The 72,089-nt window shown below is 37.6% G+C and overlaps 1 protein-coding gene across 2 annotated transcripts; it reads left to right on the plus strand.

Annotated features, from left to right (window-relative positions):
* Positions 1 to 344: 344 nt before the first annotated feature.
* On the plus strand, positions 345 to 53,240 carry TES (testin LIM domain protein). Of its 2 annotated transcripts, none has more exons than XM_053609351.1 (7): positions 345 to 1,937; positions 24,170 to 24,255; positions 46,308 to 46,560; positions 47,424 to 47,759; positions 48,646 to 48,861; positions 49,226 to 49,384; positions 51,973 to 53,240. In XM_053609351.1, the coding sequence occupies exons 1-7, from the start codon at positions 1,911 to 1,913 to the stop codon at positions 52,159 to 52,161; spliced, it is 1,266 nt and encodes a 421-aa protein (XP_053465326.1). In that variant the 5' UTR covers positions 345 to 1,910; the 3' UTR covers positions 52,162 to 53,240. The 2 variants fall into 2 exon arrangements, with proteins under 2 accessions (XP_053465326.1, XP_053465327.1); XM_053609352.1 differs by lacking the exon at positions 345 to 1,937 and adding an exon at positions 3,858 to 3,863 and having other exon boundaries at positions 24,168 to 24,255.
* Positions 53,241 to 72,089: the final 18,849 nt, after the last annotated feature.

Consider the following 72,089-nt stretch of genomic DNA (forward strand, 5'->3'; position numbering starts at 1 on the left):
TCTAACTTGATAGTACAGTAAGTAAATAAGGATTTGCAACCTAATTCTCCTAAACTTGACACTTATCTCAATTTTATTTTCTATGAATAATGTATGAATAATTTTCTATAGTTGGTACAGTGATGATTCCAGATAAAAATTACTGAACTTCAATTTCCATCCTTGCCAGTGATACACAAAGTTGTACTAGGAGGCTTGGGAGCAAAGAAAGGGAGAAAGCCAGAAATTTGTGGATAAAAAAAAAAAAAAAAAATGCTTCCAGATCCTTTTAAGAATGTCATCTCTGCTACTTCAGCAAATAAGAGCCCCAAATTTATGTTCTAACATTTATTTGATGCCTTACTTAAACTGCTTCACTGGACATTTTACATCTGTTAAACCTTTATAAAGACACAAAATTGGCTTGTCAGAGCTAGACATGTTCATGAGAGCTTACATGTGGCAAACTTTGCAGCAACTCCAATTTTTCAGGATAGTTTGGAAAAATGAGAAAGAAAAGTTTTGTAACAATTGAGAAAAACAGTTCATGACCTATTTTGGTCATTCCATTTTTAGTTATTAATGGGATAAGTGAAATATGCTCATTATATATCACTGTTCCATTAAACAATGTTATCAAATAATCAGGTAAGCTAAAGGTTGAAAGTGTTGGTAAAATGAATTTTTGGTGTTTTTCACTACCGAATTTCCAGATGCAAAGTAGGGAGACATCTGGACCTGATTCCTACATTTCTGTGGAATTTTTTTGTTGGTTCCCTTTTGGTTTTTACTTTTTAGATACAGACTAGGTCACCTACTGTCTAGCCGTTACCATTGTTTTCCATAACCACATATTTAAGGATGCTGTTCTTTTTCTTTAGTCAAAATGCTGTGTTTCTGCTCTGGTCCATGCTATAAGAAGTTGAAAGCTAAGACGACAGACAGCTCCTACGCCTCTGATACACTCCTAGGATCCCTTCCAGATCCACCAATCTAAAGATATTCATTGATTGCAATTGCTTCTGAATGAAAGCATGGAATAAACTCGGCGCTGCTGCTCCAGTATTGCTGTCTTACCTGTGAAACTATACTTCATTACAGCGGGAGACACACCAGCGGCCTAGCACCATTTCACACAGCAGAGGAAAAGGGAAAGCGATCTACTTCCAAAGAAATGACACAACCTGTTTCTGAAGTGATTCACATCATCCTCACTTTTGAACAATCCAATGCTCAGAAAACAAGACAAATCTTCACGGATGTTAAGGATGTGAAGTAAGGTTCTTTGCTTGTGCCTGGGACGATGGAGAAAAGTAACTGAGAAAGGCGCATTCCCCACACTACAATACTGAAATTAAGGCCCAAAGCCCATGGCGAGAATCCCTAACCTTCTCCATAATCTCTTGTTTTACTCTTTGCCCTGAAAATAAACCCAGTTAATATTGTGATGACTACTCCCCTTGACTTGAACCAAAGGTCCTGAGAAAACACAGGTACAAACTGTCAAAATGGAAAGGGCTGTGCCGCAGGCTGACCCGGCCACGTCCTCAGGAGTGGGTCCCGAAGTAGCCTCCACAGTCGGGATCCGGGCAGCACAGCGGGCTCCGCAGGGCGCCGCCCCAGACGCGGCCCCGCCCCTCACCTTGCCTGCGCCGCGCTCCGGGCGCTAAGGTGCGTGCGGCGCGCGGTGATTGGTGGCGGCCCGCGCTGCCCGGCCTCGATTGGCTGCGTGGGCCTCTTTGTTCCCGGTCCCCGCCGCAGCCCCGCCGCGGCCCAGTGGGCAGCGGAAGTTCGACGGCGCCGGATGAGTGGCCGCAGCCCCGGCGCCGAAGCCCAGCAGGTTCCTCCTTCAGTTTCCACAGTGGAACCAGAGACAAGCGTAGCCGGAACGTGAGATCCCGGGCAGAAGGAGGGAACACCCCCTGACAAACATGGACGTGGAAACCAAAATTAAGAAGGTAGGGGGGCGCTGGCGGCCACTTCACCTGCATGGGTTCTGGGGTGCGCCGCGTCGGAATCCTCCGGCGGGTGGGGCGCGCGGGCCGTGCGACGCGAACTCAGCTCCGGGTCCCCAGTGCGCCGAGCCCAGGTTCCCGTTCCTCTGGGTAGAGGAGGTGCTGGGTGGTCCCACCAACTCGCGAAACCCCAGAACGACAGAGTCGGAAGCGCGAGCGCGGACAGACTCGGAAGACTTTCCTGCGGTGTCACTATGTCCCAACGGTTGGAGGTGTTTGAAAGGTTGCTGAGGATGTTTTAGCTGCTCCTTTGCCTCTTAAAAAAAAAAAAAGTAAAAAAGAATGAGATTAGAGTGAGTTCAGGAGAGATGATGACAGTTTTTCCTAACTCAGGAAGTTCAACTTTACTAAGCCTGTGTGGTTTAGGCGCAGTGATGTGGCTTTGACAGCCCTCACCTCCTCCCTTCCTGCTTGGCTGCCCAAGGCCCTCTGAAAGTGAGTGATGATTTAATGCGTTTCCTTTGCACCCGCAGGCTGGTGATAACTCCTAATGTGATGGCGTTTTTTTTTTCTTTTAAGTCATTCATTACTTGACTGCCAAAGCGCTGCCTCTCTCTTAGGGAGTTATCTCTCAAAGGAAGCATTCTCCCTGTTTGGCAACAAGCCCCAAAGGGCGATTGTCACCCGTGCTTCAGCGCAGGGAGGCGTTTCCAGCCTGACTGCTCCCTCTCAGGCATCTGCACTGACAGTCCTACCTGACCCCACTTGCTGGTTATGGGGGCCCTTGTGTCGCCTGGGAGAAAGGGGTGGGGACCACACTATGACTCAGAAGAAATGCTGATGTCACATTCGAGTGTAAAGTTCTGTGTGAAAGGTCTTGTTCCAGAGAATTACTCATATTTACTTTGTGGTAAATTTGAGTTAGCTGTCTTTCATCAAATAGGGAAGTTTTGCAGAGATAGACGGGGAAAGAGAGAGAGAGAGAAAAAAGTTAATCTTTTCTTGGCCATTTGTGGTTCGAACTACTATTTCGTCTTTTAAAGACAGACTCTAAATTGAGAATCCAGTTTATTTTATGCCCAGAACTGAATTTTTTTAATGTATGTATATGCCAAGTATTAGATTAGGAAGTTGTGGACACATAAAAACTTGAAATGAGAAAAAAGTTTCTTCCTCCCTTGTGGCTAAAGCTAGCAAGCAGTCAAAAGGGAATCCAAGAACGGGAAAGCATAAATTCAAGGAGTAACCTGATTGCTTTCTATTCTCTTCCTGTTTGGTTTCTTTCTTTCTTTTTTTTTCTTGTAAATAACACTAGCATTTTTGGTTAATCTTGATTTCTTGATTGCTGCTGGAAAATCATTTTACCAATTAGTCTTGTATTGATGAACACTGCACTCATGTTTACTTGAAAGATCAAAATTAAGAACTACTTAATTTTGTACTTGTCAGAAATTTGGGGGGGGGTCTTGTCCTTGTTTATAAGTTTTCATCCCAACGACTTTTTAAAAGTCAGCATCTTTTAGGGAAGAGGAGGGACGAAGAGACAAAGCACAGGATTTTGGGGGCCACCACACTGTTATCTGTGATACTATAATGATAGATATGTCACATTATACATTTGTCAAAATCCGTTAAATGTACACCAAAAGTATAAACTCTGTACTTTGGTGATAATGATGTGTCATTGTTTTCCATCAATTGTAACAAATATATTTCTCTCATGTGGGATGTTTGCTGTAGGGGAGGCTGAGAGTGTCGGGAAAGAGGATGCATGGGAACTTTGTACTTTGCTCAATTTTGGTGTGAGCCTAACACTGCTTTAAAACAAGAGAGACTACTTAAAAGGAAAAAAAAAATCAACATCCAAATGTGTTTCTGGAACAGTTTGAGACAAGTAGTAATTCTGAGGGGAAAAGTCCAAAATTAAGATTTATATGTACTTGCAAGGAAAAAATCTAGACATTATTTATAAACAATTTTGTTAGAGTTTCAAAATGTGGGTTATGATAAATAATGCTCTTGGTGTTTGGCATACTTTTGCTCCTCCACCCCCAGCTACTTTGAAAGTTTATCTTTCTAAATAAGAATCTTAATCTCTGTAATCCTCTTTCTCCATCTCTACCCCCCCCCCCCGCCCAAAGGATTCTATAAAGTAAAAGCTTTTACAGATAATTCCATCATGTTAACATCTTCCCTGGTGATTCTTAGGACAAAGTCCTCAAACAGTAAATTGGAGACCACTAAAACACCCCAAAGTTGTTAAGTTTGACTCCTGTCCATACCTCTCTCTGGTTTTGTAGGACCCTGATAGACCTGATGTTCTGTGGATCGACAAAAAGTTTCCTAGTAAAAGAGAGTTTAGAAATCTCAAGAATACATTTTATAGTCTTAGCTATAATCTCAAAAATAAATTTGCATTACTTTTAGAAATTGTTTTATAATACACCGAAAGAAGGAGACATTACAGGATTGTCTCTTGATTTACAGGCAGAACCTTCTTACCCTGTTTTGATGCCTAGATAGTTTTTAAGTCTTTTTTTGACTTAGGTATACAAGAAAAGTAATGATTTGGCTGTACCTTGAGAAAAGTAGGTTGGAAGTTAGAACAAAGACAGAACCATTTAAGTGAAACTTATTTGAGTTCAGTGTTAAGACACATGACATTTTCTTTCCTTCTGAAATGCTTACATTGTGACTTCATAAGGAATTTTCCCCAGATGAAAAATGTTATTTTTCTAGCCATTAACATTTCATGTAAAAACAAAGTGGGTTGTCCTTATTACATAATAACCCAGGTGGATGATGCTATTAGAGAATTCTTGGTTCATAAAAGGAGAACTTGTCCACATCATTTGTACAAATTGGGATTAATTACCAGTTAAAACCCACTATCATAAGGAATTTTTATAATTACATTTTGCCATGTTTTGTTTTGTTTGAAGTAAGTGAGCTGTTGCTAGGATGTGGGAGCTAGTTTGATTATACAGAGTTTTTGTTTTAATAATATTTTAGAACAGAACTTGACTTTTATGCCCTTGCTTTGTCTTCTGAGTTACACATCTTGACCTTTTCCTTGTGTCTTTAAGTCGCTCCTGGTAATTGACTTTGTTTTAAGTAGAGTGGATATCTGCTTGGAAAAAAACAATGGCCTTTGAGAAGCAGAAACAGAGTTTCATTTTGTGGCGAATGGGTAAATTATGGCCCATAGCCAGCTGTTCTCTTTCCTTTCTGTGTTATTCTCCCATGAGAATAGCCTTTTTTTTTTTTTTTTTTTTTTTTTTTTTCAATTAAAAACATATCTACAGAAAAAGACAAGTCCAGTAATTTCCCTTATACTGCCTGGGATAGCTGCAAGACGTTAATTTTACCTCCCTTCATTTTTTGCCTTCCAGACTCCTCTCTTTTGATCTATCCTAATATCTTGCATATTTTTCTTAGGACTCCTTTATTTCTTTAATTTTATCTTTGAAAAATGAGGTGCATTATAGGTCACTAAAAATCCCCTTTCTCTGCATTCAAGCTTGTTTTCAAAACTGTCATTAGAAAGCATAGTGAAACCAAGTGATTTCAATTGGAAAAAATACTGAAACACAGAGATTATTTCTGTTAAAAATTAGAATGAACCTTTTCTCTTAGGTGGCCCCTGATAGAAAAGGGAAAGTCAAGTATATGTAACCTCGATTCTGAAATCTAGCGGTGAGTTCAGTGCTTGAAGCTGCCCTTGATGGAGGGATCATTGGCAGGGTTGGGGGTGAGGGAAGGGCAAGGCACATCCAGGTCTTTGCTTTAGAGGTGGATACTCTCTTGTCTCTAAGAACAAGAGAAAATAAGTGGTCCTTAGCTGGGTTTTTCTCTCTTCTAACTCATGGTGGGATTCATTACAATGATAGAATATGAAAAATTATTTTCTCTTAATTGCAATGAATATTAGCTTAAGAAAAAACTAGTAGGTTCTTATGATTTTTTTCATTTATGCTATACTTAAAGACAGAGACAGAAATTTATCTGTCTACTAGCTATTACTTGTATACCATCATTTCAGTCCAGGGAATTTGCTTGTTCAGTTCTCTTACTCCGTCTACGGTACTAAATCTTACCCATCTCTTAATGGTCACCACTCCTTCACAGTGCACACTCCTTTAGGAACTCTTCTTCACGTTCCACCTAGATGCAAAACTTTTCTCCTGAATTCTCAGTGTGTTATCTATAAAGCTTGGGATACTCATCACTCTGCACCTCTGGAATATGATTACCTTTGTATGTTTTACCTTCTTACCCAGATTGCAAACTTCTTGAGAATCTTGTGAAGTAGACTTTTTTAGCCCCATTTTCATGGTGAAGAAACTGAAATTTAGATGGTGTAATCGGAAAGTGAAGAAAGAACCTTACTGAAACTTGAACCATTATCTACAGAATCCATATTCCTTTTATCATGTCACCTAGCCTCTGAGTCTTGAAAACCCTATTTCTCATCTCACTAAATATATGTCGAATGAATAACTGTGTTATTAAAAGAGAAATGAAATGAGGTACATTTCAACATTTTTACTTGTTTGTTTAAAGGAATTATGTTTGAGGAAGCAGTTTGTATTCCAACAAAACTACCATCCTACAGGTTTTCTGCGTTTTATTTATATTTCATAAATGTTATATGTTGGCTCTTTAGATTGAGTTGTAATAGACTCTCTTTGAATAGAGGTGAAGTCTAAAAACGTAAAAATACTGTGAAAAGAAATTTCTGGAAGACTTTTCAGGCAAAGAAATGGCATAGGCTCCAATAATATCCTGGACCATATCTTCTAGGATTCTTCCAACTTCCAGAGCTGATGATAACACTGCCTCTTAGCTCTAAATATGGTTGTAGGTAATAGTGACCCTGCATTTGGATGTTTCTTGAGTTCAACCAGTAGCAGCTGGAACTGTAGAGGGACACTTGTGGTCTGCTCTAGCTGCAGAACTCTGTAGTTGATAGAAAGCCTTACATAGCACAGAGTGCTCAGAGTGTCTCTGTAATGGCAGATCAGACAGCTAAGAATAAAGCAGCTGAAAAACAAAAACAAAATCCTCTTATTGCTGAGAGTTGGAACTGTGTGTTTGTTTTTAATCTCCTATGCTTCATGTAGAACATTTTTTGGGAAGCGTGGAAAACACCAAAACATTCGGTTCTAGTATGAGGCTGTCCTGGAGCTCCAGGGTGATACTCAGCATTGTGACCCTGGAATTAACATCAGGGACCATCAGTGTGCAACGGGGTTTACTAGTGGCAGCCTTCCTAGTGGAAAGAGAATGATAAATTGGTTAAATAGGGCTATTTCCTGTGTTCTTCTTCTGAGAACTAGTAATGACAATACGATTTGGTGCTATGCTAATTTGAGTATAAGTTTTTTACATAAAAAAGTCACTGCAATTTGTTCAGAAATGTATATGTAAACATCATATACATATACAGACACTGTATATGTAAACATCTGTAGCAGAAGGAAAGATAATTCTGTAGTATTGGCTTTCTTACTTCCATTTATCAGTATGATATTTTTTAAATTGCCCTGAGATGAGAGTTAGTAGATCTGAGTCCATTATTTTTTGTGATTCTGGCACTTTCGATCTCATTTCCCCTCCCTAGAAGAATCAGATGATTTCTAGATTTCTATGATCTCATTTCCCCTCCCTAGAAGAACCAGATGTTTTCTAGATTTCTATGAATCCTGTGACTCTTTTTTTTGATTTTGGAAAATAATGTCAGTAGTCTACCAATAATGTTCCATGGTACTTAAAAGTCACACAAGCCAAGAAGATCATGTAAATATATGTGTAAATATATGTATAAATGAAATGTCATCATTTATAAATATCAGTGAATTCCAGGAGGGAAACTGTGGACTGAACTGAATAATTTTTTTCCATAAATCTTAGTTATTTTTCAACTTGTTTGTATTTAATTAGTTCATATTTATGACATGTGTGGAAATATTTGAAGAAAACAAGTTAAATTTAATTTAAATCTGTAGTATGAAGCTTCAGAGGCACTAGCAGCTAGGCTCAAATAAGTCTACAGGTGATATATTACTTTCCTCAGCATTTAATTATGAGAAAATAAAAAAATAATGGTGCTTTCATTGCCTTTAAATGTTATCTCTCCCAAAATAAGACTTAAAAACTATATGCGTGTTCTTTTATATACCAAATACTGTTCTAGACTTTGGGGGTATAGTAATGAACAAGTGACACAGCACTTACACTCAAAGTGAGAAATGATAGAGCAAAATAAATGGAAGTAAATGACAAAATAAGAATTAAAAGTAAGCATACATGGGGTTATACCCATCAGCAAGCCCCAGGACAGCAGTACATTAAATTTCTAAAACAAACAGTGGGTAATTTTGAAGGGAATTCCTGAGCTTGCTTCCTGGTTTTGCAAACTTTGTAGTAGGGATTCTTATTTTATTTGTTTTAAGTAATGGCAAAGGGAAAGGAAATGAGAAAGCAGCTTTTAGTATTATAATCTAATGTGAAAAAAATGATAAATGGATATGGCTATAGTAATCACAACCTTATACCTATAAAATACACAGACTGTGTTCTTCTTAATTACAGATGCCTTATAAAAAAGTCATTTTTGGATTTCTACTTTGTGGTCATTGCTAATTTTTGTTTGGTAACTACTATCATGGTAACTGAAATTATGGTTTCTAAAACTTTTTTTGGATCATTAACACATACAGTATATACGGGAAATTATTTTGTTTTTTACAAGGTGATGATGATCAAGGGAATTAAATAATTATGAAATAAACCTTCTTAAGTAGAGAAACACAAGACCAAATTAAAAATAGGTTTCAAAACATCATAGATTTTCAAGATTTTAAAGAAAAATCATTTGGTAATTGATAACTCTACCACTATACTTTGTGTAAATATCTGTATGTCAAAGTTTACCTCCAGCACTGTTAGTGGAGGATTAAATTTGGAGATTGTGCTTTTCCTATTCAGCTGTACGTAATCTTGACTCTCCTGTGAAAGAACTGTGGTTTAGAGTGATTTTGTCTATTTTTTTCTAAGTTCCCTGTCTACCTAACTTCCTATTTAAATATTGGGGAATTAGAGAGATAGAGGTATGTGTGACTATAATGTTCTAAGTAGCACTGCTTTTATGTTGATCGTATTTTAAAAAGTAAAGGAGAAATAATTGAGAAATGCCAATTTCTTTGATCCTTAGTCTATTAGAATGGTGAGAGGAGGAACTTTATGAGAAGCCAGCCAATAGGAATTGCCGAGATCCCATCTGCTAAATGATAGCGAGGCTACTTCTATATAAATATATTTAATCTCTGAAATGCTGAATCGTCTTCAAGCTATGAATGATTCCACCTGTGTTTGTTATTGTAACAGTCTGACCACCATGGAAAACTGTAAAAAGGAGTTTCAGAGTGTGCATTGCACAGCTTCTTATCTGAAGTGACCCTAGCAAAAAAAGAAGGCTGAAAGCCTAGCACAGATGCCTTAGTGCGGAGTCCATTAATAAGTCTGTAGCCACGGTGAACTTTTCCCCTGCTTTGTTTAATGATAAAGTGATATCATGTTTCCTTGCAGATGGTAGGTGGATTTTTGTTTTTATATGAGCATTACATGCCAACCTTGATAGAATGAGTCACAAAGTAAAAGTATAAAGGATCTGTTTTCACTTTTATGAGGTACTGGTCTACAATAAAACTAACTGGGGGCTAAACAAAAAGTTACCCTTTATTTTTTTCATACATTATATTAAAAGGTCAGTTTAAGACTACAGAATCTAAACTCCGTTTAGATTACCAAATTACCTAGTGATATTGAACTCATACATAGTAACTTCCAAAATACTGTGATATCAGCTTTAGTAGATTAAAAAAAAATAAAAGAAGGAAGGAAAAAAGAAAGAAAACCTCTAGGCAAGACAGGTATGTATTTAAATTGACTACAATCCTGGATGAAATGACATAAGTGTTATGAAATAGTTTCTCTGATCTGTGATGAGATTTAGAAAAATGTGTCAAGATCTGATATTTTTAAAACACGATGAAAATGAATTACTAAGATTATACTTTCAGGGATCATTTCTGTAGTTTATTAAAAAAGAATTACTATGACAAAATATAAATAGAAGGCCATTATTAGTAGTTCCTAGTTGCTTACCTTCAGTTTCTTTATATGTCTCATCACAGACCGGTGACTGACAGTTGGCAGACTGTACGCTATGAGTAGCAGTGCAGTAACAGGAATATAAACAACTATTATGAACTCTCAGAAGCAGAAGTTTTAGGAAGAAATATAGAATTCATTTCTCTGGAAAGTGTCAGCTAGCTTAAGATTTTTAAGGGGAGTTATAAAATATTACCTTTTAAATACTGCAATAAATTGAAAATATATTCCACAGATGTTCAAATAGTATGTGTTAGACTCTACTGCTTGTACAAGGGAATAGAAAGTTATCCCAAGAGAAACAGGCAGAATTTAAAGGTAAAAAGAGGCAAAACATTTTGGTGGCTTAACACCACAATGTCACAGGTAAAATAATAATGCTGTCTGCTGGTACTTTTAACATGGAGTAGATGAAATTAAGCCAGCAAAGCGACAAGATCTCTCTCTGTCACCTAGGCTGGGGTGTACCGTGGCATGATTATAGCTCACTGTAACCTCCAACTCCTGGACTCAAGTGATCCTTCTGCCTCAGCCTCCCAAGTAGCCAGGACTACAGATGTGTACTACCATGCCTGCTAGTTTTTTGTTTTTTTTTTTAAATTTTATTTTAGAGATAGGGTCTTACTATATTGCCCAGCATGATCTTAAATTCCTGGCCTCAAGTTATCCCTTCCACCTCAGCCTCCGAAAGTGCTGGGATTATAGGTATGAGCCAACATGCTCGGCCTGTCAGCGTTAATTATTCATCTTCTCTGATAATTTTTGTTTAGTTAGCTAGATCTTAGTACTAATAATTAAATGTTTGGAGAATCAGAATTGCATCCTGAATACCAGCTTTAGAATCCTGGGTTGAGCTGTTGTCCCTGGCACTTACTATTGATAGCTATAGGAATTTGGGAACGTTACTTAACTCTCTCAACCTTGGTAACCTCTTCTGAAAATGGGTTCCAACCTTAAAAAGGCACAAGGATATTTGAGGTAAATGTTCTAAAGCACAAAGTATCGTGTCTATATCTAGACAATAAAATAATGTATAATAGTCATCAAGAAATCTAAGCTTGAGGGAAGAAAATCCTGTTTAGATCTTCTTACTTCTTAACAGACATCTGAATATATCATTAGTAATTTTATGATGGCATATGATCAGTAAATTGTGGCTATTTGGTGCTTTGCTGGACTCCAAAACTTAATATATCCCTTTATTTAATATATCCCAATAACTGTAGGGTATATTAAATTATTGGATTTCATTATTTTCCTTTAGCAAAATTTGAAAATTATTCTGATTTTAATTTTTTATGATGAAATTAAAATTTATAAATAATCGTTTCTAGAACTCATTTGAGTACCGACCATGTACAAATCACTGTGTGAAAGCTTCAAAACTATGTTGGGTTCTCTGGATGAATCACTTGATTGAATACCACTAAGTATTCTGGTCCAGTGTAGGGAATTGGTGTGTTTTCCTGATTAGAATCTTCCTTAGAGGTTCTGTGGTAAATTGCAAAAGTGGCCACAATTTTTTGTAGTACCTCACATTAAAAAGTGGAATCTATTTTCTTGCCTTTCGAGTCTGGACTTCTCTGACTTATTTGGGCCAATTGTGTAGAAGTGGTATTGTGTGAGTACCAAGCTTGGACCTCAAGAGACCTTACTGGTTTCTGCCTACTTCCTTAGAACCCTTATGTTACCATATGAACTAGCCCAGACCAGCCTCCAGATGTTGAGAGACCACATAGGACAGATATGAAACATCTCATCTGGGGCTCCCCTAGACCACCTGTCCCCTTCCAATCTGAAAGGTACTGCACATACAGAAAGCCCAGCCTAGAAGAACCATCCAGTTGAACCTAGACTAAGGTACCAGACTGTAAAAGCGTGAGTAGAATCTCATGATCAGAAACTACAAAGTAAATGTTTGTTACTATATTTTAAGCCACTATATTTAAGGATGATTTGCTACACAGTAAGCTCCCTCTATTGGTAATACCCTCTATTGTTAGGATGTAAGTCTTCTCAGCCTTTCACAGAAATGAGTCTTATAGGAGGCTTTTCCCTCTCTGAATTACTCTTGTAGCCCTCTCTAAAGATGAAAGAATCAGCTATCAGTATACTGTACCTTTTCTAATGCCATTAGTGGCTTCAGTGGCCCTCTTTATAATATAGACAAATCTATTTTTTATTTCTTTGCTTGTTGTTCCATGAAGATAAAGGAAAATTAAACTAGCATGTATCTGACATTTGATTCTAGCTGTAAGTAGGTGGTATATGCCCGTTTTGAAAGTTGTTTAATCCTTGGACCACTGGACAAGCCTAAAATGATGTCTATATACTTTCTTTAGTGGGTAAGTCTTTGTGCTGTAGTTTAAATGTAGAACTAAAAGTATGGTAATCCAAACCACTTCTATAATAGATCAAAACTCAAGATACGGATCAAAAATTAGGGCTCTTTTGTCTACATAGCACACTATGTAAACATAATTCAGATTTTTCCAGGGTAAGGTATGGTGTGAACAGGCCAGGCAGTAAGTAATAAATAAGCATGAGGACTTGGCAGTAGGGCATACCTTCTCTCCTTTCCAAGCTTCCAGGACGCTGTCAGTGCTGTAAGACTATGTTTTTATTCTAAGTGCCTAGAGGTTCTGTGGTAAATTGCAAAAGTGGCCACAATTTTTGCAGAAAATGAGAAGATTGTCTTTTTGGACCTTTTTTTTTTTCATTTTCTGTGCCTTCTCCATTGGGCTTTACTCTTCAGGTTTCCTTGGATTCTCTTTCCAACCCCCTACCCCCACCCCGAGGCAGCCTCCTCTAATGATTGTCTTAGCCAGTGCCAGGAGCCTTTCCCTTTGTTCTCTAGTCTGTGAAAACACAACTAACTATACTATCCTGTTCCCTTCTGTGTGTTCCAATTAGTTAGGGAATTAGTGGCAGTAAGTCTCTTAATTGTACAGCCACCCTGCCCATGCCCTCTTCCATGTGTTATAATAGGTTACTCATGAAGAAATAATACTGTAGCCCCTAGGCATGGTGGGAATGATGGCAATATTCAAGTTCTGTGGTAAGGAGTCTTAATAAAGGCCTTATTTAATGCAGCCATCTGTGGCATCCACTCTTTGAAGCCAGTGACACAAGACCAAATTAGGAATGTTTACCATGGTCCAGATTCTTTTAAGGAACTCCTGCAGATGCCTTTGGAATCAGGTTTTTAAATTTCCTTTTATGGCTAATAAATAGGAGGTTTTGAGGACTGTGTATAAGCACATGCCATGACAGTGCGGCCAGAGCTTATCCAATCCTAGTTAAGAAGCAATTTCAGTTGCCATCATAGCCTGTTAATTGTGACATTTTTATAGCCCACATTGTCTTTCTCAAAGTAATAGATTCAGGAGGAGGCCTTTTCTAAGGTAAGTCCACAGAAGGTACATTCTATTGCTGAACATTTCAAGTGACTTTCTTTATGTACTAGTATAAAAATAATTTGAGAGTAGTTAGCTTGGAAAATGTTTTAAGGAATTAGCATAAACTGAGCAGACAGACTATATTTCTTTTTATCATTTGCTTATCTAAAAAATTATTGTAAGGATACATTATGTTTCAAATAGGTAAGTGGGACTGGGAACTGCTAACTATAAATACTACCTAATTTGATTCAAGTCATTTGCATCCTGATATCATAAAGAAGTACTATAATTATTTTCTTTTATTCAACTTCATCCCCAGATGGATTTATGTAAAAGAATGGAATTGATATAAATATTTTTCCACTTTTATTTTATTCTATTTCTCATGGAGGCCTATCGTATATTATAATAATTGGGAAAATTTTCTCTACAATATAGTTTTGAATATTTCTTGCTAATCAACTCTGATATTTTGTAGGTTTTTTTTGTTCGTTTGGTTTATTTATTTATTTACTTAGAGACAGAGTCTCCTCTGTTGTCCTTGGTAGAGTGCTTGTGGCATCATTGTAGCTCACACTAACCTTGGGCTCAGGAGATCCTCTTGCCTCAGCCTCCCAAGTATCTGGACTACAGGAACGCACCACAACTCCCAGCTAGTTCTTTTATTTTTAGTAGAGATGAGGTCTCATTCTTGCTCAGACTGGTCTCGACCTCCTGAATTCAAGCAATCCACCTAGCTTGGCCTCCCAGACTCATCTCCGATATTTTGAATGTATTTTAATCTGGTTTGCAACCATGTCTCGTAACGCAAGTGTGTATATGTGTACAATAGACGTATATATGTGTGTGTCTTGTGTGCGTGTATATTTGTATATAATGTTGAAAAAGTCAGTGAGATTTGAACGCTAAAAACCGTACTCTACTTTGTCTTCTGGAAGACTGTTTCCTGGTCCTTGCTGAGTGCACAACTAACAAATTGAGCAGAATAAGTATTTGTAAAGAAGAAGCAAAGTTCAGTTTTAGTACTTCCATTTGTGTAAAGAGAACTTAAATATTTGAAATGGAAAAAATAAAGACAAGGTACTAGATAACCAAGCATCTCTGTTCCCCTGTCCCCCCTTTGTAGTAGGTCTCTCTTATCACAAATAGCATACTCCTTGGATTTAAAATAAAAGCAGAAAAGAGGATATAGTAGGCAGCCTTAAGATGGTCCTCAATGATTCCCATCTACCCATATACACGTTTGTGTATTCGTCCCCCTTCCTCCCCTCCACTACAGGCTGGACCCAGTCAGCTGCTGCCAAAGAAAGAAGCGTGGCAGAACTGATGGTGTCACTTCCAAGGTTATAGACTGCAGCTTCTGTTCTGTTTCGCTCTTCCTGAGAAAACCAGCTACCAGGTTGTGAGGTACCCATGTGGATAGGCCCACATGAGAGAGCTTGGAAGTGGGTCTCCCCCAGTTCAATCTTGAGATGACTGCCAGCTGAGCTCTGATTGCAAACTTGAAAGACACTGAGTCAACTTAAGCTACTCCCAAATTCCTGACCCACAGAAACTATGAGATGATAAATGATATTTTCAGTCCCTAAGTTTTTGGATAATTTGTAATTTTAACTATTATATTCCATTATAAATCTAAAAATTATAGTGATTTAAAAAAATGAAATTATAGTTTTGCTTTATTTTATCGTACATACTGTACATATAATATATAGAATCTTTTGTGTAATATAACATATAATTTTTAATACTAGTGATGAGTCTACAAGTTTTGAATAAAGATCTTTCAACTTTAAGATATAATTTTGTTCATTCATATTTCTTTCTCATTCTTTTAAAGATTTTTTTCTTTTACTGAAAGAGACCTATTTTGCATCCATACCCTAGAGATGTTCCTTGACTCACACCCCCTTCTTTCAAGCATCCTCTTGAGAGAGATTATGAGAGAGAGAATTAATCACCTTAGGGGATTTGTATTTGACTGGTATGCAGCCTTTCAGGTTTCTCAGAATCACTCTCAGATTTATCTAAGATGTGGAGCTCCTGGCTAGTGAGCAGTAATCTTTCACATTAAAATCAATTGACCTAGAGATGTTACAGGTGAAGAATACTACTCTTTATTTTTTTAGTTTACCTTTAAAGTCTCATTTTGGGTCAAATAATGGTGGCTTTGTAGTTAAGATCACAAGATTTGGAGTCATAATTGCCAAGATGCAACTCTCACTCACTGCTTGCTAGGTGGGTAGTCTTAGGCAAATTGCTTAATTTTGTCAAGTCTCAATTTCCTTATGTGTGAAATAGGGATGATACCATTTTTCCTGTAGGTTATTATAGATTAAATAAACTTATATGTGTTTAATGGCTGGCAGGTAGATCTTAACAAGTTAAGTGTTCAGTTATTTTTACTATCACTTCCACCATCACCTTCCAGTACTCATTAAAAAATTATAGATAAGTAGAAATACTTCAAGGTATGCAAAATTCATTATTGATTCCTAGAAATATATCAGGATTTTCTTCTGCTCTTCTTCACGTGTGTTACTGTATTTAATGAGGTATAGATCCCTTGGATAACCAGCTATAATCTGATTACTACTACACTCAAGTAGGCAGATTGCCTTGTGACAATTTCTCTGTCACTAACTTAATACTTGTACTGTCTTAAGAAATGAAATTCTTTGGGAAGAATCATTTACTTTAATTCATTAAAGTTCCAGGAAGATTGACCCACTACCTCCAGAATAGAATTTATGGTAAAATATTTAGGGCAAAAGATTTACTATAATCTGTGAACAAAAAGCTTTCAGACCATTTGGTTTACAATAGATTTCATAACAGAGATTCTTTTAGGGGCTTCTGGATTTATACTTCCTGCACTGAAAAGTTAAAGGGGTGTGGAAATCAATTTTAGAATATACAATGAAGAGTTTTATTTTTGTTCCCTTTTGAATAAGTAGTGATGACAACAAAAGATCTTTAATTGATTATTCTATTCTTGAACTATAATTCTTTGATTCTATTACTTCCTATTTTTTAACTGATTACTAAATATTTAACACAGGGTTTTCTATGCTGTGACCTACATTTAGGCACTAATGGTTAAAAACAGGCATAGCTTTCAGCTCCAGTTTCTTCATTTGGATGAAAATACATGTAATAACAAAATCTCAGACTCTCTTAGGATTGGTAAGAGGATTAAATGAGATGATCCATGTACAGAATACTTAGAACCAGTCCTGGCAATAAGTGTGTAATAAACATCAACGACTGCCATGGTTGTCACTGCCTGTTCCAAAGTTGTCTTTTGTGAAAAGCAATAAGAATTCCTTGGGGTAAGATGCTATGTTATAATTAACTCTACTATAAATCTCAGGTACTGTGTCAGGCATCAGAAGTTCAAATATGAACAAGAAGCTCACAATCTGATGTGTAAATCAATGTACAAACAATCATGGTATAGGAAGGAAAGATTAATAATAGAATTTGTGCTAAGACCTATAGGAATTCAGAGGAACTTTGTTGTACATAGTTGAAAAATGGTATCTCAGAATAACTGACCTTAGAAGTAGATCTATAGACCCATTAGAGAGGATTTGGGCAAGTAGAGGAAAAGGGGAATGGAGATCCAGGCAAAGGAAAAAACTTGCCTCGAAGCAGAGAGTGGCTGGAAGGGGAGGAATATGAGGAAGATAATTAAGTGGGAGAAGCTACAATGGTACCTTGGCTTGCTAAGAAGGATGACATTCATTGAACTCATTAAAAACATCTAACAAGTGAAGGGTTATGATCATCTTTAGGTTTATTAACATAATTGTGGGAACAGCAATATGATGTAATACAAGGTGGAAAGTGGTCTCAGGGTGACTTGATAAGACTTTGAACAAGAACATGGAAGCAGAGATGAGCAGAGGGTACAGGTTTTAGAGAGGAGACCAATCGGACTTGGAGCATAGTAAGCATGGCTAGCCAGGATAAGGAGCCCGCTGTGCCTCAGCTTGGTTGTCAGAATTAAGTGAGAGATGAGAAGTTTTTATTCCTGTAATCAAAGAAAGAGAAATGTGGCAGTTTTATTAGGAATGATTAATCATAGCTCTTAAATATACTAATTCTTTGTGTTCTTATCTGAGTTGACAAACTATACTAAATTTAAAGACTGCCTCCATTTCTATAAGTAAGTTTGGTTTTCTGTGTAATTTGCCCCTTTTTTGGCAGTGCAAATCTTGGTAAAGGTTGGGATACAAGGAACGAACTAAAAATTCCCCAAATTTTAAATCTTATATCAGCGGTTATTCAAAATATATTGATTGCGGTGAGGGACTTTACAGCTTCCACTTGATTTCTAACAGAGCCATGTACTGAGAGGAATTATTTAGAAATGTATTCCTTTGTGCGGAGTGTTCATCTGGATAAACAAGATCTGAAATGCTTCTTTTAGAGTGTAATATGAATATATATGTGCCTATATATGTGATAGGTGAATTAAGGTCCATGCAGAGAGAGACAGAATGTTTGTGAATGTACGTATTTCATATAATTTACCCTGGTCAGCTTCATTCCAAGATGATTAAAGAAGTCTTAGTAACACTTCTTGTTTAGTAACCACATATGATTCTGTGCTCCAGAGGGAAATTTGGTGATGAAAACAGCATGAATCAGATGATCTCATCCTGAATAGTGCTGCATAATATCTTCCAGACCCAAATTGTCTCCAAATCAACTCAAATCATGTTTGAAATACCAGATGTTTCATATACCTTTTTCCTTTTTGTTTAATGTATCTGACATCCAGCATACCTTTTCTGAGTCAGAAGGGTCACCTGAAATGTTGCCAACCTTTCTGGCTGCTTAAAATTATGAATATGGAAAAATTGATTCCATACCATTTCTACTCTAAAATAAGAAAGGGATAATGGTCTGTTTGGAGGCATAGATCATGGGAATGTAAGTTCTGGAGATTGTAATTAAAAATATTTAAACAGTCCTATTTTTCTATGACTAGTGTTTCAGGATAAATACGGAGGAGTCATTTTTATTTTTTTCAGAGGACCTTGATAGATACTCCCAAAGCCTGACTGTAATTTTCCCGAATATAGTCAATCTCAAGGACCTGTTTTCTTGGACACTAAAGAAGAAAAATTAATCTGTCATACCCTTATATTGATGCTGGCCAGAACATGTTACTAAAATTATATGGAGTAGACAGCTTTTGGACTTGTGCACTTATGAAAAACGTGTGTTTTTAGGCAATAAGTGTTGACTCTGCAGGGAATACCATATAACATTTGCTGCTGAAATAATTACTTAGGAGAGAACTGAGTTTTAGCCCTTATGACTTACATCTTTTGTTTCCTATGCATACGTTATAAACTATTCCTCTAAACTGAATTACAAATGATTCAGACTTATAAGAGCCACTAATACATTAGCTTTCTCAAGTAATTATTTTCTATTTAGTTATTAAACTTTGCACAGATGACCATGGTCAGAAAAACAACTAAACTGAGGTAAAGTTAATCTGACACATGATTTGCCATCATGCTTTTAGAATTGAAAGGTATCTTGGTGTCATTCTAGATGAAACTCAGAAAAGAAAATGACTTCCAGAATCAGTGAACTCATCTGTAATACTCTGGGACCAGATTCCAATTTTTCTGATTCTCCTCCACTGATCCTTCTATATTTTCACATTTCTCTATTTTCTTAGTTCTCTAGTATCTTGTAAGTATGTAACATATTATTTGAGAAAGTGATATGAGTTGGGGAACCCAAGTATTCCTTAATACCTGGTATAAGCTCATTGTCACAATGTAAGTATTACATACAAGCACACATATCTTGGTGTTTGTATTACTACAAGGATCTGGATTTCACTTTCTGTACAGCTGGTTTTCTGGACTCTGTTTCTCTACCACCCGCTCCTGTGTGCCCCTGCGTGGACTCTGGGTATCATTAAATAACACTTAACCTGTTCTGATCCCTCACCAAGAATTCTCCAACCTAGACACCTTTGCAGAAACTAACCCACAGGATTTGGATGTCCAGAGTAAGAGCCTCAGTTCTTGAGGAAAGGAGAAGGATCCTAGAAGAGCAGGGAGAACCAAGCTCCTATGACACTGCCTAAAAAGATCTGGAAATAGGCCTTGAGAAACTGCATGGGGCAGTTGTAACCCAGAAACTCATTTTATCCCACATTAGAATTAGTGTGTTTTCCTTCATCTGGTGTTTGACCTGTGAAAGGAAGACCGGAAGATGATTTGGTGCTTTACTTGGGGTGGAAACAGCAGAAGACCCAACTGAGGCACCTAATCTTCTAGACTCCCTTTCACAATAGCAGAATGTTTGTTACCATCCAATTTTAAAATATATGCTGGATTTAACAACTGCATCCAGGATTATAATTCAGTCAGCACTAGGCAGATGCACCAGACAAGGAAAATGCTAGAGTGTGAGTCACGTATCTTCTTTGAGTAGCATTGTAATTCTTTACCCTAACAGTGGCTAATAAAGAGAATAAAAATATGGGAAAGGTTGTCACACAGTAATGTGGCTTAAGTTAGAGATCTTTAGTGCTGGTGCTAGTGAGGTTTAAAGTTTTGCTGCCATGAATACTGAGATTCCCTCAGCAAAATAAGTTCATTCCCAGTCTGCAACTAATTTTTTAGCTGATAGCAATGGTGTTGAGAAGTAGATGTCTTTTTTATTTGTGTTTTGTTTGTGCATTTGTTATCAGTCAGAACGGCTTCCATTGCGTTATGGTGGGGAGTGTGCCATATTGCCGTGACCTCACTCCTCCACTCTTGCTCTCTGTGTTGTTTTCAGACTTCCTTCACTTTTTTTTTGTCTGAGCACATGAGGAAGGTGAAAGTGCATGTCTTTGGAAAGGTGGGGTAGGGGTACTTTCTCCAGACAGTCACAAACTCTGCTGGAAAGAGCCATGAGGAGATTAAGTTGATCTTTCAGGCAGGGCACTGGGTGAGGAACCTTGGAGCAGTGCTTTCTAGGGCAGCCTGCTAAGCCAAATTACTGCTTCTCACAAAGCCTGGCCTCCTGGTCTCTGTGAGGGTCCTCCTCTAAGGTTCAGCTAGCAGTGCTTGAGAGCTGCTAGCACTTCCTCTGTACTGGCCTCATCCTGGCTCTGGGGATGTCCTCTCTCTTGTTAAACCTGGTAGCCTAAAACTTGGTATTGGATGCTTCAGGAGGTTTACTTTCTTCCTTAGGAAAAGGAAAACAAAACACTCTGCCTGGTGGAACTCTGGCCCTGTCACCCTTCAAGTGCCCTATGATATTTTTGGCTCTTCCCTTGCCCTCTTCTGCCACAGGCCTTTGCACACAGCGTTTCCTCTGCCTTGAATACTCTTCTTTCTCCCTGCTCATCCTTTCAATCGCAAATCAAGGACCCCTTGTTTAAAAAGTTTTCCCAGCCTCCTGACTGCTTCCAGTCCTTCCTTTTGAAAGCTCTCAGAAAGTCATCTACATTTAGAAATGGTACAGGAAGCTTTCTCAATTTGTAATCCTTTTCCTGGGGTCAGAAATGAGCCAGTGACTGTTTTTGGAAGACTGAAGAGCCCCGATTTGTCACTCTCTAGTCGTCTTCCCCTGCAGAACATGGAGCCGGAGCCAGACCCTGGTTTTCAGTTTAGCTATGCAACTGGGAGCTTAGTCATCTCTCCTCTCTGGGCTTTAGTTTACTAATCTCCTACACTAGAGGGCACTTTGTCCTGTTCAGAAAAAGAAAACTCACAAAAGGGTAGATATTCATGAAATACCACTGGTTTTAATAATTCTAATAGATACACTGATTACCATTTGAGGAAGATAAAAAGTGAATAGGAAAAAAATAACTTGCTCTCTTGCAAGGTTGACTTTGTAAGTCAACGTGAGCTACACTGAGGTTTAGTGTAAAAACTCTGCTGACTAAGGTTCGAGTTATATTAGCTGAATTTTCAAGTTGCATTCAAAAATAGAGAATGAGATGGTAGTGTTCCAGTGTATTTACAATCCTTTATTAAGCCCATTTATGCTCAGGCCGGGCAATTGAGATTTGAAGGCAGGCAAGAATTTGTTTAGGTAGCTCTCTAACATAAAGGCTGGGGTGTACTTAGTTCTAGATATTATCTGAGCTAGCAGATCTCAGGATTTTATATATACACATAAGGTTGTATGCATATAGCAAATTCTGTCACAAGATGAAATGCTTTTCTTGCTGAGAGTTATGTACGAGAGAGTTTAAAATCCTCTGACTTAAACTAAGCTATGTGATTAAACCTTAATAATGTAATCTTAATTTTCATTTGGGATCAGAGTTTATTTAGCAAGAGATACTTGGAGCACAGTATGAAGCAAATTTATATACCAGGCAGATTAAGGATTACTCCCATAACAGAAAGCTAGAAAAGGCTTGAAAAAGAATACAGCCTTTTTTCCTTCCTCCCTCCCTCCCTCCTTCCCTTCCTTCCTTCCTCGTAGTCACCCTCAGTAGAGTTCTGTAGTGTCATAGCTCACAGCAACCTCAAACTCTTGGACTCAAGTGATTCTCTTGCCTCAGCCTCACAAGTAGCTGGGACTACAGGCACCTGCCACAACACCTGGCTATTTTTAGAGATGGGGGTCCTGCTCTTACTCAGGCTGATCTAGAACATGTGAGCTCAGGCAATCCACATGCCTCAGCCTCCCACGGTGCTAGGATTTCAGGCATAAGCCACCATGCGAGCCTAAGAATACAGCCTTTTAGATTTGCTTTTCCTTTTACTTTGAATGTTGTAATGCTCTTAGAAAAGACAAGAAAACTCAATCTGCCTCTGTCTTTGTTTAATCCACTTTATTTCCATTCTGTGTACTATGATTCTCAGTAACAAAGAAATAATTCCATTTCTAAAAAAATATTTAGGGTTGATGTTAAATATACAGTTTAGAGAATTTTATTTCTTTTGAAAACTAGTGATAATTTCATTTCTTTTGAAAACTAGTGATATATACATGGTGAAGGTGATAAACTTAGCAAATTCTGGACAGGTTTTTATACTTTGAAGACTATGCTTAAGATGGTATAACTTAAAAATAATGGGGGTTCTCCTAAGCAGCCTGCTAGACAAGCTAGGTTTGAACATGGCCTTAGTGAGGGTGGTGAGAAGATGTGGTTATTTCCTTCAGAACAAAAAGGAAGAGCTTCACTCCAGGCCATGTCAGGTCAGTCTTTCAAGGAACAAGCTGCAGGGTGGTTTTGATGGCAAAAAACTTGGTAATGTTACAGAAGAGGGCCATTGAAAAAGATCTATTATTTGTCATCTTGAGCTACTACTCCAGGCACTAGCCAGTAATTAATTTGTCACACTCACTAATGTGATATTTGAAATACAGAATAGTCTGATCACTGGTGGTTTGCCATTGTGCTGATACAAAGTCAGGCAGTCTTTCTATTCCAAATCTTTTTACTCTTTTAATTGGGGAAAAGACCTTGTATTGCCATCTTGTGTCCTTCCCCACCTTTGCCTGCCTGTTCTCAGCAAGTTCCCAAAGATTATTATTTAACATAGTAAAGAAACAAAGATGGTTGACCATAGCAAGGGCAACAGTACAGCCCTTCACCTTACCCTGGGTGTAAGAGCATGGGCTTTGGAGTTAAGAAGACCTGTACTCAAATCTCTTCTCCCATTTATTAACACTTTGATCTTAAGCAAGCTTCATAACCTCTCTGAGTTTCAGTTAAGTCATTTCTGAAATGGAAAATAATACTGCCTACTTTATAAACATTTTAGGAAGTTTTTAAAGATTTTAATGAGGTAATGTAAGTAAAGCACTTACCTCTGTTCTTGCCTGTCTGAGTTCATTCCTGCTGCTATAACAAAATACCTTAGACTGGTTAATTTATAAATATAGAAATTTATTTCTCACAGTTCTAGAGGCCAAGAAATCTAAAATCAAGGCCCCAGCAAATTCATTGTTTGGTGTGGGCTTGCTTTCTGCTTGAAGAGAAGAAGAGGTGGAAGGGACAAATTTAATTCTTCAAACCATTTTATAGGGGCTCTAATCCCATCCATGAGGCTGGAGCTTTCAAAGCCTAATCATCTGATAGTTTCATAAAAGACCAACCTCTAAATACTGTTGCATTGGAAATTAAGTTGCAACATGAATTTTGTTGCATTTTGTAAACATTCAAGCCATAGTACTGGCTTTCAATAAATGTTTGTTACTATTATTATTAATATTACATTTATCATAATAGATACTATTTTAACCGAAATTCCTAAAGCCTGCCATACATTTCTTTGTTTGCTGAAGATGTTCTTTAGGGCCGTACTTGCTTCCTGAGCTCTGTGTCCTGCTCTCTGAGCCTGTTTTGTTGAGGGCATGTAGTGGCCAGAGACATTAATTTATGACTTTGTGTAACTTTCAGCATTTGCAGTCTTCTGTACAGTTATATCCCAGTGTTCTTTTCATGATAAAAAGCAGTAAGAACATAACAAGTATGTTATGTATGTACTTGGAGCTGCCATGTATACACCTGGAAATCATCGCTGTCTAAACATCGTAATACTCATAAAAGATTTGTTTGAAAGTTTAATCAACACAAGTAGTAAGTGGAATTAAAAGTGCAATTTATTGAACATTTTAGATTTTTAAAAAATGTAATAATGATTCATGTTGTTTTCTCCTTAACAGATGGGCTTAGGTCATGAGCAAGGATTTGGAGCCCCCTGTTTAAAATGCAAGGAAAAATGTGAAGGATTCGAACTGCACTTCTGGAGGTATAATTTTGAAAACTATAACTGCATTAGTAATTCACACTTTTGAGCAATACTTTTTCAGACAATGTAGATACCTTGTAAGTCCTCTGACATGGTTGCTAAGTTGCAGACCTGTTCATTTCTTTTTAAAGAAATGAATAATATGCAAAGCTGTCTGTCTTCATATCACCAAATTTGATTGAGTGAATTAGACCATAATAACTATTTAGAGTTGTTTGATTTCTTTATTGTCGTTCAGGTTTCCTGTTAAGTCTCGAATGCTGAGCATGTCTTTCTGAGTGGTAAATAAATTTGTGGTAATCTTCTGCAACTGCTTTTTTTTTTTTAGTAGAGACAGAGTCTCACTTTATGGCCCTCGGTAGAGTGCCGTGGCCTCACACAGCTCACAGCAACCTCCAACTCCTGGGCTTAAGCGATTCTCTTGCCTCAGCCTCCCGAGTAGCTGGGACTACAGGCGCCCACCACAACGCTCGGCTATTTTTTGGTTGCAGTTTGGCCGGGGCCAGGTTTGAACCCGTCACCCTCGGCATATGGGGCCGGCGCCCTACCGACTGAGCCACAGGCGCCGCCCCTTCTGCAACTGCTTAACAATTTAGTTTTTATTCTGAAAAATTGGTGACTTCACAATTCGGCTCTGCATTTTCAACAAATAATAAATATGAATGCTAAATTGAATATTCACATCCTACTCTCAAGAAATAAGTGGAATTTAGATCTCTTTAAATTTTTCAGCTGTAAATTTACTACTTAAAAACCTAGGAATACTTGAATTTTTTTTTATTTTTTATTTTTTTTGAGACAGTCTCAAGCTGTTGCCTTGTTAAGAGTTCTATGGTATCAAAGCTCACAGCAACCTCCAACTCTTGGGCTCAAGCGATCCTCTTGCCTCGGTTTTTCTATTTTTAGTAAAGATGGGGCCTCACTTTTACTGAAGCTGGTCTCTAATTCAGTGAGCTCAAGCAATCCGCCCACCTTGGCCTCCCAGAGTGCTAGGATTTACAGGCATGAGCCACCGTGCCCGGCCTTAAAGAAAAAAATAATTTATTGTATCTTGGTTTGAATCAAGTCCATATATAATGCAAGACAAGTGTAAGTGGATCAAAAATAAGAATTTTATATGTACATCTTATTTATATGTCATTTTTAAAATAATATGTTTATCATATAAATCTAAAATCGGTATTTAAAACCTATGTTTATGAATAACATAAACGTTCTTAATCAATGGCTATCAGGTTCATAGTAGTAGTTCACAAGTCTGCTCAAAGTTAGAACCAGCATATTTTTGTTAGAAGAAATAATCAACTGTACAATTTCAGGAAGGCAAACTGCCTTGTTAGATCTCATTTGAGACCCAATTCCATACTACACATTTTCACAGGAAACTCTTTAAATAATTTCATTGGGCTGTGTACAGTATAGAACAAGGGAGAATATGAGTGAATAAAATTTGGATGTTAGTCTCCTCTAAAAGCTATCGTATTTAAGAGGTTTTAAGGGAAAAAGTGAAGGCAATAGAAACCTTCGGGAAATAATGATACTGTTCTTTATTTTTAGGGAGCTAAAATTTTCCTGGTAGTTCTTACAAACTTAAATAAGTCGTCTTTGTGCTACATTTTCAAGGGACATAGCAGTTAGACAATATATCTGTCGCGTTCCAATCAGTTAAAGTCCCTGAACATAAAATAGTTTTTATGGATTAGAGTATTTCACCTCTTGATGGGCATACCAGTTTCAGTCCTGGCTACCAGTTGACTTCACAAAAGGCTGCACTGCCCTCTGCTGGATGTAGTTTTTGCCTTACAGTTTTAAGAATAATACAAGTTGAGAATCAGTAACCCCAAAGTCTGAAATCCTAAATGCTCTAAAATCTGAATTTTGGGGGGTATCAATCAATAAGACTCCATAAGTGAAAAATTTCACACATATTACCAGGTGATGAGGGGTTACAGTCAAAATCAGTAAAAACTATGTTTCCTGCACAAAATTATTCAAAATAATGTGCCAAATTACCTTCAGCCTATATTTATAAGGTGCATATGACACATAAATAAATTTCATATTTAGATTTGGGTCCAATATTCAACGTGGTTGAATATGGTTATTCAAATATTTCAAAATTCAAAAAAATCTGAAATCTGAAACACTTCTGATCCCAAGAATTTTGGATAAGGGATACTTAGCCTGTAGTCTTTCCAGTAAAGCTATGCAATTTGCAAAAACTGCTAGTAAGATTTTTAAAGCTTTTTCCTAAGAAATATGACCTTTTTTTCAGAAGCAGTTTAGTTTTAATCTATATTATTTTCCTATTGCTGATCACTTTAATCTGATGTTATCAGACAAAAATATGTCAGGCAAGAACAGATCTCCATAGCATGAAAATCACCTTTTCATTTTAGTTGTATCGCACAGACTGTTAATCAACGGGGCATATTTGAGAATCTAAAAGCCACACAAGTTTAAGATTTTTAATATTGCCTCTAAATCACTGGGGTTGATAACAGCCTGTCCAGATGGTGTTTCTTAGTAGTTGTGTCATCTTCCTGGCATGAGTCTAAACACATTTCTCTCTTAGTTAAAATTCTTGGTAAATTTCCTGACTTTTTCATCATAACTAGAAGACTTGAGACAGGTGCCTTTGACCTACAGATGCAGCAATTTTTCAGAGCAATCTGGAGTAAAATATTCTAGACTAGTTGTCTTGATTCTAACAAAGATTCCAGGTCTAGTCTAGGGCTATAGAACTTTTGTGCTTGGTGTTAACTTGGGGTACAAGGACCCCACCCACTTCACCTTCTCCATTTTTTTCGTGTTCCATGTTTTAGGACTCAGAGGCTTCATGCTGCACACTTCAAAACTCAAGAGTTAAATTATTCTCTGCCTCTTTATCTGTCTGGCCTTCCACACAACCACAAGAATGGTCTTTTGAAAATGAATATTATTTTATACTTCCTAAGAATAAATTCTCAGTCTACTGGACTTAATCCTTTGGGCACGATCTTTGGCCTTTTGTGTTACATCTCAAAATCTGGTCTCTGCTGTTTTTCCAGCCTCTCCCACTGCCCTTTCGATTTCCCTGTAGTCTATTTCCTTGATGGATGCCTTGCTTTGAAATTTCTTTGCCTGTGTTTATTATTTCTTATTGCATGTGTTTTCTACCTGGAAAATTTCTACCTCCTAACACTAAGAAAGAAGTCTTAGCATAAGCACTACCTCTGATGATCTTCCTTGCTCCCCTTATTGGCTGCTCAGGCTGTTATTACAAAATACCATAATAGACTTGCTAGTTTAAATAAAAATTTATTTTCTTGTACTTCTAGAGGCTGCAGTGTCCAAGATCGGGTGCCAAAATGCTTGAGTTCTGGTGAGGGTTCATTTTGTAGCTTGTAGACAGCTGCCTTCCCGCCATATGTTCACGTGGCCTTGCCTTGATATGTGGGAAGAGATAAGGAGGGAGAGATTTCTCATCCTCTTTTTATAAGAGGAACAATTCTATTAGATTGTGACCCTTCCCTTATGACCTCTTCTAACCTAAATTATGTCTTAAGAGCCCTAGTTCCAAATAAAGTCACATTAGGGATTAGGGCTTCAGCATATGAGTTTGAGGGGACAAATTCAATTCATAACACTCCCTTCCTCTGCTTCCAACTTAAGTTAGGGATCATTGTCCCTTAATCACCTTACACATTTGTGGGAAGCCAGGAAATAAATACCCAGACTTCGCTCTTTTCCATCACTCTCATTTCCTGCTCGTGCATCCCATTGCCCCACTGCTGGTGACAAGGAAGCCTGCTCATAGTATCCATAGGGGTCAGCCTCTTGGGGCACAGCCCAGAGTACTGAAGTGTAGAGAACACAGCTGGAGAGGTGAATGGAAGGTGACAATCAAAATACATCGCCACAGTTGCAGAAAGCTAAATGTCCTGTAGACTTAGGGAGTTTAGAGTGGAACTTGTAACTTCGCTAGTTAAACCTCATTTTACAAATCAAAGAAATGTAACCCCCAAGAAAGTTAAAATGACTCGAGGCCTTGAGTTATTAATAAAAACATAATTTATAAATCATTTCTATATGTCAGATGCCAGTAAGTACTTGTGATAGTTTTCTATTGCTACATAACAAATTACTACAAATTTACTAGATTAAAACAATACCCATTAATTAACTCAACATCTATCTGTTCTTTAGTTTAGAAGTCTGGGGAGCAAGACTGGTTTAGCTATATTCTCTGCTTAGGGTCGCAACAGGATGAAATCAAGGTTTGGCCAAGCTAGGTTCTTTTCTGGAATTCTGGGAAAGAATCTGCTTTCAAGCTAGTTCTTGTTGGTAGAATTCAGTCCCCGTGGTTGGAGGACTGAAGTCACTGTTTTCCTTGCTGGTTATCAGTCGGGAGCTGCTCTCAACTTTCCAGAAGCCACTTGAATTCCTTAATATACAGCTATTTCCACCTTCAAAACCAACAGCAGCACTTAGAATATTTCCTGCACCTCAGATCTCTTTGACTTCCCTGTTCCTCTGGCTGGTAGGAACTCATAGCTTTTTAAGGGCTTGTGTGATTAGATTATGCATACCTGGAAAATCTCCTATTTGTCACGTGAAATAACATAATCATAGGAGTAACACCAGGATACAAAGGTCATAGGGTCCATCTTAAAAAGGCTGTTTACCAGAGGCGGAGCAAGATGGCGACCGAGTAACAGCTTCCTTGCATCTGGGCACCGTGAGTCTGGGGAGATAGGACTCCAGGCATCTCTGGCTGGTGGGATCTGCCTATCATCACTCCTATGAGGATACAGGGAGTCAGTGAGAGACTTCTGGACCCCAAGAGGAGGACTAAAACAGTGGAAAACCGGCAAGTGTTCGCGTGTGTTCAATCTGTCTAAACCCGCCCACAACTGTAAGTTCAGTAGCAGCGAGACTGCAAACCAGAAAGGCCTTACCTGTGAACTGTTTTGGTGTCCTTGGACTTGGCACTGAGTTGAACTGCCTTGGGGAGGGCCTGAGCGGGAGTGTGGAGAACTTTGGCCTTTGTCTAGGGCCCCAGTCTGAGCCGCTGAGCCAGACGGAGCTAATAGTGTTTGGCGGTGGGTCACACGGAACCATTGTCAGTGATCTGCCCCGGCAAGCTCCGCCCTCAGGGTCGCAGAGCTAGAAACGGGTGGGAGCTGGTAACCCAGCAACCAAGTAGCCTAAGGGTGGGGTCTGAGCCGCCTTGCAGCCCTAACCCTCAGGGACAGAGTGAGACCGGTTTTGGCACACTGGGTAAGTGGATAGCCACTTCAGCAGTGATTCCAGCGAGAAAGCTGGGAAAGCTTCTGCTCAGCAAGTTTACAAGTTCAAAGTGCCTTTTAAGTGGGCTGAAGAGAGATTTAGGGTGTCTACCTGCTGGGGTTTGAGAAATCAGCAGCCTCCAGTCGTATCAGAACTGTGATTAACATCTCATACCCCAGAAGACCACGTGTTGCCCAGACAATATTCAATAACATATACAAACTGCTTTGTTTTTGGTTGTGTATTTTTTTTCTTTTTTTTTGTTTGGTTGTTTTTTGTTTATTTTGACATTGTTGATGATCTTTTGTTTTTTAATTTCAATCTTTTCCATACAGATCCCTTTTTCTTTCTCAATTTTTCTAGTTTAATTATAATTTCCCATTGCTGCCTTTTTTAATAACTAGAACTTCATTTTTGCTAGTGTTTCTACCACTATTATTTGGTTTTTCACCCAATTTTACCCCATAAAGTTTTCTGTTTGCTTGTTTTTGTTTGATTTATAGCATTTTTGTCTTTTCTCTCTACTTGGTGTAGGTGGGGTAATGTGTCTGATCAGGTTAGCAAACATCTGCTGACCTCAAGGGAACCACCCAACTGGGCACCCCCAGAAGGTGGGGTTTTTTAAGGTTGTGTCAAAGTACCCTACTGTACACCTATATTGCCCTGTCTCCCTCTTTCTGTGCCTCTCTTCTTTTTGTCAATATTCCTTATACCCACCCCCTCTCCTTTCTCTATCTTTCTTTTTTTTCTTATCACTCGGTCCTCCTTTCTTTCATCCCTTTTTTGCTCTTCAACCTTCTCACCCTTCTGGGCCTGTAATCCTTAGTCCACAGGCACAAGAACTTAAAGAGCAAGAGGGAGTGAAAGGAAAATTAGGGCAAGGTAACAGATAAAAGAAATCACTCATGAGGAAGAATCAGCAGAAAACTCCAGGCAACATGAAGAACCAGTCTAGAACAACCCCACCAAGGGACCATGAGGTAGCTACTGCAGATGATTCCACCTGTAAAGAAATGTTAGGAATGACAGAAAGGGAATTTAGAATACACATGTTGAAAACAATGAAAGAAATGATGGAAACAATGAAGGAAATTGCTAATAAAGTGGAAAATAACCAAAAGGAAATCCAAAAACAGAATCAAATAAGAGATGAACGATATGAAGAATATAAAAAGGATATAGCAGAGCTGAAGGAACTGAAACAGTCAATTAGGGAACTTAAAGATGCAATGGAAAGTATCAGCAACAGGTTAGACCATGCAGAAGAAAGAATTTCAGAGGTAGAAGACAAAGTTCTTGAGATAACTCAGACAGTAAAAGAGGCAGAAAAGAAGAGAGAGAAAGCAGAACGCTCACTGTCAGAATTATGGGACTTTATGAAGTGTTCCAACATACGAGTTATAGGAATTCCAGAAGGGGAAGAAGAATGCCCCAGAGGAATGGAAGCCATACTAGAGAATATTATACAAGAAAATTTCCCAAACATCACCAAAGATTCTGACACACTGCTTTCAGAGGGCTATCGGACCCCAGGTCGCCTCAACTCTAACCGAGCTTCTCCAAGACACATTGTGATGAACCTGTCCAAAGTCAAGACAAAAGAAAAGATTCTACGAGCCGCCAGGAGTAAGCGCCAGTTGACCTACACGGGCAAATCCATCAGAGTGACCGCAGACTTCTCAAATGAAACTTTCCAAGCAAGAAGACAATGGTCATCTACCTTTAATCTACTTAAACAGAACAATTTCCAGCCCAGAATTCTGTACCCCGGTAAGCTAAGCTTAAAAATTGACAGAGAAATCAAATCATTTACGGATATACAAACATTGAGGAAATTCGCCACAAGAAGACCAGCTCTACAGGAAATACTTCAACCTGTTCTGCACACTGACCACCACAATGGATCAGCAGCAAAGTAAGAACTCAGAAATCAAAGGACAAAACCTAACCTCCACACTGATGCAAAAGATAAAACTAAGCAATGGACTCTCACCAAATAAGACGAATAGAATACTACCACACTTATCAATTATCTCCATAAATGTTAATGGCTTGAATTCCCCACTGAAGAGACATAGATTGGCTGACTGGATTAAAAAACACAAGCCATCCATTTGCTGTCTGCAAGAAACACACCTGGCTTCAAAAGACAAAGCTCCGAGTCAAGGGTTGGAAGACAATTTTTCAGGCAAATGGAATGCAGAAGAAAAGAGGAGTTGCAATCTTATTTTCAGATACATGTGGATTTAAGCAACTAAAGTCAAAAAAGACAAAGATGGTCACTTTATATTGGTCAAGGGAAAAATACAACAAGAAGGCATTTCAATTCTAAATATCTATGCACCCAATTTAAATGCTCCCAGATTCTTGAAGCAGACCTTACTCAGTCTGAGCAATATGATATCTGATAATACCATCATAACAGGGGACTTTAACACTCCTCTTACAGAGCTGGACAGATCCTCTAAACAGAAATTAAACAAAGATATAAGAGATTTAAATGAGACCCTAGAACAACTGTGCTTGATACATGCATATAGAACACTCCACCCCAAAGATAAAGAATATACATTCTTCTCATCACCCCATGGAACATTCTCCAAAATTGATCATATCCTGGGACACAAAACATATATCAACAGAATCAAAAGAATTGAAATTTTACCTTGTATCTTTTCAGACCATAAGGCACTAAAGGTGGAACTCAACTCTAACAAAAATGATCGACCCCACCCAAAGGCATGGAAATTAAACAATCTTCTGTTGAATAACAGATGGGTGCAGGAAGAAATAAAACAGGAAATCATTAACTTCCTTGAGCATACCTACAATGAAGACACAAGCTACCATAACCTGTGGGATACTGCAAAAGCAGTTTTGAGAGGAAAATTCATCACTTTAGATGCCTACATTCGAAAAACAGAAAGAGAGCACATCAGCAATCTCACAAGAGATCTTATGGAATTGGAAAAAGAAGAACAATCTAAGCCTAAACTCAGTAGAAGAAAAGAAATTTCCAAAATCAAATCAGAGATCAATGAAATTGAAAACAAAAGAATCATTCAGAAAATTAATGAAACAAGGAGTTGGTTTTTTGAAAAAATAAATAAAATAAACCATTGGCCAGACTAACGAGGAATAGAAAAGTAAAATCTCTAGTAACCTCAATCAGAAACGATAAAGGGGAAATAACAACTGATCCCACAGAGATACAGGAGATCATCTCTGAATACTACCAGAAACTCTATGCCCAGAAATTTGACAATGTGAAGGAAATGGATCAATATTTGGAATCACACCCTCTTCCTAGACTTAGCCAGGAAGAAATAGACCTCCTGAACAGACCAATTTCAAGCACCGAGATCAAAGAAACAATAAAAAAGCTTCCAACTAAAAAATGCCCTGGTCCAGATGGCTTCACTCCAGAATTCTAAAACCTTCAAGGAAGAGCTTATTCCTGTACTACAGAAATTATTCCAAAAAACTGAGGAAGAAGGAATCTTCCCCAACACATTCTATGAAGCTAACATCACCCTGATACCAAAACCAGGAAAAGACCCAAACAAAAAGGAGAATTTCAGACCAATCTCACTCATGAATATAGATGGAAAAATTCTCAACAAAATCCTAGCCAATAGATTACAGCTTATCATCAAAAAAGTCATTCATCATGATCAAGTAGGCTTCATCCCAGGGATGCAAGGCTGGTTTAACATATGCAAGTCTATAAACGTTATCCACCATATTAACAGAGGCAAAAATAAAGATCACATGATCTTCTCAATAGATGCAGAAAAAGCATATGATAAAATCCAGCATCCTTTTCTAATTAGAACACTGAAGAGTATAGGCATAGGTGGCACATTTCTAAAACTGATTGAAGCTATCTATGACAAACCCACAGCCAATATTTTACTGAATGGAGTAAAACTCAAAGCTTTTCCTCTTAGAACTGGAACCAGACAAGGTTGTCCTCTGTCACCTTTACTATTCAACGTAGTGCTGGAAGTTCTAGCCAATACAATTAGGCAAGACAAGGAAATAAAGGGAATCCAAATGGGAGCAGAGGAGGTCAAACTCTCCCTCTTTGCTGACGACATGATCTTATACTTAGAGAACCCCAAAGACTCAACCACAAGACTCCTAGAAGTCATCAAAAAATACAGTAATGTTTCAGGATATAAAATCAATGTCCACAAGTCAGTAGCCTTTGTATACACCAATAACAGGCAAGATGAGAAGCTAATTAAGGACACAACTCCCTTCACCATAGTTTCAAAGAAAATGAAATACCTAGGAGTATACCTAACAAAGGAGGTGAAGGACCTCTATAAAGAAAACTATGAACTCCTCAGAAAGGAAATAGCAGAGGATATTAACAAATGGAAGAACACACCATGCTTATGGATGGGAAGAATCAACATTGCTAAAATGTCTATACTTCCCAAAGCAATCTACCTATTCAATGCCATTCCTATCAAAGTACCTACATCGTACTTTCAAGATTTGGAAAAAATGATTCTGCGTTTTGTATGGAACCGGAAAAAACCCCGTATAGCTAAGTCAGTTCTCTGTAACAAAAATAAAGCTGGGGGCATCAGCATACCAGATTTTAGTCTGTACTACAAAGCCATAGTGCTCAAGACAGCATGGTACTGGCACAAAAACAGAGACATAGACACTTGGAATCGAATTGAAAACCAAGAAATGAAACTAACATCTTACAACCACCTAATCCTCGATAAACCAAACAAGAACTTACCTTGGGGGAAAGACTCCCTATTCAATAAATGGTGTTGAGAGAACTGGATGTCTACATGTAAAAGACTGAAACTGGATCCACACCTTTCCCCACTCACAAAAATTGATTCAAGATGGATAAACGACTTAAATTTAAGGCATGAAACAATAAAAATCCTCAAAGAAAGCATAGGAAATACACTGGAAGATACTGGCCTGGGGCAAGACTTCATGAAGAAGACTGCCATGGCAATTGCAACAACAACAAAAATAAAGAAATGGGACTTCATTAAACTGAAAAGCTTCTGTACAGCTAAGGAGACAATAACCAAAGCAAAGAGACAACCTACACAATGGGAAAGGATATTTGCATATTTTCAATCAGACAAAAGCTTGATAACTAGGATCTATAGAGAACTCAATCCACATGAAAAAAGCCAACAATCCCATATATCAATGGGCAAGAGACATGAATAGAACTTTCTCTAAAGACGACAGATGAATGGCTAACAAACACATGAAAGAATGTTCATCATCTCTATATACTAGAGAAATGCAAATCAAAACAACCCTGAGATATCATCTAACCCCAGTGAGAATGGCCCACATCACAAAATCTCACAACTGCAGATGCTGGCGTGGATGTGGAGAGAAGAGAACACTTTTACACTGCTGGTGGGACTGCAAACTAGTGCAACCTTTCTAGAAGGAAGTATGGAGAAACCTCAAAGCACTCAAGCTAGACCTCCCATTTGATCCTGCAATCCCATTACTGGGCATCTACCCAGAAGGAAAAAAATCCTTTTATCATAAGGACACTTGTACTAGACTGTTTATTGCAACTGAATTTACAATCGCCAAAATGTGGAAACAGCCTAAATGCCCACCAACCCAGGAATGGATTAACAAGCTGTGGTCTATGTATACCATGGAATACTATTCAGCCATTAAAAAAAATGGAGACTACATCCTTCGTATTAACCTGGATGGAAGTGGAAGACATTATTCTTAGTAAAGCATCACAAGAATGGAGAAGCATGAATCCTATGTACTCAATTTTGAAATGAGGACAATTAATGACAAGGTTATGGGGGGGGAGTAGAAAGAGGGATGGAGGGAGGGGGGTGGGGCCTTAGTTGTGTCACACTTTATGGGGGCAAGACATGATTGCAAGAGGGACTTTACCTAACAATTGCAATCAGTGTAACTGGCTTATTGTACTCTCAATGAATCCCCAAAAATAAAAAAAAAATCTTGGAAGTAGGGGAGACTATTTTGAATGAAGCATTTATCTGTGGAGAAGAGGGAATAGAGGTGATGAAAATAATCCTAGAAATATGTAGTATGTCTGGGCAGGAAAAAAAAACAAAGAATGAATGAAATATTTCATGTCTGTTTCCTGTAGGAAATAACAGCGAAGAATAAGATTTAAAAAAAAGGGCTGTTTACCTCAGCACTTTATGAACCCGATTGTGCCTAAACCTCCTGGCCATCTTCTCTGCAGAGTGATTATTGGGACACAGGTATCCTTGTGGACAATGGTGTACTTTAGCTGTGATCTCTCTTCCTCTTCAAAATGCCGATGATTTTGAAACTAGAAGAAGATGAAAAGATGAGGAAGCCTGATACATACCCAATAAGAGCTACTGTCTGCTGAACATACCTTCAAGTAGTTTTTAGAGCGATTATGAAATATATGACACAAACCCAAGATTCAAGAAGGGTGTGTAATTATTTCATATTGAAAGTATAGTTAATACCATTGCAACCATAGATCATTTATCTTATTTGTTTTTTTGTTTGTTTGTTTTTGCAGTGTTTCACCAGGTTTGGGTTTGAACCCTCCACCTCTGGCATATGGGGCCGGCACCCCACTCCTTTGAACCACAGGGTTTTGCCTTACCTTTGTTACATCCTTTTAATAACACAGTTACATTTTATTTTTGAAAGTTACTTAAAAATAACATACATCTCTTCAGAATTTCTGATTGGTTTAGAGCTGGCTGAAAACTAAAATTTCCTCCACTATAAATGGATTAATATTTGTGTTTAATTTTGTAACAGAGGCCCATGAGTAAGTCCTTATATGTGTATTCCTATTAGAAAAGGGCAGCTCTTTTAAATTATGGTTTGTAGCAATGTCATGGCCTTGACTTTAAATCACTGTGACTGCTGGCAGCTTGTCAAAACACTCTGGTTTCTCCTACTTGCCTTAGAAAAACAACAGTTGTCACAAATAATGATACAAAAAAATTCTCTTTTGGGAATATGAGGGGCTGTTTCTTGATTGCTTTCAGCTTAAAACTATAAATTAATATATATTTTTCTGAGGCAGTATATTTGGCAGTTTGGTTCTCCCGCTCTGTCTTCCTTGGAAGTAACTCAAGAACTATAAAGTTGTAAAGTTTTGAATATACAGTTTTGATTTTCCATGCATATTAATGTTTACATATCTACCTTAGAATGATGCTAAACTTTTTTGTACAAATTACGTTCTATTATAAACAGTTCTCTTCCCTCCACAGAGCTTACCAATCTACCAGTCCACCTTTGAATATATTTTTTAAAAGTCATAAAAAAGACTTAAAAATAATTTGTTTCTGAATCTCCTGTCCTTCTCTTGCCATTAACTTTTATTTCCATTCCAGGTGGAGTCTGGGAAGAACCGCTCTGTAGGACAGTTTAGAAAATTTAGAGATTTGACAATTGCGTTAAATGTGATAACTGATGTATACAAAGGGCGGACGTAAAGTTCGTGTGCAATTGAAAACAGTTTAACATAGTAAATTGCACACGAACTTTATGGGCACCATGTATTTCTGAAAAACTGCTATCAAATTGGCGTAGTATAAATAAATGTAGTCAATGTAAATAAACTATTAGTCTTTGTATGTCGTTAAAAGTTACTTGTGAATCATCTGAAGAACATACACCTCACAAATGCAGGCCCTTGCACGTGGTACTATGCTCACCCATGCCCTGTTTTAGTTTTTGTTTACATTTGTATAAAACTATTTTAAAAGTCCTTCATTTTCTTAAGGGTAGAATGTAGGTGATTTTAGCCTGAAATCCACTCATTCTCAGGCCATCTCCTGAATACCAAGGTAATGGTGGTATCCATTTCTTCCCCAATTGCTCAGCAAGGTTTTCCTTTTAATAAGTTTATTCAGTAGATTTCAAATGACTTTAAAAATTCTTTAATGGTGTTTTTAAAAGTAATTTTAAAAAGCAATTTTACTTGCTTAAAAAGTATGTTGAGTGATTGAGAGGAGGATAGGAACGTTAAGGTTTCTCCAGAACGTGAATCCTTCCAAGAATGTCCAAGGTAAATAACGAAAAATTATAGAGATAGCTCTTATATTATTGGTTATATGTGTAACTCTTTATATGTAACACTTTCATAATAAATGCATTTAACTGTACTACCACTCAGCATAGTTCGTGCTTTAGAAGCCGGCAGGCTTTATTTCACTTATGGTATCTTTTACTATTGTCTTTCAAGTTCTGAATCTGACCCCCTTATTTTGTGGTATGCATGTACTGGCATGGAACTAGATCATAAACAGTTCCAAAGAAAGTCCAGTGCCCATGACCTAGCCCCGAGACTTCAGGCATCACCTTGCTGGTTATTAGGATGCACGCTGTAGTTCACAGCCATATAAAGATCTGTTTAGCTATACTAAGAACTAAATTCTCACCCCATCATTTTCTCCCCCTAGGAAGATAATTTTAAGCTTGATCCAAGAACAATTGTGTGATGGTTTTATAAATAATTATATTGTTTATGTTAACTAAAGAACAAAAAGTAAGAACATGCTATTTTGGTATAATATGCTGCTTTCCACTAGATGGGAGTATGAGATAACCAGATGTTGGAAAGAACCTTTAATGGCTGAACTGGAATATGCAAATTTGTCAACAAATGCTTACCAAATAAAGATTTTTCCACCAGCGTGCACAAAGAAAGTAGTTTGCCTCTCCACCCCTGTATACCTGCCTGTCTCTCTGTCTCTCTCTCTCAGAATGTACAAGTCAAATTCTCGTTTTAAGTTTGCATACTGCAAAAAGTGTTGTAGGGATACTCAGAACACCAAAATCTATAATTCATTATTATTTAGCAGAGGTTCATATGGGTTTTTAGGTTTTTTTTTGTTTCTGATATAGAGAAATCCCATGATTTATGTTAGCTTTAAATCTAGGAAACTTATGAAATTCCTTTTAATGCTAATAACATTTCATTGCTGAGTGATTAGTCATACATCTGTGGGAAAAAGTCTTTCTTTCTGATGAATTCTTACAATTCCTCTTCCTTGGATTTTTCACACTGGTCTGATTTGTACTATCAGGAAGAACTGGTGATGGCAAGGTTGCTTTCTTTCTTCAGACCCTAAAATGTATGCTGAGTATTTGGCTTTTTAATTCCCAGAAACACTTTCTCGAGTCCTTTCTGTTTCCCTGCTACTGCCGAAATCAGTAAACAAAATCACATGAGAGATTGAAATGTATTAATGCTTTTTCTTTATCTAATCATAAGCAAACATTTACTAGCTTTTGCTGTTATCTGTATTTTCCTTCCATGTACTTTAGACTTAGTCTTTTTCCTTTCTGAGTTGAAAGCTTAGCAATTTTTATTTGTTCCTTTATTCTAATTTGAGCATTTCAGCTGTAAATGTCTTTGTTTAGTTATCTAGATATTTTAACACGTATACTTACCCTAAGAGAATCTACTATTAATTGATATGTTTAGTACCTTCCTTTGCAGCATCAGTAAAATGTTCACATTTCCCTTCTCGTTTGTACGCTCTTAATGCTTGCAGTTAGTACTAACGTACATTTTGAGCACCACATGGTTTCCTGAATTCTTTGATTTCTTCTGTCACTTTGTCTAGTTTGTTTCTCTGAGAGACTTTACTGAGCCTTCACTTCTTCCCTCTGTACCTTTCTCAGGAGGCAAAGGTGATCTGTTCAACTCACATACATTATATATCATTCTTCAACTACCACATTTATATTTTCTACCAGGCTACAATTTTTTTTCCTTTGAACATATTACTATTTATTGATCATCTACAAGGATTTGAATATTATTTCCATGCCCACTAACACAACATCCACTTTTCAGGCCATGGATCAAGGAATAATTTCAACTTTCAAGTCTTATTATTTAAGAAATACATGTATATCATAAGGCTATAGCTGCAATTTTTAACACTAAATCCACATATCCTACAATTTACATATCTCCCAGGCATTTTGAATTTATCACTAGTTTAGTTGAGACTTTTATCAACCTGCTATACCCCATACCTCAGATCTGTTCCTCTTTTGCATTTATCGTATTAAAAAATTACAGTCCTTACCAATTTACTCATCCCCAAAACCTTCGTTCATTTTTTTTCTTTTTTTGAGAGAATGCACTTTGCCTTCACCATCACTACATCTAAATCAACCAAAGAGTTTAGTTAGTTGTATGGAGATCTCATATTTGTTTCTTTCTTTTCACCTGCACTGTCTAATATGCTAATATTTGTCCAGTCTAGTGTTTTTCAACCTTTTTCATCTCACAGCACACTTGAACCTATAGTTAAACTTCCATAGCACACTTAAATCATGTTAATTAAAGAAAATGAATTTTAAAAAGAATATACTTAATACGTTTTGAACTTCTTTCAAAAATAATTAATGATGTTTAAAACATTTTGTGGCACACCTAAGATCCTATCACAGTACATCAGTGTGCTGCACCACACCAGTTGAAAGTCACTGATCTAGGCCAAGCCACGACACACCTTATCTGAAGCACAGTAACGATCAGCAGAGATGTAAATCCCACTTGTACAGTAGCTACTTTACTCTCATTACTTAAAAGCAATACATTGCAAACTGAATGTGCAATTAGCATGTTAACTGGTTTCCCTAATTTCAGTTATGTTACATTGCAGTCCATTCTCTACATGGTAAATATTGCAAAATTATAAATATGTGTTGTTCTCACACCTGAAATCCCCATGATTTGGGAGGCTGAGGCAGGAAAATCACTGTGTCCAGGAGTTTGAGACCAGCCCAGGTAAAAAATTAACCAGGCATCATGGCATGCCCTGTAATCTTAGCTACATGGGAGGCTGAAGCAGGAGGATCACTTGAGCCCAGGAGTTTTGGGTTGCAGTGAGCTGTGATCATGCCAGTGCATGCTAGCCTCGGTGACAGTGAGACCCTGTCTCTAAAATAAAATAAAATTATAGATCTGATCATGTTATTCCATTGCTAAAAGCTGTCAGTGGCCCTGGCATGCTTGCATTTCATACAGGCCAGATTCCTGAACATGTCCTCCAAGTCCCTGCATGACCTCATGCCTCCCCACCTCTCCAGCCTTGTCACCATCCAGTTTACTTGTCTCACTACAGTTCCCAAGCCATCTTTGATTGTGGGACCTAAGGGTGCGATCTCTTTGCTAATGCATGACCACGACAAGTGCTCTTCCTTCTACCCGGAATATTAAAGTCTTTCCCTTTCTTTTCCGCTCCCCATACATAAACCCCCTCGCACAATTCACATTCATGTTTTAACCTAAATGTCACTTTCTTACGGAGTCCTTTCCTTACCAGTTCCAAGTCAAAATTATGTCCTCCAGGGACCCGATGCTTTTCTTTCCCATCACAGATGCAATTAACAGCTTTTGTGTGTATGTATGTGATTATTTAATGTCTGTCTCCCTACCAGACAGTAAGTTCTAGAAATAGGAGACTGGTTCCATTCTTTTTCTTTTTTAAATCCAACAGTTTTATCACAAGATACCTACTATCAGGTACATTACTTGGAACATGGGCATTAATGGCTGTTCCATGAAAGAATGTCTGACTGTGTGCCATACCGGAGTAGGGAAGAGGGCCCTGTACTTGAACTGTAAGAAACACCATGGTGGTTTTATATCTGGGTTCTCTGTTCTAATGCCAGTACCATGCTGTTTTGGTTACTGTGGCCTTGGAGTATAGCTTGAAGTCTGGTAAAGTGATGCCTCCTGGTATTTTTTTTTTTTTTCTTAAGGTTGCTTTAGCTATTCAGGGTCTTTTCTGGTTTCATATAAGTGCAAAATTATTTTTTCTGGATCTGCAAAAAAATGACATTGTTATTTTAACGAGTATTGCATTGAATCTGTAAATGACTTTGGGTAGTGTAAACTTTTTTTTTTTACATATACATGTGTTTATTGGGTTTCCATTTTTTGCCTTCACAAAATTAAAGAGGCTTAAAAATTTTTTTTTTTTTTTTTTTTGTAGAGACAGAGTCTCACTTTATGGCCCTTGGTAGAGTGCCGTGGCCTCACACAGCTCACAGCAACCTCCAACTCCTGGGCCCGAGCAATTCTCTTGCCTCAGCCTCTTGAGTAGCTGGGACTACAGGCGCCCGCCACAACGCCCGGCTATTTTTTGGTTGCAGTTTCGTCCGGGGCCGGGTTTGAACCCGCCACCCTCGGTATATGGGGCCGGCGCCCTACCAACTGAGCCACAGGCGCCGCCCAAGAGGCTTAAAATTTAATAACAATAACAATGTTTAAGTAAGGACTAGAAACAAAAACCTCGTAAAGAATGAACAAACATAAATACATTCAGGAAAGAAATTAGAGAATTGCTGCATTGAAATATTAAGCAATAATAATAATAATAATGCAAAGAAAGTAACATTCACATTGTCAAATAAGAGTATGTCTATTATAGAATGCTTTGACTCTGAGATTCAGTATGGAGTCATCAGTTAACTACTTCTAATTATTTTTTTTAAGACTCAAAAAATAGACAACTAATATTTATAAATAAAAGTAAAAGATAATTTCAAAAAAGGATCATATCAAATCTTATAGACAATAGAAAAAGAAGAAATACTTCAAAATCATTCTACTTAATCTGGGTACACCTGATATTAAAATTGGAGAGAATATATTATTATAAAGGGGAAATTAGAAACATATTTCACTTATAAATAAGGATGCAATATCCCAAACAACATCTTAACAGGTTGGATTAAAATTAATGTTTAAGTAATGTACTTTGTTCAAAATTAAATCCAATTTATGTGAGAATTAGTCACTATTTTCTTTTCTTGCATTTTTTTTTCTTCTTTTCCTTTCTGTCACCCATTCCCCCCCTTCTCTGTCTGCTCTCCCCTTCCCCCATGCCCCACTGTGTCATTAATTGTCTTTAATTGTCCTCATATCAAAATTGAATACATAGGATTCATACTTCTCCATTCCTGTGTTGCTTCACTAAGAATAATGTGTTCCACCTCCATCCAGGTTAGTTCAAATGCTGCAAAATCTCCATTTTTTATGGCTAAATAATATTCCATGGTATACATGGAATACAGCTTACCAAGCCATTCCTGGGTTGAAGGACATTTAGGTTGTTTCCATATTTTAGCAATTGTAAATTGGGCTGCAATAAACAGCCTAGTACAAGTGTCTTTATAATGAAAGTTTTTGGTTTTTTTCCTGGATAGATGCCCAGTAATGGGATTGCAGGATCAAACGGGAGGTCTAGGTTGAGTTCTTTGAACTTTCTCCATACTTCCTTCTGAAAAGGTTGTATTAGTTTGCAGTCCCACCAGCAGTGTAAAAGTGTTCCTTTCTATCCACATCCACGCCAGAGGATCTTGCACCTCTTGGCAAACCACCTCATATTGCCATTTGATCTTTACAAAGCAGACAAATATATAATGAGGAAATGACTCCCTACTCAATAAATAGTGCTAGGAAAATTGGATAGTCACATTTGGAAGATTGAAGCAGAATCCACACTTCTCACCACTCACAAAAATTAATTCACAATAGATAACAGACTTAAACCTAAGGCATGAAACTATAAGAATTCTAGAAGTGGTTGAAAAGACTCTTATTAATATTGGCCTAGGCAAAGAATTTATGAAGAAGACCCCAAAGGCAGTCACAGCAACAACAAAATTATCACATGGAACCTGATCAAATTAAAAAGCTTCTGCACAGCCAAGGAAACAGTTAACAGAGTAAATAGACAACTGCAGGATGAGAGAAAATATTTGTATGCTGTAACATCTGATACAGAGCTAATGACCAGAATCTACACAGAATTCATACAAATAAGCAAGAAGACATCAAACAACCCATAAAAAGGTGGTCGAAAGTTATGAACAGAAGCTTTTCAAAAAAGGTAAGATTTTGGCCAAGAAACATATGAAAAAATGCTCAACAGTCTCTAATCATCAGGGGAATGCAAATCAGAACCACAGTGATATAACTCCTAACTCCAGGGAAAACAGCTTTTATCCCAAAGTCTCAAAACAGTAGATGCTGGCATGGATGGAGAGAAAGGAACACTTAAGCACTTTTGGTGAGACTGCAAACTAGTACAACCTCTTTGGAAAGTAGTATGGAGATACCTCAAAGAAGTAAATGTAGATATTGCCATTTGATCCTGTAATCCCACTACGAGATTATAGTCTTTGATGTGAAAAGTTATGCCAGTTTCCCCATCTCATTTAATTTTTTACCCAAAGGGAAAAAAATTCATTCTTTAAAGAAGACACTTGCATTCAAATTTTCAGCATAATTCATAATCACAAAGGTGTGGAAACAACCCAGGTGCCCATCAGTACATGAGTGGATGAATAAAATGTGGTATACCATGGAGTATTACTTAGCCATAAAAAATGGTGACCTGATACCTTTGTAACAACCTCGATGAAACAAGAGACTATACTTCTCTAAGTGAAGTATCGCAAGGGTGGAAAAACAAACACCACGCGTGCTCACTTTTAAAATAAAACTAAGTGGTCAACACAAATGTGTACAGATAGCGGTAGAATTCAATAGAGATCAAGCAGGTGGAAGGGGGAGTAGGCGATGAGTAAATTCGTATCTCACAGTCACAATGCACACTATCTGGCGGGATGGTCACAATTACACCTTTGACTCAAACTGTACAAAAGCAGCGCATGTTCCCAAGACTTTTATACCTCTGTACTATTCTGAAATAAGTAGTAATAATATTAAATTTAAAACACCCAGCTAGCATAGACTTTTCATTTATCTGTCTTTTAGCACATGGTAGGTGGTCATTGGGTATTTGAAGTAATAATAGATGGAAGAGAAAGAGAAAAGAGGGGAAAGGAATGGAGAGCAAAAGAAATAGAAAGGAAGTGAAAAAAGCTGTAAACCCAAATTGAGATTATAGTCTTTGATGTGAAAAGTTATGCCAGTTTCCCCATCTCATTTAAAAACAATAATCTTAGGCAATGTGTACGAAATGTTAGCATGTAATAAAATATGAAACTTCTTTAAATTGGAAAACTTGCATGTAGTTTTTTGTGATTTTACTTAATTAATTTTTATATTTATTGGTTTTTGGTGAGAGCATAAAGAATACCAGATACAATTACACTCGGACGTGCCCCTTTGAGCCTGCACTCTTTATTCACATTCTAACTTTTCAAAGTCTTATAAAGTCAAAGTATGTTTTTATGTTTTCTGTTTTCTTAAATTTATGGATACTTATTTTTCCTCCAGAAAACGGACTTCCCTTTGTATGCCGTTATACAGAATATATTTAAAAGTATTTTATGAGCTCTCTTGAAAAATTACGTCTTTCATGGGGTAAGAAGGAAATAAGTTGTTGTAGATTAACTTACAAACTGTTCAAGTGAGACAATCATTTTAAGTTTTCAGACAGCAAATAATACCAGTGTGATTTCAGAAAACTTAAGAATTTTTGATCAGATTATAGATTTTTGATGATTGCCCTGGATGAATAGACTACGCTTTCTCTTTTTCTTTCTCCCTTCTCTCTTCGTTTTTTCTTGGTTTCAGTCCCATAGTATAATATGGCATGCATTCTTTCATATCTATAGTTTTGTAAAGCACTAGTTTTTTTTCGTTTGTTTTTTCCCTCAGTTTGAGAGGTTTGCTTCTCCCTTGCCTTTGACACATTGGATTAGTTCAGAGGCCTTAATTAGTTTGAAATGAGATTTGCTTTTCTAGGTCTTTGATTTTTTTTCTTTTTCTTTCTTTCTTTTTTTTTTATTAGAATGTCTTTAGCCTATAGTGGCTGAGGTTAGTACTTGGTTTTCAATATTTTATAGTAGGAAATGATGAAAGTCTTTGGTTTATTTCATAAACTGATACTTTGCATTTAATTAAAAGTTTTTAAAATGAACAGTTACTATTACTTTGTTACTTGCTGGTACAGCTAGTTTGTTTTACTTGCACACTTGTACATATACCTGATGTTTTCAAGCGCCTTAATTGTTTAAAAATCTCTGGCCGCAAAGGTTTTTGGGAAAAGATTGGTTTACCTCACATTTTTGTTTCCATTTGTAGTAACAATCTAGGGACCTCACAAAATTTATCATGGTGCCGTGGCTGTTAGTTTTTAGTGAGTGCTGTAAGATTCATTTGACATATACAGAATCTTCATTCTTTCCAAGGTGGCAAAAATTAGCTACAATGATGTAATTGTCATTTACTGGGATACCACACATTAGTGTCAACACATGCAGCAAGTTTTGTGAAAATACAACTTGAAGTTTCTTCTGTAATCTTGAGCACTGCTGTAATAGTAAAAGCAGAGTATAAAATTAGAGTTTGCAAGTTTGCAGACATGCTCTTGAAACAACTCACAGCCTTTCCACTCTTTCCCCTCTTCCTTTAGCAAGGTAGTGTCTTGAGCCGTTAATAATTTTGGTGTTTGTTTTTTTTTTTTAAATTCAGAAGGTATACAGAAACCTTTTCAGGTTTTTTATCTGATTTGTTCATGCACATGTACGTCTGTCAAATACCTTATTTTACCTTAGATACTTGTTGCACAGGCAGACACTGCTGTATTTAGAAATTTCTATTTTAGTTCATTAAAAACTGCAAAATGAATCTGTATCATGTACCAAACTGATTTAAAATAAATGTACATGTTTATGGAATTAAAAAATAATAAAAATAAAAGTATTTTATGAACTATAACATGTGTCAACATACTTATTAATTAGGTCTAATTGTTTCCTACTTATTTCCAAAATTATAGAAAAATATGTCGTAACTGCAAGTGCGGCCAAGAAGAACATGATATTCTCTTAAGCAATGAAGAGGATCGAAAAGTAGGGAGACTTTTTGAAGACACCAAGTACACCAGCCTGATTGCAAAACTAAAATCAGATGGAATTCCTATGTATAAACGTAATGTTATGATACTGACCAATCCAGTTCCTGCCAAGAAGAACGTCTCCATCAACACCGTTACCTATGAATGGGCTCCTCCGGTCCAGAATCAGGCATTGGTAATAGTGGGGAGAGGGTTCCCTCTGAAGTTCCTGCACTATTTATTTAGGTCATTTTCTTTAGTGACCTGTTCAACCTCACACACCACAGATCTGTTTTCTTCCCCAAGGTTCTCATTTCTTTGACTTCTAAGTCCTATTACATAACTTTGAAAATAAGACTAAATTCCTCATAAAAATTTTCTAACTACCTAGATTTGTTTATCCTTCTGAGGGAATGGTCTGACATTCTTAATAGTTAGATGAAAATCATATGTTTTGTATCAGTCTGGTAGCTCTTCTAGCTCACTCTTGAGAAAGTTTCTCATAAAATTATAAAGAATAGAATTTCTGCTATTGTTTAGAACTGAAATTAAAATGTCCAGCATCATACTCTTTTACTACGTAAGGCAAAAAAAAAAAAACAACAACAACAAAAAAAATGCAGTTTTGTGTCAAGCTCCTTACACTATTATAATACTAGGCAAAAAAGATTTTGGAAATCTTTTAAGATTAGTGTAAGTGAATCTTGTGATGATATTTTTTGTGTGATTAAAAACACTGCTGATTCTAAATTGTCTGCCTAAAAATTGTATTCTCTTTCAATTGTACAGTTGTTTATTTGGCTGCTGAGCCAAATATTTTTTAAAACAATAAGACAAAAACTTAATTTCATAGAGAAATTACCCTAACTAAATCTATTTAGAGTATCATTTTTTAATGTGTTAACATCTTGAGATATTTCTACTATGAAGATGAGTTCTTACTATGGAATAAAACCCACCTCTTTCTTAAATAACTTGCTTCTGATGTGTGTTATAAAATATCACACTGCCCCCTGGCCGAGGCATCTCCTGGTTAACACCAGTCTTCTGATGGTGCAGGCCAGGCAGTACATGCAGATGTTGCCCAAGGAAAAGCAGCCAGTGGCAGGCTCAGAGGGGGCACAGTACCGGAAGAAGCAACTGGCAAAGCAGCTCCCCGCACATGACCAGGACCCTTCAAAGTGCCATGAATTGTCTCCCAAAGAGGTGAAGGAAATGGAGCAATTTGTGAAGAAATACAAGAATGAGGCTCTGGGAGTAGGTGATGTCAAACTTCCCCGTGAGGTGGTGGATCAAGGCCCCAACCAAATGTACATCCCTGGTGGAGACAGAAGCACCTCAGCGGCCGTGGGGGCCATGGAGAACAAATCTGGCGAGCACAAAAGAACTCATTATGTAAGTGGAGTGGTCACATTGTTGGCCAGATTTGTGTATTTTATAGATTCCCTCTCTTTGAACTTTTTTTTTGGGGGGCTGTTCCTCTGTTTCCAAAAGGAAATAGGTAAGAGAAATAAATTGAATTAATATTCATTTTAGACTTGCCCTAGAGAGTCATCATGTTTGAAACTTCTGTCAGAAGCCAAATTTTCTATTTATCTATTGTCCAGGAAAATTGTGAGTTTTATGTACAGGCAGTATTTGGCATTGAGATGGTGCTCAAATATACTAATCTAGAGTCTGTTTCTAGATATAATTTTGGTGTCGCTTGCTTGTCACTTACATTTATGTGATAGTCTAGCTTTTTTTTTAAGTTTCTTCTAGAAATTAAGGTCTTTTGCTAATGACTTAGAGACAGAAGACAATTATGATACAGATGAACAAAGCATAAGAAAAAAACTTGCTGTAATATATTTCTCCTAGATCCAGCAAGCACATCAAGGCATAAGGCTTAGTCCTGAAAAAAAGAGTATTTATAAGCTCTAAGGTAATGATTTTTGAGGTAAAATACTAAAAATTTAGGTGAAAATTAGTTTTCCTTTTTCTGTAAGTGACATTCATTCAGGAAACAATGCCCCCATGACACAGGGTAAAGGAAGTAGGTTTGAGCAGCCTGGAGAAAGCTCAGGTTCCATTTCACAGAACTATTAATATGGCAACATTTGGTAAGTGTTGGTAAAAATTTGTGATTTTTAGTAGAAATTATTTCTCTTGGCAACAAATTAGTAAAAATTTGTGATTTTAGTAGAAATTATTTCTCTTGAAAGTTGTTCTCTGCGGAAGCCAGTGGTAAGAAATGGCAGTCTTTGGATACCTAGATTGTTTGGGACGGCTTTCTTTTCAGGCTTGCTATTGCTGCAAAATGAACATGAAGGAAGGCGATCCAGCCATCTATGCAGAAAGGGCTGGCTACGACAAACTGTGGCACCCGGCTTGTTTTGTCTGCAGCATCTGCTATGAACTCCTGGTCGACATGATTTACTTCTGGAAGAATGAGAAGCTGTACTGTGGCAGACATTACTGTGACAGTGAGAAACCCCGATGTGCTGGCTGTGATGAGGTATGTTCTCCTGAGCCACCTGCATGGAGGTTTCCTCTCTGTCCCTTTTCCCAGAGAGCAATAGGAATTAACCAAACATCAGTTGCTTTATTTGCATCTAAAAGAGTTCAATAAAAGAAACTTTTGATATCATTCATTCTGAGTGTCTGTGTTAATTGTGTTGGCTAATGAAAGACTGCCCAAAAATACAAATGATTTGGACTAAACTAAAGTGATAATATTAAGTCTAAGCTTTTGGTTATGATTTTCAGACTTTAAACCCCAGGTAAATATGTTGATATACTTGTAGATGGCTGATAACTAGCTTTGTCATTGATTCCAAAAATGAAAATGCATAATTCATGTTATTTTTGTCTCCTCCCAGCTGATATTCAGCAATGAATATACCCAGGCAGAGAACCAGAACTGGCACCTGAAACATTTCTGTTGCTTTGACTGTGACAACATCCTAGCTGGGGAAATATACGTGATGGTCAATGACAAACCTGTCTGCAAGCCCTGCTATGTGAAGAATCATGCTGTGGTGAGTCCCATTCTAAGGGTACGGTCGCTTCAGCCTGCTTTACATCTTGAGTTTATGCCTCTCTCTAAGCTTCTTACAAATAGGAGACAGAAAGCACTTCTTAAGTTGAAAGTATGGGATTCCTACCATATGGTGTTAAAATCCAGGCAGTTCAAACACGGTACATGCATGGACAAATAAAAGAAGGATTAAAAAGTAAGAACTTTCTGAAATAATAGAAGTTTATGAACATAGGAAAATCAAGTGTGGTGAAGCTCATTATGTTGGAGGGTTCTGCAGTCCCTAGACCCTCAAGGCAGCCTGGGTCACTGTTAGATTTTTGTAGAATTAATGATCAGTAGATTTTACCTAGAATTATATGGTCACATTTAACAATGAATGGTAATCAAATCACTGACAAAACTAAATTTTATGAAACCACAAACCCTGAAGTCTCTGTACCATTCTTGCATTCATTAGTTTTTTTTTATACCTAGATAACTTATTTCAAATATAATTGAATAGTACTTATCTCTGTTTCACAAATTGTACATGAAAATCTGTGTTTTAAGTAATTATATAAAGGTCCACAAATAGCATTACAGGGCTGAGAAAGAGAAGGCAGACCATCATCTAAAAGCAAGGGAATATAACATTGAGTGTGAAATCTTTCAATTTTACTCCAATAAGTTTGAAATATTTACACAAACAAGTTTATATAGTATTTGCGTAAATAGGTTTAAAAATACCAAAAGCACAAGGAAATTATATGTTTAATATTATGGATATGCTAATTACCCTGATTTGAACATTATACAATGCATATGCAGATAGAAAAATAAATATGTACAATTATTATGGGTTGATTATAAATAAAAATAAATTTAAAAATTGAAAGATTAATATAAAATGTAGAAAACTATAAGAACATTCTAAATCAATTACAAAGCTATAAAAGAAATACATACAAAAATAGATACAATAGTAGTTGCTTGCATGGTGTAACTACAAATTAGGAATGTACTTCTAATTAGAACACTTACTTTGTTGTATTCAGGAATATTTTTTGTTGTTTTTTTCTTTGAGTCTCACTTTGTTGCCCTAAGTAGAGTGGTGTGGCATCACAGCTCACAGCAACCTCAAACTCTTGGGCTCAAGCGATCCTCGTGTCTCAGCCTCCCAAGTAACTGGGACTATAGGTGCCCACCACAATGCCTGGCTAACTTTTTGAGACGGGAACTCACTCTTGCTCAGGCTGGTCTTGAACTCCTGAGCTCAGGCGATCCACCTGCCTCAGCCTCCCAAAGTGCTAGGATTACAGGCATGAGCCACCACACCCAGCAGGAATATATATTAATTATGCAAGGAAAGTATCCCTTATGTCTAAGGTAAGATTGAATTGATATAATTTATAGATTGCAGATATAATCTCTAGAAGCAATGTAGCTCTAAAAAATGTGGAAAGTTTATTGCAGGCCTGAAATAGATGTATGTAAGAAGGCCTTACTTCCCTGCCAGTTTACCTTCAGAGTAGCAGCCACATTTTAAAGTCTTTCCACGCGAGGATTCTCAGGCATTAAACTGGCCTCTTAGCCTTCATGTCTAATCATCCTTTATCATTCAGTAATTCCTGACATTCACGTTAGGAGATAGACTATGCTTAAGATAAATTAGGTACCGGACAATCTTTTGGCTTCTTTACTTGTTATAAAGTATTTAAAATAAAAATGTTGGTCACATTCACTTAAGACATGTGTAACCAAGAGGGCATGTGGACTGTATCCAGTGTTGGGGAGGTCTCAACTAGTTGTTTTGTTTTCTGCTATAATGTAGAAGGTTATTCCATTTTTCTTCATATACATACTTAAATAAAAGGAAAATGGTGTGATCGTGGCTGTCTATGTATGTGTATGTATATGTGCATGTGGATGTCATGCGTATATTTGTCCATAACATACCATGTGATACTGAACAGTACAAGGATTGTAAGTACTAATGTTCTATGATATTTGATTATACATAAATTATGACTGATTTTATGACAGAACAGAAGCCAATTCACTACAAGTTATATTTTAGTGCAAATTCATTATTCTCAAACACTGTCAGTATTTTTAATTGAGTCCTTAATTACTTTTAACATGACTAATTTACTACATTCTGTAAATTAGTATTAATAATCTCATGTGTCATAGGTAAAACTTGTAAAATTATCACTTCAAAAATTTAATGAAGAAAAATTATCTTATAAATTATAATTCTTTGTAATTACTAATGTGTAATTTAATAGAATACGCCAGAATCAAGTACACTTCTTTGGAATTTGTCATCAAAACTCTCCACCTTGAATGCCTTGGCGCTGTCTTACCAGCATCCAATCACCTGTTTGGCCTTCACCTGTCGATTCCCACGGTACTCAGCATACCTGTATAGACTTCCATTAACAGTTGTTGGCTATAAAGGTCGACTCTCAGTTGTGCATCTCCGGGGTTGTCATGAGTTTTAATTTATTATCTCAACAAATGTGTTCAGTTTGTCCTCAGATGAAAATGTTACTGCCACAGTTTGATCTCTCACCCTCTTCTTATGCCTCTGTTACTACTTAACAGGTATGTCAAGGATGCCACAATGCCATTGATCCAGAAGTCCAGCGGGTGACCTACAATAACTTCAGCTGGCACGCATCCACCGAGTGCTTCCTGTGCTCCTGCTGCAGCAAGTGTCTCATTGGGCAGAAGTTCATGCCAGTAGAAGGGATGGTTTTCTGTTCGGTGGAGTGTAAGAAGATGATGTCTTAAGGGCACCGAGAAGTATCAGCCCAAAGCTCTCCATGGTGGTCTGCATTTCTACTGTAAAATCCAATTTGAAACAATAAAAGGCAAAAAAGGACATGTAAAAGAAAAGAAATCTTTTCTTTGCTATTTTTTATCAACTTTTTTTTTTCTGTCTCAACTTTTAAACCCTGCTGTAACCAATTGATTTTAAAAATGTTAAAGAATTTTATCTTTCCTTTACTTTCTCAATGTGAAATCATTGAGTTGGAAGCTTTGGTTTTAATTAAACTTCATTTCCCTATCCCCTTTGTGCCAAATATAGTATACATTTATACATAAAACAGTTAAAAATTAGTGCCACTAAGTGGAAAGATGAGTATTTCTAGTTCTATACTCTTTTCCCCCCTTGTGTGTGAAATAAAAAGGAAATTAAATTTGCCCTAATGCCAAGGCATTTATTGACTCATCTGATTCACTGATCTTTGTCATGATACACACTAAATTCTTCCTCACAGAAAATAGGAATGCAGTGTGGTCTGGTATTAATAGAGCTGGTATTATAATGCCTATGCATTTGCTGTTTTCTGACTTAGACAGAGGCGACATTTTCTTTGTTACATTTCTCTATTTTTTCATTATGTGCCCTACCTCTCAGTATTCTCTTTGTAAGTTGGTGACCTCCATCTGTGGCCTTGAATATTTTATTATCACATGTGGTATAACAATATCCACGCTTTTTGCTTCTATAGATAATTCTTGGCTTGTATATAAAAGCCAAACCACTCATTTATATTGCTTTTAATCCAAAGAACATGTATAATTTTTGTACCTAGAAAACTGTGACTTATCCTGATTGCACTTGCCTTCCATGGTTCAGATATAATATTTTCGTGGTTTTTATTCTTTTCTACTGGATCTTGTTTTATAATATTTCTAAGCCTGTTACGGATATATTGAATGTCTTCTTCACTTATACAGTTTCATCCTTCGCTATTTCTAATGTCCCTTTTTGCTGTATACTTTTATACATGGCTATGCACAATGAAAATCAAGTGAGATGAATGCTATGTATATTATTCAAAATAAAATTTCTTTCACTTTAATGATTGTATCTTTATATCCTTTGAGGGGAAAAAAAATCCTTCTGCAATTAAGCATGTGTTACAGCAGGGGGCGATCTCTCCAAGGAGAAAAACCACCCAAACAAAAATAAAGGCCATTTCTGACAAGACAGAACAGAAGCTGGACTTTTATTATGGAGAAGGGAAGAGTTTTATAAAACTTTAAAATATAATCAGGACGTTTTTGGATCACATAAGATTTTTTTTTTCTGTTTGAAAGGAGGGAAAGTGTTAATTGAAGTTTTAGACTTTATTTTCTCTTCAGGTGAAACTGACCATCATTACTTATGCTTGAGTTGCAACTGTTAGTTTCCTAATATATAAGGGAAACAAAGAATTTTTTTCATGGAAGCCTATTGTGATAAAGGAAGAACATGGACAATGTAGTAAATTAATTCTTCCTAATATTAGCAGAGATGTTTTTCTCTCAGTCTGAAGTATTTCTTTCATAGTGGGAATGGCAGTTTTCTCTGACATACACCCAAAATAATTTCTTTCCAGCTTATATTTGGCCAATAGTGGTTCTTTTTACATTTTACCCACACGCATATGCATAAAAATACACTTTTATTCCTTCTGCACTGTGTCGTCTTCAACATGGAAAGGTACATTGTTGCGTGAACATGTCACCTTTTTTCAAGAAGCTAGTTCTGCGTTCAAATTTAAATGGCAATTTTACAAATATCCTTTATTGTCTATAAATATTAATTTATTCTCATCTTTTTGCCTTTATTTCAAATGGCAACAGATCTATTTGCCACAGCATTTTGTCGACATTGGTTAGACTTTTCCTGGACACGGCCGAGTGACTGAAATAAACTGAAGCAGAACCCCTGCATACCAACACAGCCAGTCTTAGTAAGAAGTTAGTTGCTCTTAAGATTTAAATGGCCTTCATATTCGCTGCATGGTTTCTTTATTTTCTTTCTTTTAAAAATGAGAGGCTGAGTATTGTTTTTCTTTAGCTAAAACTCCTCTGAAGTCTTTGAGCATAGATTTCCAAATCTGACTTTGAAGTATTTCGGCCCAGTTTTACTAAAGCAAGGGACTCGTTACTGATTCATTCCCAAGGAATTTCCAACACATAGTGTTTAAGCTCATCCGACTTCACCATAGTTACCAAAGACACACCACCACCCAAGATCAGCTTCAAGCCTTTGTCTTGAGATGCCTTGGCACATCCGAACTTGTTTTCTGGGTATTCATTTAATTCCTTAGAAAACTTACGACTATATCAGTGTCTCCATAAAAAGGTACTTTACCACAATTTCTTACTAGATACTCTCTGCCCTATCCCGACCTCTGCTGATTTAAGTGCTCAATGACAACTTTGGTAATTATACTGAATGCTTAACATATATAAAAAGGACCCACTGTACTGGGAAATACGGGAGTGTTTTGAGCACACAACCTAAAGCTTGGTTTTATTCTGACTTGATTAATAGGGTCTTGTTTTTATATATTTACTAGAAGCTTAAATAGCTTTGGGTAATTATTTTGTCCTCTCCCGGGGGAACCTATCATTGTAGCCTCTATTTGATAGTGTATTTTGAAACACTCAAAACAAGATGTCATTAACCTTTTATACTTGTTTTGAATGCATGTACGCATTTATGACATTTATGAAGGCAGCTATTGATTTTTCTTCAATGACACTTCGCCCCAGGACATCTTGACCTTCAGACTACAACAAAAGCAACTTGTATCTTGTTATCTTTACTAGAGTCAGCCATTACTGAATACAGAGACATTAGAGTGTATTTCTCCATAAATAATTGGCTGTGAAGGCATCATAGTATAGTTAAAAGGAGGGCTGAGTTTAGGAGTTGAGGCAGACTCCTGCTGCCACACACCCCTGATTCTCCTCCCCACAGTCCGAGTAGGACTGAGTAGGATAGAGGCAAGATCATTAGATTTGGAGAGAGGAGGAAATAACAGGCCCAAGTGTTGGATGAATGTAATAAGAATAACAGAGAGATCAGTGGAGAGAAGAGTGAGTCGGGCTGAAGTTACCAAAGAACGTGGTGACGTACTCTGGAATTTGATGGAAGATGGCAACTCCGGTTAGAATAGGTGGCAGAGTCTGAGGGGCCATGCACTAGATCTCAAAGAGCTGTGATTGCTAGGAAACTTACAAAAAAAGTAATGGAAATCACAGTGGAAAATGAGAACGACAACTACCCCACAGGCACTGTGGAGACAAAATAACCAGCCTCTGGTTGTATGCATGGTTTTGAAGCTTGGGGTTTCTGCTGGCTCATGAGATGAGATGGGGACATCGTTTAGGGATCTCTTTCTTAGTCAGGATTTCACTCGGAGTTAGAACAAGAAACACCACGAAGTCCTTGGGGTGCTGGTTACAGGACTTTGCTTGGTTCGGCCCTCCCACCATCTCATTCCATCTATCAGATCCATCGCCACATCACAGTCATTTTTACATTCTATATCAAGCACCACTCTTCCCACCACCATCACAAAAGTGATAACTTACTCTTTGGTACCCCTACCATGCTGATTTATCTGACTATCTGAACACATTTCAATCTGTCTACTCTGGCCTTTCCATTACCACAATCAACACATTAGTTGATAAACTTGTTGTTTCTCACCAGGCGTATAAACGCTGTAAGTTCCAATCAGGTCTTCCTCTCTATAGTCCCACCCTTGGTATAATCAATAGTTCCTAAGCTTTAGTATGCATCAAAGCCACCTGGAAGTTGTGTTAAACACGGATTACTGGACCCTACTCCCCAGAGCTGCTGATTTAGTAGACCTGGGGTGGGGCCTGAGTACTAGTCCTAACAAGTTTCTAGGAGATACTGATGCTGGTGGGCTGGGGCCGCATTTCAAGAAACATTGTTCTGATTCTGAGAAAACTGAGGAAAATACTAAACTCACTTTATCCTACCAAAGTCACACACATTTCTGATACCAGATGTGAGAGATTATTTTCCCACATGCCAGGCCATCAATTAAGTACGTAGCAAACACCAGCTAATGTCCTCCAATTAAATTCTGAAGCTTCCTACCTGTAGACACTGTTAGATCTCACAGGCTGAGGGCTCAGTCCCACAATACTGCTCCTTACCCGCAAAACCAATCTCAGGTCCCAGGATGTTTCACCTGTGCTGACCCCAACCAACTTCAAATTAGGGTTCCCAGAACTTCCACCAGGAGTTTGATTAATTTGTTAGAGTGTCTCACAGATTTCAGAGAAAGTCTACTTGCATTTACCATTTTACTATAAACTACAGTACAAAGGATACGGATGGAAAGATAATATCAGGGAGGGCATGTATGTGCAAAGGGCTACTGAGTTTCCACCCATACTCTGGGCATGCCACCCTCCAGGAACCTGCATGTGTCCAGCTATTCAGAAGATTCAAGAACACCGTCCTTTGGGATTTTATGGAGGCTTTATTACATAACTGGTTTGATTTAATCATTGAACATTTGTGATCAACTTAACCTTCAGCCCCCCTCCCTTCCCTGGAGGTTGTGTGGTGGAGCTGAAAGTCCCAACTCTCTAATCATGCCTTGTCTTTTTTTTTTTTTTTTAACTAGGATACCTGTAATTTATTATTTTTTTATTTCAAAATATTACATAAGGCTCAGCGCCTGTAGCTCAGCAGCTAGGACGCCAGCCACATACATGGGAGCTGGCAGGTTCAAATCCAGCCCAGGGCCAGCCAAACAACAATAACAACTACAACCAAAAAATAGCCGGGTGTTGTGGTGGGTGCCTATAGTCCCAAGCTGCTTGGGAGGCTGAGGCAAGAGAATCGCTTAAGCCCAAGAGTTTGAGATTTCTATTCCACCCAGGATGACAGCTTGAGACTGTTTTTCAAAAAAAAAAAAAAGAAATTACTTAAGAGGGCACAGTGCTTTTGTTGCATGGACATCTTCTATAATGCTTAAGTCAGAGCTTACGGTGAGCCTATCACCAGAATACTGCTCATTTTACGAAACAGATAAATTTGTATCCCATACCTATCCTCTCATCCCCCCATCCTCCCCCACTTTCTTGGTTTCTCAGATCCTTTATATCATTTTGTGCCTGTATGTGAAAATCTATTAGTTCCCACATATTAATCATCAGGGAAATTCAAATTAAAACTATAATGAGATACTCCTTACCCCTATCAGAAGGGCCATTATTAAAAAAGTACAAAAATAATTAATGCTTACATGATGCAGAGAGAAAGGAAAACTTATACACTGTTAGTGGGATAGCAAATTAGTACAACCTGTATAGAAAACAATATGGAGATTCCACAATAAATAAATAAATAAATACCATTTGATCCAAGAATCCCATTACCAGGTATCTACCCAAAGGAAATGAAGTCATTTAATCAAAAAGACACCTGTACTCAAATAAATGTTTGGCGCAGCATAATTTACAATTGCAATGGTGTGGAATCAACCTAAGTGTCCTTTGATTTGTGTGTAAAGAAAATATGGCATATATTAATATATAGCAAGGAGTGCTACTCAGCCATAAAAAGAAAAAAATAATGTCATTTGCAGCACCATGGAGGGAAATGGAGACCATTATCCTCAGAGAAATATCTCAGGAATGGAAAATCAAACACCACATATTCTCCCTAATAATCCAGCCTTCTCTTTCTGGTTTCCGCCCCCCATTCTGAAGCTACCTAGGGACTGTCATCCTGTAGTCGACTCATTAGCATAAAAAGCATCATATCCTTGGAGATTATATTTATCACTCCCCAAAGATTTGAGGAGTTGTATGCCAAGAAATGGGGAGGAAGATGAAATATATATTTCATAATATCACAGATTCATTCTCTATTGTCTTGCCAGCGTGTGATACAAAGACGGTATTTCCCCCATTCCTCTACTTAAAAACTCTAACAATAGTCCAGACTTTCCCCACCCTTTCCGTACATACATATTGTCATCTAGCCAGAGGCAAGTGCTCGCAGGTTCACTGGTAGCTTCCCTCATATGTCCATGATTTGGCAAAGGTAGTTAACTTTAAAAAGCTGATCCATGACACTTCCCCATCCCACCACCTTTGGGACCTGTTTGTGTTTTCACACAGGTCTTGACCTACATTACTAGTTTACTAATGTTATTGCTCATTTGACTACAAAGATACAATTTGATTCATGTTTGCTTCCCTAGAACCCAATATAGTACCGAACACATGGTATACCCCCCAAATGGTGAATAATGAAATAAATTAAGTGACAACTGAATAAGTCATGAAAACCAGGTAAGAATTTTACCAGTTGTGCCAGGTGTAGTGGCTCACACCTGTAATCCTGGCACGCTGGGCAGGTGAATCGCTTGAGTCCACAGGTTCAAGACCAGCCTGAGGAAAGTGAGACCTATCTCTACTAAAAAATGAAAAACTGAGACATGAAGATCGCCTGAACCCAAGAGTTCGAGATTTCTGTAAGCTATGTTGCCACAGCACTCTACCAAGGGCGACAAAGTAAGACTCTGCCTCAAAACAATAATAATACTAATAATAACTTTACCAGTTGAGATGTTACTCATTTGGTCAGATTTCTAAGGGACAAAGCAATAGAAAAAGTAGCACTCAGTAACCATAGTAATTTTTTCAAAATCAAATGAGTATTTCTGATGTTTAAAAAAGGATGATAGACAAATCCAGCTACATAACTCACAGCAATACTTCCTAAAATTCCATCTTCTCCCCTACCTGCCTTCTCTTTATTTCCAGCTGGTCTCTATACAAGTTCCCTAAAACTCAATCCTGCCCAGTTTCTTTTTTTTATTGTTGGGGATTCATTGAGGGTACAATAAGCCAGGTTACACTGATTGCAATTGTTAGGCAAAGTCCCTCTTGCAATCATGTCTTGCCCCCATAAAGTGTGACACACACTAAGGCCCCACCCTCCTCCCTCCTTCCCTCTTTCTGTTTCCCCCCCATAACCATAATTGTCATTAATTGTCCTCATATCAAAATTGAGTACATAGGATTCATGCTTCTCCATTCTTGTGATGCTTTACTAAGAATAATGTCTTCCACGTCCATCCAGGTTAATACGAAGGATGTAAAGTCTCCATTTTTTTTAATAGCTGAATAGTATTCCATGGTATACATATACCACAGCTTTGTTCACCCATTCCTGGGTTGGTGGGCATTTAGGCTGTTTCCACATTTTGGCGATTGTAAATTGAGCTGCAATAAACAGTCTAGTACAAGTGTCCTTATGATAAAAGGATTTCTTTCCTTCTGGGTAGATGCCCAGTAATGGGATTGCAGGATCAAATGGGAGGTCTAGCTTGAGTGCTTTGAGGTTTCTCCATACTTCCTTCCAGAAAGGTTGTACTAGTTTGCAGTCCCACCAGCAGTGTAAAAGTGTTCCCTTCTCTCCACATCCACGCCAGCATCTGCAGTTTTGAGATTTTGTGATGTGGGCCATTCTCACTGGGGTTTGATGATATCTCAGGGTTGTTTTGATTTGCATTTCTCTAATATATAGAGATGATGAACATTTTTTCATGTGTTTGTTAGCCATTCGTCTGTCATCTTTAGAGAAAGTTCTATTCATGTCTCTTGCCCATTGATATATGGGATTCTTGGCTTTTTTCATGTGGATTAATTTGAGTTCTCTATAGATCCTGGTTATCAAGCTTTTGTCTGATTGAAAATATGCAAATATCCTTTCCCGTTGTGTAGGTTGTCTCTTTGCTTTGGTTATTGTCTCCTTAGCTGTACAGAAGCTTTTCAGTTTAATGAAGTCCCATTTGTTTATTTTTCTTGTTGTTGCAATTGCCATGGCAGTCTTCTTCATGAAGTCTTTCCCCAGCCCAATATCTTCCAGTGTTTTTCCTATGCTTTCTTGGAGGATTTTTATTGTTTCATGCCTTAAATTTAAGTCCTTTATCCATCTTGAATCAATTTTTGTGAGTGGGGAAAGGTGTGGGTCCAGTTTCAGTCTTTTACATGTAGACATCCAGTTCTCCCAACACCATTTATTGAATAGGGAGTCTTTCCCCCAAGGTATGTTCTTGTTTGGTTTATCAAAGATTAGGTGGTTGTAAAATGTTAGTTTCATTTCTTGGTTTTCTATTCAATTCCAAGTGTCTATGTCTCTGTTTTTGTGCCAGTACCATGCTGTCTTGAGCACTATGGCTTTGTAGTACAGACTAAAATCTGGTATGCTGATGCCCCCAGCTTTATTTTTGTTACAGAGAACTGCCTTAGCTATACGGGTATTTTTCCGGTTCCATACAAAACGCAGAATCATTTTTTCCAAATCTTGAAAGTACGATGTTGGTATTTTGATAGGAATGGCATTAAATAGGTAGATTGCTTTGGGAAGTATAGACATTTTAACAATGTTGATTCTTCCCATCCATGAGCATGGTATGTTCTTCCATTTGTTAATATCCTCTGCAATTTCCTTTCTGAGGATTTCATAGTTTTCTTTATAGAGGTCATTCACCTCCTTCGTTAGGTATATTCCTAGGTATTTCATTTTTTTTGAAACTATCGTGAAGGGAGTTGTGTCCTTAATTAGCTTCTCATCTTGACTATTATTGGTGTACACAAAGGCTACTGACTTGTGGACATTGATTTTATATCCTGAAGCATTACTGTATTTTTTGATGACTTCTAGGAGTCTTGTGGTTGAGTCTTTGGGGTTCTCTAAGTATAAGATCATGTCGTCAGCAAAGAGGGAGAGTTTGACCTCCTCTGCTCCCATTTGGATTCCCTTTATTTCCTTGTCTTGCCTAATTGTATTGGCTAGAACTTCCAGCACTATGTTGAATAGTAAAGGTGACAGAGGACAACCTTGTCTGGTTCCAGTTCTAAGAGGAAAAGCTTTCAGTTTTACTCCATTCACTAAAATATTGGCTGTGGGGTTGTCATAGATAGCTTCAATCAGTTTTAGAAATGTGCCACCTATGCCTATACTCTTCAGTGTTCTAATTAGAAAAGGATGCTGGATTTTATCAAATGCTTTTTCTGCATCTATTGAGAGGATCATGTGATCTTTATTTTTACCTCTGTTAATATGGTGGATAACGTTTATAGACTTGCGTATGTTAAACCAGCCTTGAATCCCTGGGATGAAGCCTACTTGATCATGATGAATGACTTTTTTGATGATAAGCTGTAATCTATTGGCTAGGATTTTGTTGAGAATTTTTGCGTCTATATTCATGAGTGAGATTGGTCTGAAATTCTCCTTTTTGTTTGGGTCTTTTCCTGGTTTTGGTATGAGGGTGATGTTTGCTTCATAGAATGTGTTGGGGAAGATACCTTCTTCCTCAATTTTTTGGAATAATTTCTGCAGTACAGGAATAAGCTCTTCCTTGAAGGTTTGATAGAATTCTGGAGTGAAGCCATCTGGACCAGGGCATTTTTTGGTTGGAAGATTTTTTATTGTTTCTTTGATCTCAGTGCTTGAAATTGGTCTGTTCAGGAGCTCTATTTCTTCCTGGCTAAGTCTAGGGAGAGGGTGTGATTCCAAATATTGATCCATTTCTTTCACATTGTCAAATTTCTGGGCATAGAGTTTCTGGTAGTATTCAGAGATGATCTCTTGTATCTCTGTGGGATCAGTTGTTATTTCCCCTTTATCATTTCTGATTGAGGTTACTAGAGATTTTACTTTTCTCTTCCTCGTTAGTCTGGCCAATGGTTTATCTATTTTATTTATTTTTTCAAAAAACCAACTCCTTGTTTCATTAATTTTCTGAATGATTCTTTTGTTTTCAATTTCATTGATCTCTGATTTGTTTTTGGATATTTCTTTTCTTCTACTGAGTTTAGGCTTAGATTGTTCTTCTTTTTCCAATTCCATAAGATCTCTTGTGAGATTGTTCATGCGCTCTCTTTCTGTTTGTCGAATGTAGGCATCTAAAGCGATGAATTTTCCTCTCAAAACTGCTTTAGCAGTATCCCACAGGTTTTGGTAGCTTGTGTCTTCATTGTTGTTATGCTCAAGGAAATTAATGATTTCCTGTTTTATTTCTTCCTGCACCCATCTGTTATTCAACAGAAGATTGTTTAATTTCCATGCCTTTGGGTGGGGTCGAGCATTTTTGTTAGAGTTGAGTTCCACCTTTAGTGCCTTATGCTCTGAGAAGATACAAGGTAAAATTTCAATTCTTTTGATTCTGTCGATATTTGTTTTGTGTCCGAGGATATGATCAATTTTGGAGAATGTTCCATGGGGTGATGAGAAGAATGTATATTCTTTATCGTTGGGATGGAGTGTTCTATATGCGTCTATAAAGCACAGTTGTTCTAGGGTCTCATTTAAATCTCTTATATCCTTGTTTAATTTCTGTTTAGAGGATCTGTCCAGCTCTGTAAGAGGAGTGTTAAGGTCCCCTGTTATTATGGTACTATCAGATATCATATTGCTCAGACTGAGTAAGGTCTGTTTCAAGAATATGGGAGCATTTAAATTGGGTGCATAGATATTTAGAATTGAAATGTCTTCTTGTTGTATTTTTCCCTTGACCAATATAAAGTGACCATCTTTGTCTTTTTTGACTTTAGTTGCTTTAAATCCACATGTATCTGAAAATAAGATTGCAACTCCTCTTTTCTTCTGAATTCCATTTGCCTGAAAAATTGTCTTCCAACCCTTGACTCGGAGCTTTAATTTGTCTTTTGAAGCCAGGTGTGTTTCTTGCAGACAGCAAATGGATGGCTTGTGTTTTTTAATCCAGTCAACCAATCTATGTCTCTTCAGTGGGGAATTCAAGCCATTAACATTTATGGAGATAATTGATAAGTGTGGTAGTATTCTATTCGTCTTATTTGGTGAGAGTCCATTGCTTAGTTTTATCTTTTGCATCAGTGTGGAGGTTAGGTTCTGTCCTTTAATTTCTGAGTTCTTACTTTGCTGCTGATCCATTCTGGTGGTCAGTGTGCATAACAGGTTGAAGTATTTCCTGTCGAGCTGGTCTTGTGGTGGCGAATTTCCTCAATGTTTGTATATCCGTAAATGATTTGATTTCTCTGTCAATTTTGAAGCTTAGCTTAGCAGGGTACAGAATTCTGGGCTGAAAATTGTTCTGTTTAAGTAGATTAAAGGTAGATGACCATTGTCTTCTTGCTTGGAAAGTTTCATTAGAGAAGTCTGCGGTCACTCTGATGGATTTGCCCCTGTAGGTCAACTGGCGCTTACTCCTGGCAGCTTGCAGAATCTTTTCTTTTGTCTTGACTTTGGACAGGTTCATCACAATGTGTCTTAGAGAAGCTCAGTTAGAGTTGAGGCGACCTGGGGTCCGATAGCCCTCTGAAAGCAGTGTGTCAGAATCTTTGGTGATATTTGGGAAATTTTCTTTTATAATATTCTCTAGTATGGCTTCCATTCCTCTGGGGCATTCTTCTTCCCCTTCTGGAATTCCTATGACTCGTATGTTGGAACGCTTCATAAAGTCCCATAATTCTGACAGTGAACGTTCTGCTTTCTCTCTCTTTTTTTCTGCCTCTTTTACTATCTGAGTTATCTCAAAAACTTTGTCTTCTACCTCTGAAATTCTTTCTTCTGCATGGTCTAACCTGTTGCTGATACTTTCCATTGCATCTTTAAGTTCCCTGATTGACTGTTTCATTTCCTTCAGCTCTGCTATATCCTTTTTATATTCTTCATATCGTTCATCTCTTATTTGATTCTGTTTTTGAATTTCCTTTTGGTTATTTTCCACTTTATTAGCAGTTTCCGTCATTGTTTCCATCATTTCTTTCATTGTTTTCAACATGTGTAGTCTAAATTCCCTTTCCGTCATTCCTAACATTTCTTTACAGGTGGAATCCTCTGCAGTAGGTACCTCATGGTCCCTTGGTGGGGTTGTTCTGGACTGGTTCTTCATGTTGCCTGGAGTTTTCTGCTGATTCTTCCTCATGAGTGATTTCTTTTATCTGTTTCCTTGCCCTAATTTTCCTTTCACTTCCTCTTGCTCTTTAAGTTCTCGTGCCTGTGGAAGTTGCGGGCGGGTTTAGACGGATTGAACACACGCGACCACTTGCCGGTTTTCCACTGTTTTAGTCCTCCTGTTGGGGTCCAGAAGTCTCTCGCTGACTCCCTGTATCCTCTCAGGGGCGATGATAGGCAGATCCCACCAGCCAGAGATGCCTGGAGTCCTATATCCCCAGACTCACGGTGCCCAGATGCAAGGAAGCTGTTACTCGGCTGCCATCTTGCTCCGCCTCCCCTGCCCAGTTTCTATTCTCTTGCTTTCTGCCATCCCCACTTCATTTATTCATTCTTTTGTGTAATTAATCAGTATTTATTGAATATCTGCTAGGTGCCAGGAATAAAAAATAAAAATGAAACAGTATATTGAATAAGATCCCTGTGCTCAAGGTATTTTCCATTCTATAGAGAACAGACATGGAAGAAAGAATTCTAACATTTAACATAAAATGCTGACCAAACAGGCATGGGGGAGACTTAAGAATAGAGGATAATAATAATAATATTAATAAATAATAACAGAAGGTTAAAGCCATTATTATTTCATAAGAGTCTGAATAGCACTTACTATAAAGATTCAGATTTTCTTCTAAGATTCCCAGCACTGCTCTTCACCTGTACTTGTGAAAATTGGGTTTCTCTTCAACAGTCTGGATGGGTTGAGGAAAGGCTGTCAACTCTCTCCTGTACGGATCATTTTTACCCCACCACCTGAGAAATTACTATTAGATTTTAGTGCTAACAGAGCTTCATTCTCCAAAGGAAGGTGTTTCTTTCTTTCTGAAATTGAGAATGATGCAAATAACCATGTTTCCCTCTCCATTTTGACTTCTAGGAAACTCTGAGCAAAATCTGACCCTCCACTAACACAGCGACTGTTACTTAAATATCTGCTCCTTTTCCAGACAACTTTATTGTGTGAGTTCTCATTTTAGCCTGTTTCAAGTTATTTGTATAATTAGGTAGGGTGTCTCCTTGGTTAGGATCTTTTTATGTTTTCTAAGTATCAAAAAAGGGTTATTCTTTACAAACATATAGACAGGAAACAAAAAGTAGTCAGCCCATGGAAGGACTAGAAGCCGGGCTGGGAAGCTGTCAGGTTTCCTCCCTCTTCCTGCTCTCACCCAAGTTCCTCCAAGAATATCTGCTCCATTTTTCTTTCTCTGTAGACAAATTCTCTTTCCTCCAAAATCTACATAGTTAGTAAAAGATGAGTGCCTTAAAATTTCTGAGTTCATATGTCACGAATACCTCACACTGAGAGACTAACCGGCTGCTTCCTGGTTCTGATTCCAAATCCCCAAGAAAGGAAATTTGACTCCAATTGTTTAATATATGGACAAAGCAGTTTATGCTCATAGAATGGACACAAAACAGTTATAAAAATCTCTCCAAATTAGAATCGAAGGGAAAGCAGCAGGAATCATGGGAGGTGGGGAGCCAGCAGTTTGTGGGGTCATTGTAAGTAGAAAGACACTCTACAAAACCAGGCACAGTGTTGCACACCTGAAGTCCCAAGGTGCCATGAGTTCGAGGCTAGCCTCAGCAACACAGTGAGACTCCACTTCTAAAAATTATGTGTGTGTATAGGGAGAGAGAAAAAAATATACACTCCCCAAGATACATTCTACAAGATGACTATTATAATTTGAAGTAAGTAGAGAGTTAGAAGGATAGTAGGCCAGGCTCCAGCTAGATGAGTACCAAATTTATTTCCAGTGTGACTATATTTCCCAGAAACTACTACAGTTTGGGGGGTATTTGTCATTGACTTTTGGCTAACGGGACACGAACAGGAGTGATGGCATCTCCTCCTCTGCTGGGCTATGACAACTCAAGAGTCCCTAGGAGATGACAGAGCCAAGACATAAAGGAGGATCTTGCTCCACACCATCGTACCCGATATGAGCTAGAAATATGCATTTACTGTTTTAAGCAACTATATTATACTTGATTGTAGTGGGAATTAACCTTTCCAAACTAGTACAGCTAAAGAAAAGAAGCAGAGCATGTATTCATTCTACAAACTTCCCATAGCTATGTTATGTATTACACTGGGGTGCTGGGAAAGTTGGGGTAAATATAGCAAGGAAGGCCCCTACTCTCAAGTCTTCATGGTTTCACGGAGAAGAAAGGGAAGTAACACATAATTAAAGGTATTAAAAACCTGTCCCTGAGAGGAGACAGTGGAAGTGATCCTGAAGTGAATGTGATACTGAAATATCTTCTCTAATACAGGTTATTTTCACTGTTGTCCTAAGTGAGTGGTGGATAGACAGGCATGCTGCAGAGAATAGAATCTAAAAGATCTGATCACAGAGGGGTTGAAGGACACAGAGGAGTCAAAATCAACCCTGTCAACTGGAAGAAGGATGGTGACATCCATAGCAAAGGGACATCCACTTAGGGAGGAGCTAGGTTGAGACAACAATAATCATGGATTGGAATATGTTGAACTTGAGGCAGGTGAAGGCAGCTTGGGTCCTGAAATATGATGCTCAAAAAGAAAACTTCTGGCTGGAGATAAGATAGGAAGTCAACAGATAAAAGTTAAATTAACATCTCAAACTAGCTTAAGAAAAGGAGTCTAGTCTCCATGTAAAATGGAACACGTCAAAGATAGTTTTCAAATTATTTTCTCCAGGTCACAATAAAGACAAGTGCAGTGTATTTTCTCTTTTCTGAAGAACTAGAAATTATACCAGCAGTTTGGGTATTTCAACAATGGACATTGCAAAGTCTGAGACCTCTAAAGTTCCATGGCACCAAATTTATCAATAATACTCCATTTATAAGGGTACATGTCAAATCTACTAAGTGTAGAGTATAAATGTCTTAACATAATAATTAAGAAAGTGAGGTGAAGGCTATGTTTACAAGTTTGATGTAAGTATTTCAAATTGTATATGAAACCAGCACATTGTACCCCATAAATGCATTAAGGTACACAACTATGATTTAATACAAATAATAATACTCCGTTTAAGCACAGCACCCATTGCTTTGCAGAGGGTGTCTGGGATTTGCTTACCTGATAAGTCACTTCAGAAAAGGGTGTAGCATTACATTTTGTTTGAAAAATTCCAATTTTCCAATTTCTTCTTTTTCCCTTCCCCCTAGCCTAGGACAATAAATAAGCCTCTGAAGTTTCAGGTCCTACACTGCAGGTCATTTTTCTTGGACCATTATAAGTCACTAGGAAAAATAATTTCTATGTCTCTCTCCTATCCCTCAAATTGCTGTACCCATTAACCTCGCCTCTACGTAAGCCATATGACAGACCGGAACCAAGGTCACCCATTTCTCACATTTTCTTCCTCATCTTGGTCTTTTTTTATTTCTTTTTCTTTTCTGAATTTTTCTTCTAAACTTTCTTTCTCTACATTTTATTTCCTTTCCCAAACTTTAGTCTTGATCTATCTCTCTCTTTTCTGCTTACTCTATTTGACAGATTACTTATTAAATTCAAATTATAATAAGTAATTATATAATTACTTATTAATTCAAAGTTGCATTCATTAATTAATTCATCTAAGAGTAATTAAGGGTCTGTTTATATATATATATTGTAGCTCATAAGGTCTGTATATACATATTAGATAATAGCATTGTGTAGGAGTTAATTTCCTGCTGTGATAATGTAAGAAAATGTCTTTATTTGGGGCAGATACACACACAAGTATTGTGGGGAACATCAAATCTGCGACTTAACTGTTTTAGAAAAAATGCCATAGAGAGAGGCTGATAAAGCAAATGTGGTAAAATGTTAACAGTTGAGGGATCTAGGTGAAAGGAAACAAAAATTGTTTGTAGTATTGTTCGAAATTTTTCTGTAAGTCTGGAATTACCTTAAAATACAAAGTTCAAAAAATATTCTCAACTCACAGAAATGAACTTTTATTATAATTTTTCCTTTAATGTTTTATGTTTAAAATATAGCATTTGGCAAGACTACTCATAGTTATATTTTAAGTGCAAATTACAACTGAAGGAAGAAAATATATTTCATTGAAAGTCGTCTCTTCAGACAAGAAGAATGTTTCCGTGATAGTTTAGAGCTCCACGGTTGTATAATAGCAAAAGCATATCACTAACTAAAAGGAACCAGTTTAGAGTATGAATCCTGCCATTTACCAGCTCTGGGGATATGTCTCAATTTCCCATCTACAAAATGGAAATATCAATCCTTAAGTGATAGATTGCTTTTCCAAAATCGGTCATTAAAATATGACCAGTCTGATCATACATATTCTTTTAGGACCTTGCCTGAAATCATCTGGAATCTATATTCCCCTCCCTTGGACCTGAGAGGGACTTTGTAGTTACCTGGACTAACAGAATGAAGCATGTATGCCTTGCTAGCTAGCTCAGAAGAGGTAATGGGAGCTCGTTCTTTCTCTCTCTCCCTTCTCTCTCTCTCCATCTCTCCCTTTCCCCCATCCCATCGTACTGTGAAGTAAACCCAGAGCAACCCATTCAGAAAGTTCACGTGGAGAGACACAACTGGAAGGGAATGGAGGCTCCCACCCCAATGCCTGCATCAACTACCAGACACTTGAGTGAATGCTTCTTTAGACATTCCAGTCCCAAACCTCTAGTCTCCCGGTTGAAGCCTCTGACAAAGTTGAACCCACCATGTTCTGTCCAAATTCCCAAACCACAGAATCCATGAGCATAATTCATGGTTGTTTTACCCTGTGAAATTTTGGGATCCTGTGTTATGCAGACATGGTATCTGTAACACCTGTTGAGCAGAATTATTTGATATGTAAAAGAGAATTCCCAAAAAACACGTGAATTTGCTCTGTGCTCCATAAAATGTCATTTATATAAATGTGTACGATTTGTTTATACAAACTCATTATTTAGAATATTAACTTTCATCCTCTCATTACTTTTGCTTAAGGATTTATATGGATGTTCATTCTTAAGAAACTTAAGTATATAAACTCTATTAGAAACTTAAGTATATAAACTCTCTCAAATAGAGTTTATATACACCAAGAATATTTATACTAATTTACACGCAGAAAATCTGGTGATTACTATTTTCAGGGTAGTATGTTCCAGGGGTTAGGATCAGTCAGGGAACAAGCAGAAGGCCTATATTCCCATTCAGAGTCTTCAGTTCTTGAATTCCTAGGCTGGGCAAATGGAGTCCTCAGCATTCCCATTGCCAAAATGAGAAACACCTGTAGGGCTGCTAATTAGGGAGCAAGAACTTACAATAGTGAACCTTATTTATTCTCCAAATTCTATGAAATAAAAGACACTTACTTCAGGAAGATTGGGGATGGTGGGGATTTATTAATCACCTATAAGCTCCCAAGTGCTGTGAGTATACAGTTTTCTACAATGTAAGCCTTGCCCTCAACAAGTTCACAGTCTCCTATCTTATAAAAGAGATATTTAAGGGTGGTGCCTGTGGCTCAGTGATTAGGGTGCTGGCCCCATATACCTAGGGTGGTGGGTTCGAACCTGACCCCAGCCATAATGCAACCAAAAAATAGCCGGGCATTGTGGCGGGCGCCTGTAGTCCCAGCTACTTGGGAGGCTGAAGCAAGAGAATCACTTGAGGCCAAGAGCTGGAGGTTGCTGTGAGCTGTGACACCACAGCACTCTACCAAGGGTGACAAAATGAGACTCTGTTTCAAAAGAAAAAAAAGGAAGAAGAAGAAGGAGATAAAACCCAGTAATTAAACCTGAAGTTTGATTAATACTTACAGCTTTCCAAACAATGCCAGGTGATATACTATTCATAATAGTGATTTGCCTGATTTCTTATAATATTTCTGAATTAAAAAATAAGTTACTTCCTATTAATAGCAATTAATATAATTTAGAAATGGTACCTTCAAAGCATTTAAGCATTCCTCAGAGTGAATTAGAAGGGAGAAGGTGAGATTATTGATATTTGTTCTTGACAAAGATTCATTTTTATCCACACGTATTTTTTCTCTCTTTCCTTGTCACAGATGAAGTTCTGCTGATGGGCGTGAGACGGGGGTGAGAAAGAGAAGAGCTGGAGGGAAACAGAGGGCGGCAGTGACATTGGGCACTCTCATTCTGAATTGATTTTCCATGCCCTGCTCATTTTGCACCAATTGGCACAGCGCAGAGTATTTTGCAATATTGGGAAATACCCTGTGGAGGAGTTTTGCAAAAACCTGTAAGGCAATAAGGCACTATTATAAAATTATCATCACTATTCAGTATTTATTAAGCATTCCCCTCTTCCTCCTCCTATGGCCCTGGTGAAACAGCAAGCATGGCTGGTGAAGCCCCTGCCTCAGAGGGGTCACATTCTAAAGGGAGGATTCAGCATCGCCATCAAAGGTTGAGAAGGATTCTTGCTCCTAAACTTCTGTAAGTTAAGTGAAATAAGAATTTCCATTGCTTATCTGCATCCAAAAGATCTTTGGGGGGTAATCATAAAACCTTTCCCTGAGGATGTATGGATTCTACCAAAGGGAGAATTAACAGAAGCAGAATGACCTCTTTATTATTTCTCTCTCAAATATACATATGTGTGCGTACGTGGGGGCAAGTCTCGATGCATTAATGTACACAGTTATGATTTAATAAAAAATAAAAAAAACCTTTTTTTCTAAATAAAGCTCATTCTTGGTTGCTCCCTCTTGTTAAAATTCCCTTAACATCATTTTGAACAGTATCTCTAGTCACTGTAATAATTTCTTTATACACACATACTTACATAATCCTCACCACAACTCTTTGAGGGAGGAAGGCACTTTTATTATAGTGTTTTACAGATAAAGTAACTGTAAGGACATTGTGATGATATAATTCAGCCAAAGCCATCAAGCAAGAAAGTGGAAGCCCTAGAATTTGCACCCTGGCAATCAGGCCCCCAAGTGTGCCTTAGTGTTCACCGCGCCGTACAGCATGCTAAGCCTGTGTCTTCTTTCCTCTTGTAGGAACTGTGTCTGGTCATTATGTTAGCACGACGTAAAAATATTTTCTTTGCTGTTCCACAGAGATTTCTTCCGTGTGTCTTTACATCTTCCAAAAGCTATAGCCTGTTCTTTTATTCTTAAAAGTTTCTCTCCAGGGCGGTGCCTGTGGCTCAATGGAGTAGGGCACTGTCCCTATATGCTGGAGGTGATGGGTTCAAACCCAGCCCTGGCTAAAAACTGCAAAAAAAAAAAAAGTTTCTCTCCATCAGATTGATTCCAGGCTATACAGCCAGCCCCAGCACCATGTCAGTCTGCTCAAGACAAAACCCTTTCTGTCTCGCAACGAAATCCCTCATATTTTGAGCTGAAAGTAAAAACTGCTCTGCTGAGGTGCCAAGGGAAACATACTTCCATTATGAAGTGTTTTTAACAAATGTTTTGGAAGTTTTAAAGGAGCAGCTTTCTAAATATCTAAGGCATCTGCAAACAACCCAGACACGCTGGCCTGCTCTGCAGCCCAAGCATTATTTCTGGCTTGTATAATTTTGTTTCTGAAAACTAGCACAGCTGTTGTGATGCCCCTTTATTAATTGTCCAATAATACCAAAAAATTTTTTTTCTAGGGTTGAATGATCAAAATGGTATTCCAGGTCTGTGATGTTGAAATATCACATATATAATTGCTAATATAATTTTGACCTTCTTTAGCAGAATTTCAAAGAGGAACCAAAGGTTTATCTTCGTAAAGTTTATAATCATTCCACAAAGTTCAAAATGTTTGGCAGTGCTTGAGAAATTTAAAAACAGTAATAAAAGGTTACCAGGAGGAATTCAAAGTTGCCTTGTATGGTAATGCTAACTCAAGCCACCACACGCTGCAGCGTTACCAGTTCAGTTGTGATGTTAGCACTGGGTCAGTACCATGTAGCTGCAGAGCTATTTAAGGGTCTTGCCCACTGACAATGAATAAT

Source organism: Nycticebus coucang, chromosome 11 (genome assembly GCF_027406575.1).
Source record: "Nycticebus coucang isolate mNycCou1 chromosome 11, mNycCou1.pri, whole genome shotgun sequence".
NCBI lineage: Eukaryota > Metazoa > Chordata > Mammalia > Primates > Lorisidae > Nycticebus > Nycticebus coucang.

Bases quoted from the DNA above. Each gene is read 5' to 3' on its own strand.
- TES (XM_053609351.1), top strand. From the start codon at position 1,911: ATGGACGTGGAAACCAAAATTAAGAAG. The intron at 1,938-24,169 runs GTAGGGGGGCGC...TCTCCTTAACAG, and splicing joins TGGAAACCAAAATTAAGAAG to ATGGGCTTAGGTCATGAGCA. The intron at 47,760-48,645 runs GTAAGTGGAGTG...CTTTCTTTTCAG, and splicing joins AGCACAAAAGAACTCATTAT to GCTTGCTATTGCTGCAAAAT.